Source organism: Podarcis pityusensis (assembly GCF_964106645.2).
Source record: "Podarcis pityusensis genome assembly, chromosome: 12".
Classification (NCBI taxonomy): Eukaryota; Metazoa; Chordata; class Lepidosauria; order Squamata; family Lacertidae; genus Podarcis; species Podarcis pityusensis.
Genome location: NC_138037.1, coordinates 31,591,039 through 31,663,127, shown reverse-complemented (window position 1 = coordinate 31,663,127; position 72,089 = coordinate 31,591,039). Strand labels below are relative to the sequence as shown.

Sequence of the window (72,089 nt, the reverse complement as noted above, 5' to 3'; positions counted from 1 at the left end):
TAAAACATCCATTTTTTTAATTTGTTTTTTTAAAGATGCAGTGCTTTTTAATTGTTAAAAATTGCCTCCTTTGAAAACAACAAATGCAACTAAGGGCCTAATCCTGTGATCCTGGGAGGGCATCACATGGGCTGTGGGATTTTGTCCAATGTGGGTGTTACAGGGACATGATGGGGGAGCAATTAGGGATGTTTCGGATTTATTTCCATCCCTCTCAACGTGCCCTGGGAATGGGGGAGGGGTGAGCTCAACAGCATTGAGGCTTGCATACCTATTTTCCCTTACATTGCAACCCCAAGGGGTGGCCTGTGGTGTTTTGATGCCTGAGGGGGGAAAGCCACAGTGCACAGGTGAGGAATTCGACAAGGGTGAGAGTGGGGCATTCCAGCAGCAGCAGCAGCAGTGGGGTGCCACCTCTTGTGTTTATGCTGCCTGAGACAGCTGCTTCATCCTACCTCATCTATGGGCCAGCTCTGGCAACCCCAAAACCTGCCACGAAGGCAGAAAATATGGTAAAATGCCATGCTCTCCCACCAGTATCTTCTGCCCTGTTGGCATATCAGTAGGGTTTTTGATCCAGTGGCCTTTCTTCCTGTTGCTGCTGTTGTTGTTGTTTCTGCTGCTGCTGCTGCTGCTGCTGTTATTATGATTATATTTATTTGTACAGTGGTACAACTGGTTGCAAACAGGATCCGTTCCGGAGGCCCATTCGCAACATGAAAAGCCCGCAACCTGAAGCACCATATCTGTGCAGGTGCGCGGTGCAATTTGGTGCTTGTGCGCATGCGCAAAGCATGATTTAGCGCTACTGTGCATGCATGAGTGGCGAAACCCAGAAGTAACCCTTTCCGGTACTTCCGGGTCGCCATGGGACGCAACCTGAAAAAACGTAGCATGAAGCAAACGTAACATGAGGTATAACTGTACTCCATCTCTTTTCCAGACAGGGACTCGAGGTGGCTTACAGATAAAATTGCCCCTCCTATGACAGGGTGGTGTAAGAAAACTGCCCTATTATTTCCACATTTCAAGCAATTATCCTTACAAGCTGTATAAATCTTGGCGTGTTGAATGCCATTGTCATAAAAGTTTGTAAGCCATTTCTGTTAATGAAAAGGCAAGGGGCAAGGGTCTACCGCAGTGCAGAACTTCGGTGTTTATGTCTATGCATTTTCCCCTCCTATACTTTTGTAAAATAAACTGCCTTCAGACTGCAGTTCCCTTCCATTATGTCTGAAATCTCCACAGAACATCATGTCAGAGTAAATGGCATTTTCTGTATTAAATTATGCTGTGATTAACATAATGAACTGAGACGCTGTTTCTAAAGAGGGTGATTAGGTGCAATTTTTGAGGAAAATTATTGATCGGCCACCAAATTAAAGCATTGGGAAATAGGTGCACAAACAATCTGAGCATCTCACCCATGTGGCACAAAATAAATAACATCAAACATTAAATGCAAGACTTGGTGCATGATATTTCCAGATGTGGCAGCAAGTTGCTAGCAAACAACAGGTTTAACTATCGCTCTTGGAACAAGCACAATGTAATTATTTTTTAAAGTTACCTGGGGCTTCTTTCTTGCTTCCCTTACGCTTCTCACTTTAATGTGATGCCCCGATGCCTGGTATTCTATTACATGAGTCACATCGTTTTTTCTCAAATAGGTCCTTTGTGTCTTCTTGACACAGTGTTTCATAAAAGGGGCAGGAGAAAAATAACCCACAGCAGACAATCAGGGAAGGAAAACAACACTGTCCTTCATGATGTTTATAAATGGAAACTAGGAAATAACAGTTAGTGGGCTCGGTCGGACTGACCATAATCAGCTCCTGGGGCAAGGTTAATTCATCTGACACTGAACGGCTGGTGAACCAGACTTGCAAAAAAAGGAAGAAGGGGGTGGGGCTAAGGTTTGGAAGAAGAAACAGGAAAAAGCAAAGGGGAGCCAAGAGAGCAACTAGAGCTCTCAATCTAAGCCTGCCTTTTTAGCTGCAACTTGCAAAAGGAGATCATAAGAGCCAGTGTGGTGTAGTAGTTAGAATAATGGTAGTAGTAGTAGTAGTAATAGTAATAATAATAATAATAATAATAATAATAATAATAATAATAATATATTATTTATACCCTGCCCACCTGGCTGGGTTTCCCCAGCCAATCTGGGTGGCTTCCAACAAAAGATTAAAAATACATTAAAACATCAGTCATTAAAAACTTCCCTAAACAGGGCTGCCTTCAGATGTCTTCTAAACATCAGGTAGTTGTTTATTTCTTTGACATCTAATGGGAGGGCACTCCACATGGCGGGCACCACCACTGAGAAGGTCCTCTGCCTGCCCTCTGCTGGACAAAGATGGGACAGACGGATCCAGTCAGCCAAAAAACTCCCTGGGTGACCTTGAGTCTATCACTGTCTGTCAGACTAATATCCCTCACGTATTAGGGCTGTTTGTAGGAACAAAGCAGGAGACAGGAAAGAACCATGGGTACTGCCCAAAGCTCACTGGAGAAAGGCTGGGATCTAAATTATAGAATCATAGAGTTGGAAGGGACCACAAGTTTCATCTAGTCCAATCCCATGCAATGCAGGAATCTTTTGCACAATATGGAACACAAACCCATAAATCCCAAGATTGAGAGTTGAGAGTCTCATGCTCAACCAATTGAGCTGCAACAACTTATCTGGGTTGAAGTTTGAGTTACAGTACTGGGGAATATTCCCCAGTTAGCAGTACTGTAACTCAAACTTCAACTCAGATAAGTTGTTTGGCTTTCTAGAACACATCTGCCCAGAACTTGATGATGATGATATCTTCGCATGGTATGAATGTGGCCTAACTCTGAGGGCCTTCTGGCAGTTCCTTCACTGCAAGAAGTGAAGTTATAGGGAACCGGGCAGAGGGCCTTCTCAGCAGTGGCGCCCTCCCTGTGGAACGCCCTCCCATCAGATGTCAAGGAGATAAAGAACTACACAACTTTTAGAAGACATCTGAAGGAAGTCCTGTATTGGGAAATTTTAAATGTTTTATGTTTTATTATGTTCAGATATGTGTTGGAAGCTGACCAGAGCGGCTGGGGCAACCCAGCCAGATAGGCGGGTTATAAATGATTAAATTCTTATTACAGTGGGCCCTCTGGATATGTATTAAATTCATTCCGGGTGTCCGTCCGCAACCTGAGAAGTTGCGGCGCCACTTCTGCACATGCACACGGCACGCAGGGCACTTCAGCGCATGCGCACGCAGCTAAACCTGGAAATATACACAGGTTTGGCGCATTCGTAACACGGAAGTTACATATCCAGAGCGGTACGTAACCAGAGGGTCCACTGTATTAACTTGTGTCAAGTAACCGTGTGAAGCAAGAGGACTTCTTGCATCCACAGAGGTCTACAATTCATTTTGGAACTCTGATTTCCCAGCATCCCACATGGAGCCTCCTCTTGATACGAAATGCATGCTATCACCTTCCAGTTAGAAGGCAGCTGATCCAGCGATGGAGGGAGAGGAGCTAACATGCTCAGCTCCACTGCCTGCCCCCCTCATGTAGGATGCTGAGGAGGGCTAGTGTGTTGCTGTCCCATGGGACTGTTATGGAGGTAAATGCAATAAAAGCCATAAAGGACATGGCGATATTAGAATGGCCATATAGGTGATAAATATTAATGGCAGCTGCATGACTGAATTAAAAAGAAATGATTGAAAAGAACAGATGGGTTTTGTTAGATTTAGCGTGGCTTTTTTGTAGCTCCAGAAAGATACGGTTGTGGTTTCATACTTCCATTCTGTGCATGATTTTAATTTGAGCAATCTAAAAAGCCTCCTCCTTTTCCAGGAGTGGTATAATTATATCTGCTGAGAAGTTAAAATTGGCAGTATATATTCAGAGGGAAAGACTAATTGCAAGAGCATTAACAAAGGCTATTATGTAGGGGAATGATAAGTTAGTAGGAATTACTTTGATAAAGCAGTTGAAACGTTCCTGCCCTAACTCTAATAATATGGTGTGGAACTAGCAATATTGTATTTGCAAGATGTATGTTTTTCACCATAGGGAACCGCTGAAGTAATTTTTTCTTGGTTGCTACCACTGGGCCTTCTGTACTTGCATGTTAAATGATGGACCAGTTCCAAACTAGACCTGAGCCAACACTATGTGTGTTTTATGAGAGTACAAAATGGCCTGACTTTGCAGGCATTCGTTAAAAATATGTTTTGCGGTGGACATCAGTTGCATCCAAGCCCAAAGGAAACTGTTGTCATCAATATGTTCTTGGGCCATTTTCACACTATAGTCTAATCCTAGGCAAGCTTATTTGAACGTAAGTCCCATTATACTCAATGGTATTTACTTTCATTTCTAAGATTGCTGCCTTAAACTGGTTTATTACTGGTTCTGTCTTCTAAAGGAGCCCTGGAAATCACAGATATGTGAGGCTGGGAGCAAAGATGTCTAGGGATTTTTAACCAAACCAGTTAGGATAGATGGGAAAATCTTGCCAATTTCTGCTTTTCTCCATTTGCATGTCCAGACCCAGAGACCTCCCCCCCTAAATAAATTCACACATGACTCAAATTTTAGTTTTGTTTTTTGGCAGACTTTAGGCCACAACTTTATTGATTACAGAAGGTGAGCGGTTGCATAGGCTCTGGTTCAACTGGCTCCCTGCACCCTTGCAGGCAGCGCTGACCCAGGGCACCAGCATAGGTCAGCCAAGGGTGAACACCTGGGAAGGCGAAAAGCTGGGAACAGACTATGTTCACCACCCAGATGCCCCCCTGGACTCAGGCATGGGCACAACCTCCTCTCGGGGGTTGACCAAACCAGCTGAGTCCCTGGATTCCTTTAATGGAATACCCTTCACATAGGGATGGCAAGACCGCTCTCACATCCCTATCACTTGAACCAGTGCCTATCCACAACCTCACAAGTTGTGACAATTTGCTACGCGGCAGGCAAAACCCAAATGGCAACAGCCAATCAGCCAAGTGGGGAAATTCCTGCCGTGCCCCTGTCCCAATGACAGATGGTCAATCGCACAATGCCCTAAAAGTAGGGAGAGGTGGGCGGGTGTTCCGAATGCACGAGCCAAAAGAGGAAGCTCTGGGTCACGTGCATGGGAATATATAGGTCCCTCATTGGCCAGATTGAACCCAGCAATGAGGGACCTACCAATCGGGTGTTGCGGATAACCAATCCAACCCACCTACAACACAGGAGGTCGGTCTACAGGTCTCACCGCAACACATGCCCTCTTTTAGGGAGGACACGATTTCTCGTTTTACCAGTCCTGAATTCAGTTCTCCACATTTCTACATCAGGTTGTGATTCTTTTTAAGTCCTCATAAAACTTACTCCTAGTACACACATTTTATATACAGTTTTGCATAACTTGCACATTATTTGAAGACTGCAACCTTCAGGTCTGCTCCCCAAGCCCCACCCCCCAGGCTGCTGCAGATTGGCTGCATTTGAACAGAGGGCCTGGCGGTGCCCACAATGCTCTGCGGCAGGTGGGGGGAGCGGCAATGGCCGCAACAACGTGGCAAGGCTCCATGGGTGCGTGGAGGCGCCATGGTGGGTTACAACAGCTACTCACCCCGGAATCAGGTAAGCGGCCATTCTGTATGCTATTTTTAGAAATAGATGCATTTATGTGCATACCTTACCATTACCTTTACCCTAGTATATTGCAAAATTTGGAGAAGTGCGAATTTTGAAGGTTGACTGGTGTTGGTCCACGTGTTGCTTCTGAAAGTGCAAATTTGATAGTTTCACCTTTAAATATGAACCAACAGTGCACAGGGATAATGTTGCTTGTTGTTGGAAGTTGCTGAAACTATCCAGGATCGGTCTGAGATTAACAAGGAGGGAAGCACATTTCAGTTCAGTTTACGGATTGCTGTGGGATTTAATAGCATGGAAATTAATCCTTTTGCATTTTGATCTTGGAGAATATCCTGCTTGTAGTCAAAAACATGCCAGACAGATGGCTATAGAGGCTGAGCATAACTTCACATTTCTGCAACTGCATGTCTTTCAGCCTCTGCCTGTGCTTAAATTGTAACCATTTTGAGAATGCTGTGAAAAGGATTCAGTTATGTGGGTGGGTTTTGCATTCTAATGTGGTTCTAATTCTAATGTGGTGTTACAATCTCTGTTTTGGCACATTAGTTGCTTGGAGCTTTTGAACTCACAAATGTTCACCATCCTTCATAGCAACACAAGCTTTAAAGGCACAGTATTCTCTTTTAATCAATAAATCTCAAATCCTCCTCCGTCTCTTCCAGAGTGGTGATGGAGGAGGATACAGGCAGCTTGAGGTTTTGTTTTTTTAAAAAAAATTGTCCTCATGTCTGTGACACGAAAGCACAATTTCAATGTTACATTTTTGTAGTTTCCAGCTGCCTGTTCTTTCTTAAAGGAAAATAAAACACGACTGATATTAAGCTCCATTATATGAATAGTCTAAATTGCCTCGCTGCTGTTCAAAGGAGGGGAAATAAGGGGGAGAATTAAAAGTGGCATAGTACTCACGCAAGGGGGAAAAACAGATCAATATTCACTGGGAGCTTGGGCCAATTACTATCTCTTGGCCTAACCTGCCTCAGAGGGTTGTTATGAGGATAAAATAGGAAGGGACAGAACCTTTTGGACAGAAGTGAAATAAAGAAATACACTTCCTATAGCCAGGTGCTGATTTCTTATATAACAAACTTAAAACTAGCCATCTTGTGTCACTTACTGGAATGTCCCTAGTAATCTTGGTTGAAGTAGAAGAAGAAGCAGGTGTTTCCTGCTTGGCAGGGGGTTGGACTCGACGGCCCTTATGGTCTCTTCCAACTCTATGATTCTAAGAAGAGTTTGGATTTGATATCCTGCCTTATCACTACCCTAAGGAGTCTCAAAGCGGCTAACAATCTCCTTTCCCTTCTTCCCCCACAACAAACACTCTGTGAGGTGAGTGGGGCTGAGAGACTTCAGAGAAGTGTGACTGGCCCAAGGTCACCCAGCAGCTGCATGTGGAGGAGCGGAGACACGAACCCGGTTCACCAGATTACGAGTCTACCGCTTTTAACCACAATGACACAGACTGCTTCTGCGAGTGACACAAGAGATTCTTTTTTCAAAGCAGAAAGCTTGGTCATGGAATGCTAATAACTAATACAGCTTCTGTGAGAGATATGCAAGGTCAGTTTAGAAGGAGGAAAAAATCACACAAGGCCCAAAGATTGGGGTGTACAGAGATGAGGCAGACGACTAAAAGAGAAACAGGCTTTTTGACTAAAGAAATGACTTTGCATAGCTATAGCTTCCCCCCAAGAATCCTGGGTAGCTGTAGTTTGCTAAGGGTGCTGGGAATTGTTAGGAGATCCCTCTTCGCCTCCCATAGCTTCAATTCCCAAAGTGGTTCAAGCCAGCTTCACAGGGGACGCTGGAATTTGTTGCACTGTGTGGGGAATCACATGCAGGTATGATACCTTTACAGAAAATGGTACCTTTCACTTTTCCTGGCATACCATTTATGTAAGACCATTTTATGACATGGAAAATGCGGCAAAAAGTAGTTTTGCGCATCCTCTTCTGCCTCCCATCTGTTCCGTGGCATAAGGTTGGAAGAGAACTGAGCAAGGAATGTGGATTGTAATGCTCTGATGCAAAGGAGATCAGTATGAAATATGGCTGTAAAATCAAATCACCAGTCTCATGAACTGAGAGAGTTCTCCACCCCCTGTCAGCTTAGATTGAACTACAATAATAATTGGTACTAATAAAACAGCTGTTGAATGATGAAAGGGAAGAGTTGTTTTTCTTTGTCCTTCTCAAATGATTTTTTGTTTTCTGAATACGGTTATTCAGAAATGTGTGGTTCCTCCCACTTCCCGTTAGCTCTACTGAACATCAATGACACCTTGTTTTGCTGTAAGAACATTAGCATATTTTTTGAAGGTGGGGAAAACCACATTTCCCCCTGTGCTCAAATTTCAGTTGGATCAAGTCTGATATTTGTTCATCTGCACACATGCTCCTGGCAGCCCTGAGATCACTGGATGAAATAATGTTTTTAAGTGGAGTTGTTTTTTTTTATATATTTTAAAGACATTTTAACTGTAATTATATTTAGATTGGGATGCGGGTGGCGCTGCAGGTTAAACCACAGAGCCTAGGACTTGCTGATCAGAAGGTCGGCGGTTCGAATCCCCGCGACGGGGTGAGCTCCTGTTGCTTGGTCCCTGCTCCTGCCAACCTAGCAATTCGAAAGCACATCAAAGTGCAAGTAGATAAATAGGTACTGCTCTGGCGGGAAGGTAAACTGCATTTCCGTGCGCTTTTCTGGTTCACCAGAAGCAGCTTAGTCATGCTGGCCACGTGACCCGGAAGCTGTACGCCGGCTCCCTCGGCCAGTAAAGCGAGATGAGCACCGCAACCCCAGAGTCGGCCACAACTGGACCTAATGGTCAGGGATCCCTTTACCTTTACTATATTTAGATTGTTTTAAGTGTTTCAGAATGCTTTTTAAAAGGTCACCAATAAAAGCACATGATGCCCAGGCAGAATATCATAAGTGAAATGATCAGGTATAAGATAATAAGAAAGACTTCCCTTTTCCTTAGAGTTTGGACAACTGCTGCCAGCCCCAGTAGACCATTTGCCTTCAGCAGGTGAATCAGTACTAGGGCAAATCTGTTTTTTTGTTTTCTCCTCGTTTTCCCACTCTTAAGTTCAGCTTAAAATTTATTACTGGCCTCCAGGGGTCTTGACACTCAACCAGGCTTTGTGCTACCTTCAGAAATCAGGCACAGTGGAGACTGCAGTGTCTTTATGAACTATGGTCTACTTGCACATATTTACACCTGAGCCTACTGTGGAGAGAGTTCAGAGCATCCACATCTCAAGAAGGGCTTGCATCCTGCGGGAGCACAGGGATGCCAGAAACTGAAAGCTGGACCATCTGCACCACAAAATCACCGTTGGTGCTTTTTATTGTTAGGCTTTATCCTTGAAGTGTCAAAAATGTTTAACGGAAATGACTAAGTGGCAGGATTGAAGAAAAATAAGAATATAGCTGAACTATTTTGTTTACCAGTGTGACTCAAAGGGACAAATGCTTCCTTAGCAATATAGTTTGCTTCATGGAAATCCAGTTACAATTTTGAGGGATCAATATTTCTTTAAAAATTGCTGAGCTGGTTAAACAGAGCTAAGCAATTGGGAAAGGGGCTAAGAAGAGCATGGAAGAAACAAAATTTTGTATGGCTGGATAGAGCAGCAGCCGTTAAAAAGATGGCCTTGCCAAAAAATAATAATTTCCTTTTTCAAGTTCTTCTGATAGCGTTTCATCTTGCTTAGTTGTAAGAGTAATTCACACACAAAAGGGGGTGGGGATCAAGATCACCTAGAAACACATTATATAGGAATGTGAGACATAGATGTATTGTGATTCATAATTCAAAATATTAGTTTGATGCATTTCAACTAAGGTAGTTTGTGCACATATTGCAAGGCAACAGCTCTCAGCTGTGGGTTTCTATGGAGATTGCAGTTCATTAACAGGGCTCAGTGAAAGCTCTTTTATTTATATTAGGGATGGATAGATTAGCCTGTTTCTGGTATATGTCAGTTTTACATTGGTTCATTCATAAGTCTGTGCTTTGCTGTTTGTACATTAATATGTCAGCACAAGAATATTACTTTATCACTAAATGTATATTTAAATACTACGTATGTGTTTAAATACATCGTTTATTTCAGTCCATGCATTTCTAAACATATTTTATCATAAAATAAACATTTTTGCAGCATTTGGGTACTTTTTTGAGGAAAGAACTGCACTGCAGTTGGAGAGGAGCAAAACCTGAAGGGTACTTATGTTCCGATCTATACTTGACCCTTGGAGGTGCAGATCAGGACCTATATGCACGGTAATTCCCAGAAATCCGTTTCCTCCTCCACCCCTAATTCATGCCACCAGCTCTCCATAATACAGTGGTACCTCGGGTTACAAACACCTCGGGTTACAAACACTTCGGGTTACAGACTCTGCTAACCAGGAAGTAGTACCTTGGGTTAAGAACTTTGCCCAAGGATGAGAACAGAAATTGCGCATCAGAGGCGTGGCGGAACTGGGAGGCCCCATTAGCTAAAGTTGTACCCCAGGTTATGAACAGTTTCAGGTTAAGAACGGATCTCCAGTACGAATTAAGTTTGTAACCAGAGGTACCACTGTATACACATAGTAGATTATACATTAGGGGGACAATCTGAATGATATAAAAAGCTTGCATTATTTTTTTTTGGGGGGGGGCACATTTTATTTCTCCAGTTATTGAATTTGTGGGACACTTTTAAAAACTGATGCACAAAACTAGGGTCATATTCAGCCATGACAATGTTCAATGTTATATGCATATTGAAGGCGCGCGTGAGAGAGGATAAGGAAGCTGTATTTCATCAAGTCAGGCAATGGTCCATGCTGCACTTCCTAGCCATGGTTCTTCTGGGTGCCAGACATGAGTAATTTGTAGCCACATCTGGAGAGGCTGGAAACTGAACCTGAGACTTCCAGAAGCTCTGGAGAGCCACTTGTCTGACTCAGTATAAAGCAGATTCCTATGTTCCCTGAATGGATACAGCTCAGATGCAAGTTTGATAAGAAAAGTCAATCTCCTTTTCAAATACAGGGTTAAAAACCACATTATCTATCCTGACATCTGTAAAGACTGGGGATTTATACATAATAAATCTTGAGATTCTCAACATTCTGCCAAGACCTTTGTGGTACACATTGAAATATTTTGGGGGGTGCTATCAACCCATGTGCAGCCCATTCCAGCGCTAGGATATCCTTCAGGGCTTTGGGCAAGTTAATGCTGAAGATGGAAAGAATGTACTGAATGGTACAAACTGATCTATTGCTGTGATCTTCATCCAGATGAATGATTGATGAGATTTTTGTCTTAACATTCCAGCCTAATGGCATACTTTACTATGTAAGCGCCCCAGTTGGTTATGGGAATTTCTGGTGAGAACCACCCCTTCAGTGCTTTAAACCACTATGTAAAATTTCATGCATTCGTGAACTAATTCAATAATCAATCTTGAAAGGCTTTAAACCAGAATTATCTGTCGCTGGGTAGATCAAATCTCCTCTGAAGTGCAATTAAATACAGTCACATGTAAATTTCCCTACACGTCCAGGCCCCACTTGCTATGAATTCTTGGAAGTGTTGATTTGTTGAAATGCACTGAATCTCACCACCAGCCTCTAGGGATTACATATTATATTCCCGCCTACCTATTGATAATTAATCCCCCTCCCTGCTTGAGCAATGTAGGCTTTTGAACCAAAAAGAGCACATCTGAGAATCTGAATCCCTGGATACTTGTAGCCATTGAATTAAACAAATGAAAGAGGCCTTTATTGAAGAGGCACCAGAAAGGGACATGTGATCGAAAATCTAATCCTATTACTTAAGTTTCCTCACCTGAAAGATAAGTTATTTCGAACCTCTGTGCAAGTCATTATTGAGAAAATGCTTGATGCTGGAGAAAGTTAGGGAAATAAATTGGATGCTGACCTAGTTAAACTCTTCAGAATGAAGCGGCAATACGGGGGGGGTCGATATGATTTGTATAGGTTAAGGTACTTTGGAGGTTCTCTTTCCAAAGTATATACTTCACTAAGAGCTGAGCACAGATTAGCTCTGTCTCTTTCCTGTCTCTTTTCTATTGTTCCCTACCAGGGCCACATTTGCACAAAGCACCTTGGTGCTGTGTCCATATTCTGTTTGTATCTGTAGATGATAACATAATGCCAAATGTCTCATGTGCTGCTTGGCTACATCTCTCCCAAACTGCAGATTCCATGGAAGCTTTTACTTTTTTTTCAGAGCTTCTGTCTAGGCATCACCCTAAAAGGGAAAGGACATTTCCAAAAGAAGAGGTTGAAAGAGGGTGCCGATTTTCATATCATTTGCCTAGGCTAATATATATGCATAGGTGCAGATTTGGAAATAACTACTGCAATTTGAATAGAGCTACAATACATCTCGCCATAGTGGGAAACAAGAGTGTTGCCCACTTTGTGGCTGCTGCTCAGCCTGCTCTACTAGCACTGACTGTTGATGGGCAACTTCAAGGCCTTCTGTTCGTCCTTCTTTTGGTTCTTTGTCTTTAAACCAGACTTGAACCAGACATCCTTTTAGATAGACTGGGGACACTTTTAGATAGAGAGTTATTCCCCAAAAGACCACCTTAGAGTAATGTCAGGGAACTGACATCGGAGCCAGAGGCGGAGGCGAGGCTCTCAAGCGATGCTGGAGAAGGGACCAGCAGGGGGAGAGGCGGCTCACCAGCTGGGGAAGGAAATCAGCGTAACACCAGGGATAAAGGGGGGCAGATGGGGGAATCGGCGAGGGGGCTCCAGGACTCCTCGCCGGAGATCAGCGAGGAGAGCACGGGTCCTCCGCTACCCATGCCCTCCCTGCGCAAAAGACTTCCGCGCAGGGAGAGTAGGAGGAGACTTGGAGTCAAACAACTTTTATGCTGGAAAAGGTTTAAGAAACGCCCACTGACGGATTCTGCTAGCGACTGAGCAGCCACAAAGTGTAGGGCTGTCCAGACAGAAAAGGTTTAACAAGGCAAACTAGCCAGGAGTGGCACCAACTTGCGCACGAGTAACCCCTACATTTATTACAAGTAAGTCAGAGATGGGAACCTGTCGCTTTCCATTGCTGTTGGACTCCAACTACCACCATCTCAAGCCACCGTGATCAATGGTAAGAGATTATAGGAAATGTAGCTCAAGAACTTCTGAAGGGATTCCCATCCATGATGTAAGCTATGCCACTTCAAACTGCAGGTGGAGACTCGCATATATTCCTTGCACCAAAAAAATTAACATGTCAGAGGAAAATAACTAGGCTAAGCCCTTCTCCCTGAAACCTAGGTTTCTGCATGGTGACTTTTCTTTTTTAAAAAGAAATGGTGGAACATTTTCTCAAACACACAGGAAGGCTTAAGAAATGCAGCAGGCTTCTTGCTATAGTGAGGCAATTGCACTCCGTGAGTTTGTAGGCAAAAGAAAAAATGGTGATGGGAAATTGATGCTCACTCTTATGTCACATATTTTCTGAAATGCTAAATTGGAGTGTCTGAGGAGGGGTTATATTCAGCTTAAACTGCAAGAGACTTTTTTTGTCCCAAAAGGAATCAAATTGTACTCAGAACATGAAGGCAGTGTCCTAAGAATTTCACAGATCATCCGAGAAATCAGGACAAACGATAACCATAGGAGTGTAGAGGCAATGTTCAAAAGGCCATGTGACCTTAACTGAGCTCAGTTCAATTTGCCTCTTTCCACAGGGCAAGCATACGCCCCTCAAATTCCTAGCATTTTCTTATTCTTATTAACTACCTTCTCCCTAAGGTTCCAGGGCAGGTTACAACATTGAAAACAAATTAAAACAACTTACAACCGCAAAATAAGGTGGCTTGAACCCATAGAAAACAGAGTTTCTCTAGGGAAATGCCTAAAAGGGGAGAAAATGTTAACCGTGTGTGCACATGAGCCCATGTATGTGTGTAGAATATTTCCATTTGCTTCCTCTGCAGTCTGTATCTTGTCTTGACTGTTTCTAATCTGATAACCTTTTCATTCCCTTGTACTGCAGGCAGGCATGTAGAAGACTAATGAGATGGTATCCTGAGACTGCTAAGCAAAAAATTAAATTATTACAAAACCAGCTTTCCATGTTTCTAAATTATGAGATTGAGAACAAAATAAAATGGTTGAAGCAAAGGAGCTTTGAATTCACGAATAAGCCAGGCAGAATGCTAGCATGGCAAATAAAGAAAAAAGAAAAAGAAAAAATAATTGTGAAACTTGTAGAAGAAGGGAAAGTAATATTTAAAAGTTTCACAAAATACTTTAAAGACTTATATCAGGGAAGACCAGAAGATGAAGAAGAAATAACAAAATATCTTAATCAGAGGAAAATTCCAAAAGTAACAAATGAGAAAATTGAACAACTTAATTCACCCATAACAATGATGGAATTACAGCGAGCACCACCTCCTGGGGGTACCAGAAATTGCAAAAATCCGACTGCAGATTGTATAATAACGCCCGCCACCCGCCAGGGGTTGCGAACGCCACCTGCTAGAGGGTGCCAGGCTGACCGACGGGTGTATTTGTGCAATCAGCAGGCGGATTTTCACAATGACAATAGCACCAACTGTGAAAAACCACCTGCCGGGGGTACGAGTGCCACGCTGACCCACCCGGAGGGATTTTGTCACACCCTGGGGCAGACCACACCCCCATAACCCCTTGCAACGCCCCTGCCTGCACGATGTGCTCCTGCATCTGCTACAGGCATGGAAAGCCTGCCAGCGGCAATGACCAGTTACTACAACCTGCCTCACTGCATTACTTAGTCTTTCCTTAGCCATGAGCTGAGCTAAAATTACTGGAGTGAAGTACCAGTGGTATCCAGATGTTTGCTATAGACTCCAACTCCCATCGTCCCTGACCATTGGCCATGCTGGCTGGGGCTGATAGGAATTGGAGTCCAACATTGTATGAAGGTTCAAGCAGCTACGCTATTCCTGCTTTTGGACTTGCACAACACCAATGAAACGTACACAATCGTGCAATTTTTGTAAGATGCGGCAGTTTTAAAATCTACCCTTTTAGTTTTTTAAAAAATAGTTTTCAGGATTGTAGATTGTATTTGTTTTCTGAGCAGCCCAGAGAATATCTGCTATGAGGTGGCTGTATACATTCAGTTAACAAAATGAATACTGATAAATAGGTGTGCTGGCTCTAGAATCTCCCTAGTGTGTTTTTAAAAAAGGATATATATAGATATGGATAAGCCAGAAACATTTATGTAACAGCAACAAAAGAATACTGACATGCTAACATTCCAGCAACAATGCAAGTTTTAGATGAAAACAAAATTGTCTGGGATTACCTCCTAAAGCTTTGGTTACATAAAAAGCAGAAGAACAACAGGAAATCAAAGGCAAATGAGGTTTCGTTACATAAAGTAATATACAAAGTTGTACTCGGCGGGTAATCTTCCTGTCCTGTGCTGTGCAAAGGATGTCTGCAGGTCGTTCAATCACAGCCTTAACAGTAATGCCCCTTATTCTGAAATGCAACAAGCGAAAACTCCAACAAATTGGCACTGAAAAGGATTTTGAACCCAAATCACATTCAGAGTTGTGTTGCCTTGCTCTCAGGATACCATCTTTCTTTGTTATTTGCTTTTTATTGAGTTTTCTTTCATTATACAGTTACAAATTCACATCCATATTTTCACTTATATTTAATGTATAACAGTCCATACCCTGCTTACTTTTTCTTCCCCAGTGACTTCCCACCACCACACAGCAGCTTCTTATATTTACATTGCATTTTCTATTGTGTTGTATATCTTGTTATCACTTTTGCTCCTAATAAATAGATTGTCTATCTGAGTTTTTGCTTTGTGAAGTTTAGTCAATGCATACCAAGGGTTTGAATTTGGAACAATGTTTTATCATATATTCTTCTACATTTTCCCAGTCTTTTCTGTTTCTGGTTTGATTGTTTTCTAATTACTGCTCGCACCCCCGGCTGGTGATGCTGACAGTTTCATGTGATCGTTGGGCCACCCTCCCCCAAAAAAGCTCAACAACTCTGGGCAACGTTCCCAAAAATTGCAATGTGGGGGGGGGGGGTAACAAAAATATTTTTGCACTGGGTACCACCTGACCTTGCTACGCCTCTGCATGCAGGCACATGGTTGTTGAAGCGGCAGCCTGCATCCAGTGTGACTGGCATGTGCTGAGCACTGCTGGTCATTCAACAGTTGCGCAGAAGCAACCGGGCTGCTCTTATATCCCGTTAGCATGCAATCCCCACTGGGAATTTAAGGCCAGATAGATTTCTGCCTCTTGGCTGACATCCAGCAGTGGTGCCCATTTACTACTAGCTGCCCCAGCCCATCAATCACTGCCACTGGAGAGAATTACCATTCAAATGTTTCAAGACGAAATGCTGATGTGACATTTTTCTCAGGCGCTTCTGTCATGCAAACAGCAGAGGTGGCATAGCTAAAAGGATGAAGTCTAAAATATTGCTTAGCGGGGGGCCACCCATCCTCCTGACAGTGGTGTCGCTGGGCATAGCCACGCATTTGAAGCACACCCAACGCACATGGCTTCCGCCAAACAATCCTGGGAACTGTAGGTTTGTCAAGGGGAATGGTAGCTTTGGGAGAAGGAGAATTACAGTTCCCAGGATTCTTTGGGGGAAGCCATGTGCATTGGATGTGCTTTAAATGTATAGTGCAGATCTGCCCACTAGCTCACTGGGGTGCTGCAGGTGTGGGGCAGGGTGGGAGCAAGTTCAGGTCTGTGAGGGTGCAGCAGCAGAGTCAATTGAGTGCTCCACTTGGTGTGGTTTTGCAGCCCTGACCTTGACACCACCCTGAAAAGCTGTCATGGCACCACTTTGCAAGTAGCTCCTGTAGAAAGAAGGAAGGAAGGAAGGAAGGAAGGAAGGAAGGAAGGAAGGAAGGAAGGAAGACTGGCCTTAACTACAAAAACACAACTGCACATTTACAGCCTAACCTTAAGTATGTTTATTCAAAAGTAAGCCCTGCAGAGTACAGTGAGATTTGCTGACCCATAATTAGGCTCAGAGCATCAACAGATTTTAAAATTATGCCATAGAGTAACTTTGCACATTCATGATATGCATGAATACAATGAGCATGGGTGAGTCATGCAGGCTTCCAGTATTCATGGGTATCCAGGTCCAAAGTAGGAATTTGCAGAGTTGCTCAACAGGGAGATGCATGTGGACTGCTTGCATTAGGATTAAGTGGTGTATACAAAAACATGAACCACGAATAAATTGTGGATGCCCATCATATTGATGAGGCACACTGGGTTTCTGTAAAGATCCCCTACTACAGTGGTAATGATAATGTTGCTCACATTCTGGACAGCCAACAAAAGGGAAATTAATGTTTCATATATTATACAAATGTAACAAATGTTAGCTACTAACATGACTTTGACCAAACTGTGGGAGGCAGTGGAAGACAGGAGTGCCTGGCGTGCTCTGGTCCATAGGGTCACGAAGAGTCAGACACGACTAAACGACTAAACGACTAAACAACAACAACAACAAATGTTAACACACCCATGGCTACCCAGTGTCAAATGCATCCTTTCAGCAAGACCCACTCAGCACACTGGCTCTGAAAGGCTAGGGAACTTGGAGAGCCGCACAAGATTTCATGGGAGCATCCCAGAGATGGCTTGTTGACAGCCAAGCAAGGCAAAAAACTTAAAAGTTCTTTTCATGCTGGGAAAACCTGGTGCAAAAGGAGCTTTTCAGCTCTCTGCCTTTCTTGCATTTAACTCACCAGCCTTCAACTTTATGGCTAAAATAATGAGAGTTAAATGCGCATAAGATGAGATTGTACTGTATGGCTCCCACAATTCTTTTGGAGGGAGCCATGATGGTTTAAAGTGGCACCAGAGAGCTCTTAATGTACGGTGTGAATGTGGCGTTTGAAGTAGTTTTGTTTTAGCTGATTCAGGTTTAGCTGATTCTTTCTTTTTGTAGGGTTGACTCCCTTATTCTTTTCCTTGCCATGGGAAACTTGGCAGTCATTACAAAATGCAGGTGCCCATCACAGTTTTATTCTCTGTCTCTTTCTGTGTGTGTCTGTGCATGTGGTGGCTGTTGCCACATTCTGGCAGGTACACAATTCCCAGCACAACACACCTGTCCGTAATTAATGAGCGCATCCCGTAACACCACAGCTTTAGTCACAGAGAAGTGGTGACATCACCTCTGTAGGTCGGCACCAGACCAGCAGGGTTTGTTTGCAGATACTCGATAATCATCCTTCCATCACTAACAGTTTTTCAATTCAACATGAAGGCAGTGGGAAACCTTACCTCCTTACCTGGTGTGAAGCACACACAGAGAGAGTTAAGAGCTTTAGACTAAATGCCTCATGGCATTAAGGATTCTTGCATGCTGAATAATCTGAGAGTTTTGCTTCTTTTTTTACCAGGGAAGGGGATACGGAAAGTGAAATATTAATATAGGATTGTGCCCAGCAGTACTAAAGTTGGGCAACTTACCTCTTCCTCTCTCACATTCTTCTCAGTAGCCCTCCTATAAATGGATGGCTGTGCTCAAAGCCAGCCTGAGCATGCGTAAGAGAATGATGAAGGGAACACCTGGATCATCTTCACTAAGAATGCAAAGGAAGGTGTCATGTATGGTTCAAATACAGCACACATTTGGTTTTGCAGCATTGTGCATCAAGGTATCCTTTCGTTAAGTTTCAGTGGAAGAGGTGAGTTGTATCAAACTCCCAGATATAAAATATGTAACACATTGAAGGCTTCCCAGATGTTTTATTCCCTGTTGTGCTTCTGTAATTTCACGGCATTTTAAAATGAATGAGAAAAACAAAAATCAATTTGCCCATCAGAGCTTATTCTTCAGGTAGGTTCTTCCTGAATTACACTGAAGAGTTAATAAATTGTTAAAGGCAACTTCTTACAAATTAGTCTGGAGACAGCCCAAAGCGTCTGGGGCCTACTTGCAAAACAGTTTCTCATTTGTGAACCTATCATCAGCTCACCATGAACTTTTCATTATCACTGTGAATTTATCACTAGCTTTAATCAGAGAAGGGCAGGCAGGATTCGTTTGCACAGGAGGCTGGGAAAACAAGGCCTGCCAAACTGGTGGTGCTTCAAATGGTGTTTCCCTTCAGTCGCCTGCCAGAGGGAGCTAGTGCAACATGGCTTTAACTGAAATATGAAGTCCACAAAAAGGAAACCCCCAGGATCCGATTCACGTTGATTTCAAAAAGGCACACAGGTATGTTTGCAGGTGCCTCACCCAGGCCTGGAGATGTGTGGAAGTGAGGCATCTGAAGTGTTATATAAAAAAACCCGTTCCAGAGAGAAACTCAAGAACGGTTTCAAGAGCTTTTTCCCTAGACAGCTTTTCTGCACTACCAGAAAAAAATATTGCCCAATCTGTTCCCTACCGCTGTGATGTTCATTCTTGATGATAAAAAATATATATTGCTGTTTTCCCCAAGATGCTTGAAAGGTCAGTTCCAAAGTAAAGTGTAACTACCTTCAGCTATCCTGAGCACAAACACCTGGGCAATCACTTTTATAGGATCTAATGACAATATGGGGTTCTTTATTCATTAGTGTCCTACTTTACAGAGGACAGTTGTCTACTGGAAGGACTGCCGGAAGACAGTTCTCTATTTGATGGCACCTCCTGTGCAAAGGTAAGAGCTGCATCTGTTTCCCTGTCCATTTTTGTCTCTGACCCCACCACTGGCATGTGACTCTCAGAAGGTTTTCCACAAGGGAATGTGCCCCTTGGGTGGAAAGCAGTTTCCCCACCCTCGGTTTAATAGCAGAGAGACATCTGGTCTGTGTGGCACCTCTGTATTTCCCTGACCTATTGCTCAACTGATCTTTTTGCCACCCCGGGAAATCTCTACATCACCCTAACTTTCCACTCCTAATTACTGCAGCCCAGACAGATTTTCACCATTAAAAAGAAGTTGAGAAACTAGAGTGGATCTACACACAGGAAAAAACCTGCTATAAATAAGTCAGAAATTAGATCATTATAACAAAAAACAAAACAAAAAACCACCCGATGGAAAAACACGTTGTCAGGGGTTCAGGAGCAGAGGCAAGGGCAAGGGAGGAAACAGAGAGCGAGGGAGAGGAGGCAGAAGAAAAGATGAGTGATGACGACGACCCGAGATCTCCGAGTCTTTCCAGTGAATCAGAAGATTCACAGAAAGGAGCACCAGTGGCCAGGGCAAGGGGGGAGCCTAGGGGGACACCCCAGGAAGATAGAGCCAGAGGGGACTCAGAGGGGAGCAGTTGGAAATCAGGACCAGCGTCACCGCCAGAGAGCAGGGAAGAGGAAGGGCGCCAGGGATCAAGCGCTGGCAGCTCACAACAGGGGGGAGGGCACGAGTCAGGAGTGGCCACACCTCCATCGGGGAGCGAAGAAACGGTCAGACGGAAGGTGGAAGGTTGGGCGCGCGTGCCAAGTTCAAATGCACAGGAAGGTGGCGCAGTAGGCAGCCCGGAAAGGGAGCCAGGTCCTAAAGCCCGCCGAAAGGAGGGAGAAGAGTCAGGGGGGTCAGCGTCAGCGTCAGAGGAATCCCGGAAGGAAGAGACCCCGGGGGGCAGAGGGACCCAGAGAAGAACAGTCAGGCGGAAAAGGTGGAGCAAGGCTAGGATATTAAGTTGGTGTACAAGGGGCGGAGACTCAGATGGGGCTTCGCCGATCTAACCATGAGACGTAGAGTTGCACGCAGCAGCTTGAGAATGGAAACTGTAACTCAATAAAGACTTTTATTTAATGATCGCTGGCTAGCGTGATCCTCTGTGAGCTAGGATCTGGAAGCAGCTCTGACAGTAAGCCCCATCTCAAGATTGTGGGCATCTACGTCCTCGAGGAGAGGAGAGAAAGCGGGTGCCTACTAGCGAGCTCACGAACGGCAGACAACATGACGGCCGAACAGCAGATAGTGGAACTCAGAGAAGCAGTGACACGACTGAATGCCGAGGCTCTTGCATCCAGGAAGAGAGAGGAGGACGCAGCTGCCGCCTACAGGGATCTCCAGGTCAGGTTGGAAGTGTTTACGAAGCAAGGGCAACTGACACCCAAACCGGAGGGGATTGGGTTGGGGAGACGAACAGGCGGTCTGGTCTCTCACTTCGATGGGAATTTGCAACAGTACCCCAACTTTAGAGCAGATGTAATGTGTGCACTGCAACTGCTGAACAAAGACTTTAGAGATGAGCAAGAGAAGGTGGGATTCATCATGTCCCATTTGCATGGAGATGCTAAAGCATGGCTGCGCAATTTGTGGAGAGATAATGATCCAGCGCTCCAAAATGCGGATGCCTTTATTAAAGCGATGGATGGGTGCTTTTTATCAAGCATTGACGTGGATCTTGCTCGGCAGGAGATACATGGACTGAAGCAAGGGAGGGCCAGCGTAAGGCAGTACCATGCCCGCTTTTTCGCTTTGGTCAGTGCCCTGGAATGGGACAGAGATTCGGCTCCTGTAAGAGACCTGTTTTGGGAGGGATTGCACGGCTCGGTTAAAGATGAAATTGCGAGGGGGGAGAGACCCCGGACCACGCAGGAGATCGTTCAGAGGGCGCTGGCGGTGGGGGTGCGGCTGGAAGGACGTCCGTGGAGCAGGGACGAAGGGCGTGGAGGGCGCGAACCAGCCAGGGGCTCCTCCTTCCTTCCCAGAGAAGCAGCGCGTGCGCAATCCACGCCTCCGCCAGGAGGAGGAGCGGAACCTATGGAGGTTGGAGGTGCAAGGGCTCAGTCAGCAGCCAGAGCCCTAGCACCGGCAGCAGTGAAAGCGAAGCCTCCTAGAGGGAACAGGAAGTGTTACATCTGCGATGATCCACAGCATATGGCGAAAGAGTGTCCCCAGAGGCTCCACAAGCACACTGCAGCCTCAGCAATGGTAACTGCAGCAACGCAGCAAGGACAACCACAGCAGGGAAACGAAGGAGTCTGGTTGGAGGAAGAGGCACTGGGGCCCAACCAGACGTGTCAGTGAAGCAGTCCCCAGAGATTTTACAGCCCATGGACCCCCTCCCGCCCAAACCGGTAGTGAAGCTCACCGCGTCGCTCCAGCTGCCCAATGGAATCACCATGGACGTGCCAATCACCATTGACTCCGGAAGCAATGCGGACTTTATAGGGCAGGACTTTGTCGACCGGCACGCTATACAGTTGCTGCCTGCCACGCTGCCCCTGCAGGTTGTCACGGTGGATGGCAGGGAGCTGCTAGGGGGGCAAGTGGTGAAGCAGACGCCACCAATGGTGATGCGACTTGGGAATCACAGGGAAATCATCAGCTTCAATGTCACTCAACTATCGGACACGCCCATTGTATTGGGCATGAGTTGGCTGGACAAGCACAGCCCGACGCTGGCTTGGTACCAGAGGCGGCTGACCTTCGGCTCTTCCTTTTGCGCTGAACACTGCATCGTGCCCAGGCAGGAAGGAGGGGAAGAGGAGTCACAGCTGCAGCTAGGCACGCTGCAAGCGGTCCCCCACAAGTACGCAGAATTTTTGGAGGTTTTCTGCGAGAAAGAGGCAGACAGGCTACCCCCCCACAGACCATATGACTGCAAAATTGACCTGCTGCCGGGGGCGGCGCTACCCAAAGGGAAGCTGTATTCCATGTCTGAGGACGAACTGCAGGAACTCAAAGAGTTCATAGATCATAATTTGGAGCGCGGTTTCATCCGAGAGTCCAAGGCAGCGGGGGGCAGTCCGGTATTCTTTGTTAAGAAGCGGGACACGCCCCAAAAAAGACTTGTAGTGGACTTTCGCATCTTGAACAGTGTGACCAAGCCATCGGACTTCCCCATGCCCCGAATCGACGACCTCCTCGCAAAGGTACGGAAGGGCAGAGTGTTCACCAAGTTGGACCTGCGAGGGGCATACAACCTCATTCGCATGCGGGAGGGAGATGAGTGGAAGACAGCCATGTTCACGCCCCTGGGCACCTACGAATATAGAGTTATGCCTTTTGGATTGCAAAATGGCTCCCACGTTTTTCAAGCTTTCATGCATCACGTGTTGGCGGGGCTCCTCTACAAGACGTGCGTCTGTTTCTTGGATGACATCCTGATCTTTTCGGAATCGCAGCAGGAGCATGACAGACACGTCAAGGAAGTGCTGAGCAGGCTACAGCAACATAGGCTTTACGCCAAGCTGGAGAAGTGCCAATTCGACGTGACCGAGGTGGATTTCCTGGGCTACAAGTTGTCTGATAAAGGGCTCGCCATGGACAGCGCCAAGGTCCGAGCAGTGTTGGATTGGAAAAGCCCACGCAACCGGAAGGAGGTCCAACGGTTTGTCGGCTTCGCGAACTTCTATCGCAAGTTTATCAAAGGCTTTGCGATGCAGACAGCGGCCATCACGGACACGCTCAGCTCCAAGAAAAAGAAGTTCATCTGGACAGAGCAGGCGGAGCAGTCCTTTCAGGCACTCAAGCGTCTCTTCGCGTCGGAAGAGCAGCTGCTTCATGTCAACCCCAGCAGGCCGATGAGGGTGGAGACAGACGCTTCGGACAGAGCCGTGGGAGCAGTCCTGCTGCAGAAAGACCCGCAGGGGGTTTGGAGGCCGGGAGCGTTTTACTCAAGGAAGCTCAGCAAGTCCGAACAGAACTACACCATCTGGGACAGGGAGTTGCTGGCCATTCATGCAGCGTTCAAAGCGTGGAGGCACTTCCTGATCGGCGCCAAGTACACGGTGCAGGTCTGCACGGACCACAAGAATCTAGAGCACTGGCGCACGGCACAGTTCCTGAACCAGAGGCAGATACGTTGGGCTGAGTTCTTTGCGAATTTCGACTTCCGAATAGAGTATGTCCCGGGGGACACCAACATCATGGCGGATGCTCTCTCCTGTAAGCCACAGTATCTGGAGGAGGCAACGCCAGCGGCCGCCATGCACATCTTCGCACCGACAGTGTGGGCGTGCGCGGCGGCAACAGTTGACCTGGATGCGGTGCGACGAGCGTTGCAGGATGACTCCTTCGCGCAAGCAAAGATGGCAGAGGTGCACAGGGGCACGGCAGCGACCAACGAGTTCCAGCTGCGAGATGGTTTGCTCATCCGTAAAGGGGCCATCTACGTGCCGGGAGACGAACTTCGCGCCAAGGTACTGCAGCAGCTGCACGACGCGCCCACTGCCGGGCACTTTGGCAAGGAGAAGACGGTGGAATTAGTAGCCAGAGACTTCTGGTGGCCCGGAATGAGAGGGGAAGTCGCGGACTACGTGGCGAGGTGTGACACCTGCCAGAGGTCCAAACCAGTGCACAGACCGCCGGCCGGACTGCTGGAACCGCTGCAAACTCCGTTCGAGCCATGGGAGAGAGTGGCCCTGGACTTTGTCACGGATCTGCCCAGCTCGAGGGGCAAGACGGCTGTGCTGGTGGTGGTGGATTTGTTCTCCAAGATGGCACATTTCATTCCGTGTGCGAAGGTGGCCACGGCGGAACAAACCGCCAAACTGTTCATAGACCACGTGTTCAAGGTTCACGGTCTGCCGCGGTCTATTCTGTCCGACCGAGGGCGACAGTTCATCTCAAACTTCTGGCAGAGGCTGATGGGCTTCCTGAACGTCAAGATCAACCTGGCGTCGGCTAGACACCCGCAGACCAACGGGCAAGCGGAGCGGGTCAATGCCATCATGCAGCAGTACCTGAGATGTTATGCGAATCAACAGCCTGCGACGTGGGTGGATTACCTGCCTCTCGCCGAGTTCGCCTACAACAACACGAAGCACGTGTCCACGGGGGTCACGCCGTTCTTCGCCAACAACGGGAGGCACCCTAGAACCTTCCCGGGACTGGAAAGAATGGGGGAGGGGGAGCCGCAGACAGCAGATGCGTTCGCGTCGGAGTTGCAGGAGGTCCACGATCAGCTGCGGCGGCACCTGGAGCTGGCTAAACACGCATACAAGGTACAAGCGGACAAACACAGAAGGGTTGGCGAAGAGATCCATGTGGGAGACTGGGTCTGGTTAGCAGCCCACGCAGTGCCGGCCAGGTCGTTGGCGAAGAAGAAACTAGGGCATAAACAACTGGGGCCCTACCAAGTCGACGAACAGGTCAACCCGGTGGCTTTCAGGCTGGCTCTTCCGGAGGGTTCCAGAATGCATCCGGTGTTCCACAGATCGGTGCTCACTCCCTACAAGGCACCTCACAGGTTTCAGGAACCAGGAACGGCACCGGGTCCGCTCCGAGAGAGAACCGGGCAAGGGGGAGTGGCACAGGAGGAGCGCATCAACGAAGTCACGGAGATTTTGGACTCCAGATGGGGGGAAGAGGGGGTAGAATACCTTCTCGCCAAGGAGGGCACCCTGGCCAGTGCCAACAGCTGGGTGCCGGGCTACGCTTTAGACGAACCTCTGCTCAAAGAAGAGTTTCATGCCCTCTTCCCACATAGGCCAATGCCAGCAGACTTTTTCGACGACTGGCTTTTCACGCCCACGCTTTCAGCCAGCACGTTCCGGGGGTTCGACTCGGACGAGGAACCGACACGAGACGCCCGTTCCCCGGAGGGGTCACCCTCGGGATCTGCTTCAGAACCCTCGTATTGGTGGGATGATCGACCAGAGGAGCAGTTCCGCAGAAGGTGGCTGGAGGGTCCAGGACGAGCAACGTCTCCTGAAGGCAACGAAGGAGAGACGGACATGGACGTTTTCGGGGACGACCCGGGTTTCGAGCACGGCGGCACAGAGATGGAAGCGGAGGTGACCGTCGTCAACGAGAGCAGGGAGGAAGAACCGGAAGACTTCGGATGGCGGCCCGCCACGGGAAGCGAACTGTATCCGACATTCGTCCCCCTGACACGGCAGCACCCAGATCCCGCACCGGAAGGAGGGGAGGGGGGAAGAGGGGGCTTCGAGGGGGGGATGGATGTCAGGGGTTCAGGAGCAGAGGCAAGGGCAAGGGAGGAAACAGAGAGCGAGGGAGAGGAGGCAGAAGAAAAGATGAGTGATGACGACGACCCGAGATCTCCGAGTCTTTCCAGTGAATCAGAAGATTCACAGAAAGGAGCACCAGTGGCCAGGGCAAGGGGGGAGCCTAGGGGGACACCCCAGGAAGATAGAGCCAGAGGGGACTCAGAGGGGAGCAGTTGGAAATCAGGACCAGCGTCACCGCCAGAGAGCAGGGAAGAGGAAGGGCGCCAGGGATCAAGCGCTGGCAGCTCACAACAGGGGGGAGGGCACGAGTCAGGAGTGGCCACACCTCCATCGGGGAGCGAAGAAACGGTCAGACGGAAGGTGGAAGGTTGGGCGCGCGTGCCAAGTTCAAATGCACAGGAAGGTGGCGCAGTAGGCAGCCCGGAAAGGGAGCCAGGTCCTAAAGCCCGCCGAAAGGAGGGAGAAGAGTCAGGGGGGTCAGCGTCAGCGTCAGAGGAATCCCGGAAGGAAGAGACCCCGGGGGGCAGAGGGACCCAGAGAAGAACAGTCAGGCGGAAAAGGTGGAGCAAGGCTAGGATATTAAGTTGGTGTACAAGGGGCGGAGACTCAGATGGGGCTTCGCCGATCTAACCATGAGACGTAGAGTTGCACGCAGCAGCTTGAGAATGGAAACTGTAACTCAATAAAGACTTTTATTTAATGATCGCTGGCTAGCGTGATCCTCTGTGAGCTAGGATCTGGAAGCAGCTCTGACACACGTATAAAAATTTCCTGCTCTCTGTCTCCAGCTGGTGTTGCATGTTTATAGTACATTCAAATCGTCGTTTCTTTACTAATGTAGCTGAGTCCTTTGTATTTTTTTTAATGGTTGTAGCTTTTGTGGATATATAAACTTTCAGAAGAGCTTGTGATCCTCCCATTTTTACAAATAAAATTGAAACGAAGTCTTGAACTCCCATGTCTTCAAATGCTTTCAAACTCCTTGCTTCAAATTTCCCTTTCAGCAAAATTCTGTAGCAACTCTAATGACAAGGCTACATTAGGCCTTGTCGGACATTCTCCGCAGGTACATTTCACACACAGGAACCATGGAGGCAACAGGGTCCACCCTGGACATTATACACACTGCGGGACACATCCCTGACCTTGGTTTGTACAGATGAAGGTCTGTAAAGGGGGCACCTTTCTGTGAGCAGCAGTGGTGGTGTGTGCCTATTGATGTTGGTAGAACCAACAGTACTGCAGCCAGACCCGTGGAAAGACAATGCAAGAGCCAGTGACTGGCCGAGCTAACCAATTATCATTTTGCCCCTATCTCCTTCTTGTTGATATCTAAGAAGGCAACACTGAGACTACGGAGGAGGAAGCTAACAGAGACAGTGGTAGAATCGACGCACATATAAAAAACGGTGTGGAAATGCTTTTTTAAAAAAATGTTTTGAAAAATACAATGAATTTCGCACAGCTCACTGTCGCCATCTGGTGTCATGTTTGTATATTGCACTGTACAACACATTTAAAGTGTTTGATTTGCAGCTGTATAGCTGAGTCCAGTATCACTGTGTAAGCATCACCACCTGTACTGGATGCAAGTAAGAAGACATGCAGGTGGGGGCTGGCTGAGGGAAGGCTGAGGTTGGAGGGGCAGTGCCCCACTTTCATTAATAGATCGGCCTTCACTGGTGTAACTATATGTACATAGCTGGTCCGCAAGCTTTACATGTATATGTGCTCTTTGTAGAACACTAGCTACATAAGTAATGATGAGTGTCTAAGGTGGTTCCTGCCATCATCATGTCTTTAATGTATGTATGGAGAAGGTCAAAAGGGCCTACAATGAGTGGAGAATTAAAAAGAAAAAAGGGCTGGCCCTAAAATACCAGATCTCTGAAAGTCTTCCTCTAAATTGATTTCAATTTTCCTCCTTTCAAACGTGTTTGCTGAAATCTTAATGACTTTGACCCCTCTTCTCCAACTCGTTATGTAAATGCATTGGCTCTTCCACACTGACACAGGAGGAAATTTGAGCGGGTGAAAAAGGTGCTTGGAGTTAAAAAAATTGTTATTGGCATCTAAGAGAAAGTGTTGTCAGATTCGGTTAGGATCATCACATTCCCGCCTTGATTCCAGCTGTCATACATACAAGATGAGAATGCAAATGGGCTTCCATTATACACACCGGGCTCCATCATGGCGACTTCATCAACTGGGTTAAAATCATAACAGTGCAAATGCAAATTCGATCTGCAGTAACAGTAATGAGTGAAAGGGCAACATGGAACTTAAAAAAAAAAAAAAAAAGTCTCCCAAATGTCCAGAAAATTACAAAAAAAAAAAAAGGCTGCTTCCAGGGAGTTTCATTTCACTTCTGAACTTTGCTACTTTATTCATATTACCCTAGTATTAACAATTCACTGGCATATAGTGGGTGGAGCACTGGATTGTGCTTCAGAAAATGTGACTTCCAGTCCCCTCTCAGCCACCAGTGAAAGTCAATGGATGGACTTGAACTAGTCAATCTAAGCTTAAAACTATCTCACAGAGTTGCTATCCATCAGTTGCTGGAAACCACAGGACGGGGGTGGGGTGGGATATCATACTCTGTTTCTACTTGTGCGTTTCCCACAGGCATTGGTTGGCCACTGGGAGAATGCTGAGCTAGATCTGTCATTGGCCTGTTTCAGCAGGCCCTTCTCGCATTCAAATGAGGCTAATATGAGAGCCACATGTTCTGAGCTCCTTCAAAGAAGGGTAGATTAAAAATGACATATGTATAAGATATTTCCCTTCAAAAATGAAGACTACAATTTCTTGCAGAACTGTAGGTATACCAACTGAATGGAGGCTTCTTTTTAAATTTCTCTTCCGCGTCATACCTTTGTTCAATTTCACACCAAAAGCAGTCTATTGTAGTGCTAATCTGCATAACATGATGGGCTCTAAGACTCACGGTGATTTGATATTCTAGGATTCCTTACTTGTATATTTCGAATTGGATTTTCACATTGTTTCCTTTCTGTGTACAGTGGTACCTCAGCTTACATACGCTTCAGGTTACATACGCTTCAGGTTACAGACTCCACTAACCCAGAAATATTACCTCGGGTTAAGAACTTTGCTTCAGGATGAGAACAGAAATCGTGCAGCGGTGGCTCAGTGGCAGCAGCAGGAGGCCCTATTATCTAAAGTGGTGCTTCAGGTTAAGAACAGACCTCCAGAATGAATTAAATTCTTAACCCGAGATACCACTGTATACATATTGTGAATTAGCTGGCCATTCATTATATTTGTGTTTCTGAACCTGTATACTCCAGAAGGTTCCAGAGAAGAGCCTGACATAACTGGAACCCCAGCTTTGAATTCTCTTTTTCTTCACCCCCTCTTCCAGTGGACTCTGCCTAGTAGTAGATAGAGAAAGGGTTGAATGTTTTGAGGGAGCAGAAGATGTTTGGATGGCTGCAGCTGCTGGAGCTGGAGGATCAAAGAGATAACGGGATATTAAAGTGGAGAAATAATGGAGGCAAGGCCAGAGAAGTCTTTCCAATAAGGAGCATGTGGTGGATCTGGGAGCAGGGAGGAAGTCAATCACATGACTTGAATAACTCAGAGAAGCTATGAACTATGCCGAGCAGGGCACCCAGGATGAACAGGTCATAGTGGAGAGTTTTGACCAAACGTGATCCACCTGGAGGAGGAACTGGCAATCACATGACTTCTATGATTCTATGATTCTATGATCCAGAGGGAAGGAAGAAATACAGGATGTTGGCCGCAGAATGCTGAAGGGAACACTCACAGTGGTACCTGGACCTAGCAGAGCAGCTCTTACTAGTGCTCTGGCATAGGTCACTCATCTCCTTATGCCGGGGTGATGACTTTTTCATCCATTTTGTGGGCAACCTTCTGGGGTCCAGATCTTATAAGCCACTGCCTCCGTATAACACTTCCAGTTTAAGTAGTTGTCATGGGTACAAGGATGCTTGGCATCTCTCTTTTTTAGAAGACCTATTGCTTCACATCCCCTTCTTGGATCACTGTCTTGCTGTGGCAAAGGGGCTTGAATAACTCAGAGAAGCTATGAACTATGCCGAGCAGGGCACCCAGGATGAACAGGTCATAGTGGAGAGTTTTGACCAAACGTGATCCACCTGGAGGAGGAACTGGCAAGCCACTCCAGTATCCCTGCCAAGAAAACTCCATGGACAAAGACAACAGGCATATAAAAGTTATGACGCTGGAAGATGAGCCCCTCAGGTTGGAAGGCGTCCAACATGCTACTGGGGAAGAGCGGAGGACAAGTGCAAATAGATCCAGAGCTGATGAAGCGGCTGGGCCAAAGCCGAAAGGATGCTCAGTTGCGGATATGCCTGGAAGCGAAAGGAAAGTCCAATGCTGTAAAGAAAAATATTGCATAGGAACCTGGAATGTAAGAACCATGAACCTGGGTAAGTTGGATGTGGTCAAAAATGAGATGGCAAGAATAAATGTTGACATCCTGGGCATCAAAATGGACAGGAATGGGCGAATTCAGTTCGGATGACCATCATATCTACTACTGTGGGCAAGAATCCCATAAAAGAAATGGAGTGGCCCTCATAGTCAACAAAAGAGTGGCGAAAGCTGTACTGGGATGCAATCTCAAAAATGATAGAATGATCTCGATACGAATCCAAGGCAGACCTTTTAACATCACAGTAATCCAAGTTTATGCACCAATTACTGGTGCTGAAGAAACTGAAATTGATCAATTTTATGAAGACTTACAAGACCTTATAGAAGTGACACCAAAGAAGGATGTTCTTCTCATTATAGGGGATTGGAATGCTAAAGTAGGGAATCAAGAGATAAAAGGAACAACTGGCAAGTTTGGCCTTGGAGAGCAAAACGAAGCAGGGCAAAGGCTAATAGAGTTCTGTCAAGAGAACAAGCTGGTCATCACAAACACGCTTTTCCAACAGCACAAGAGACGACTCTACACGTGGACATCACCAGATGGGCAGCATCGAAATCAGATTGATTATATTCTCTGCAGCCAAAGATGGAGAAGCTCTATACAGTCAGCAAAAACAAGACCTGGAGCTGACTGTGGCTCAGATCATCAGCTTCTTATAGCAAAATTCAAGCTCAAACTGAAGAAAGTAGGAAAAACCACTGGGCCGGTAAGATACAATCTAAACCAAATCCCTTATGAATACACAGTGGAAGTGAGGAACAGGTTTAAGGATTTAGATTTGGTGGACAGAGTGCCTGAAGAACTATGGATGGAGGCTCGCAACATTATACAGGAGGCAGCAACGAAAACCATCCCAATGAAAAAGAAATGCAAGAAAGCAAAGTGGCTGTCCAATGAGGCCTTACAAATAGCGGAGGAGAGAAGGCAAGCAAAATGCGAGGGAGATAGTGAAAGATACAGGAAATTGAATGCAGATTTCCAAAAAATAGCAAGGAGAGACAAGAAGGCCTTCTTAAACGAGCAATGCAAAGAAATAGAGGAAAACAACAGGATGGAAAGAACCAGAGATCTGTTCAAGAAAATTGGAGATATGAAAGGAACATTTCGTACAAAGATTACTATAATAAAGGACAGAAATGGTAAGGACCTAACAGAAGCAGAAGACATCAAGAAGAGGTGGCAAGAATACACAGAGGAACTATACCAGAAAGAAATGGATGTCTCGTATATCCCAGGTAGTGTGGTTGCTGACCTTGAGCCAGACATCCTGGAGAGTGAAGTCAAACGGGCCTTAGAAAGCACTGCAAATAACAAGGCTAGTGGAAGTGATGGTATTCCAGCTGAACTATTTAAAATTTTAAAAAAATGATGCTGTTAAGGTGCTACACTCAATATGCCAGCAAGTTTGGAAAACTCAGCAGTGGCCAGAGGATTGGAGAAGATCAGTCTACATCCCAATCCCAAAGAAGGGCAGTGCCAAAGAATGCTCCAACTACCGCACAATTGCACTCATTTCACACGCTAGCAAGGTTATGCTTAAAATTCTACAAGACAGGCTTAAGCAGCATGTGGACCGAGAACTCCCAGAAGTGCAAGCTGGATTTCGAAAGGGCAGAGGAACCAGAGACCAAATTGCAAACATGCGCTGGATTATGGAGAAAGCTAGAGAGTTCCAGAAAGACATCTACTTCTGCTTCATTGACTATGCAAAAGCCTTTGACTGTGTCGACCACAGCAAACTATGGCAAGTTCTTAAAGAAATGGGAGTGCCTGATCACCTCATCTGTCTCCTGAGAAATCTCTATGTGGGACAAGAAGCTACAGTTAGAACTGGATATGGAACAACTGATTGGTTCAACATTGGGAAAGGAGTACGACAAGGCTGTATATTGTCTCCCTGCTTATTTAACTTATATGCAGAATTCATCATGCGAAAGGCTGGGCTGGATGAATCCCTAGCCGGAATTAAGATTGCCGGAAGAAATATCAACAACCTCAGATATGCAGATGACACAACCTTGATGGCAGAAAGTGAGGAGGAATTAAAGAACCTTTTAATGAGGGTGAAAGAGGAGAGCGCAAAATATGGTCTGAAGCTCAACATCAAAAAAACGAAGATTATGGCCACTGGTCCCATCACCTCCTGGCAAATAGAAGGGGAAGAAATGGAGGCAGTGAGAGATTTTACTTTCTTGGGCTCCATGATCACTGCAGATGGTGACAGCAGCCACGAAATTAAAAGACGCCTGCTTCTTGGGAGGAAGGCGATGGCAAACCTAGACAGCGTCTTAAAAAGCAGAGACATCACCTTGCCAACAAAGGTCCATATAGTAAAAGCTATGGTTTTCCCAGTAGTGATGTATGGAAGTGAAAGCTGGACCATAAAGAAGGCTGATCGCCGAAGAATTGATGCTTTTGAATTATGGTGCTGGAGGAGACTCTTGAGAGTCCCATGGACTGCAAGAAGATCCAACCTCTCCATTCTGAAGGAAATCAGCCCTGAGTGCTCACTGGAAGGACAGATCCTGAAGCTGAGACTCCAATACTTTGGCCACCTCATGAGAAGAGAAGACTCCCTGGAAAAGACCCTGTTGTTGGGAAAGATGGAGGGCACAAGGAGAAGGGGACGACAGAAGACGAGATGGTTGGATAGTGTTCTCGAAGCTACCAGCATGAGTTTGACTAAACTGCGGGAGGCAGTGGAAGACAGAAGTGCCTGGCGTGCTCTGGTCCATGGGGTCACGAAGAGTCGGACACGACTAAATGACTAAACAACAACAACATTGCTTCACATTTCTTTCTCAGTTAGGCTGGGTGTATTATAGAAGCATTACAGCTGACAGAACACTTTGCCAAGTACACTTGCCTTTTCTTTCTGTCACCCAGCCTTATTAAATTCTGCCAGCTACTCCCAGCTGCTAGCTAGAGAAAGTGTTTATTTAATCTAATTAGTGATTAAAAGGATGTGTCTCCTTGTCATTATTCAGTGGTTCCCTGTCAGGACTGTAAACACCTGTGTATGGAGAGCATCATGTTATGTTTCTAAAATGGGAGACTGTCGATGAAAGATCTGATATATACAAACAGAATTAGAGTAGTCAAGCATCCCACTTTCACAGTGGCCAATCTGATGCCTATGGGAAGCTTACAAGCAGGTAAACTTCACTTTCCCCGCTTGTGATACCCAGCAAGTCATATTCAGAATAACAACAACAACAACAATAACAATAACAATAATAATAATAATTTATTTATACCCCCCCCCATGGTTTCCCCAGCCACTCAGGGCAGCTCCCAACAGAATACAAAAAATATGATAAAACATCAAACGTTAAAAACTTCCCTAAACAGGGCTGCCTTCAGATGTCTTCTAAAAGTCAGGTAGTCGTTTATTTCCTAGACATCTGATGACAGGATGTTCCACAGGGCAGGTGCCACTACCAAGAAGGTTCCCTGTAACCTCACTTCTCATAGTGAGGGAACCACCAGAAGGCCCTCAGAGCTGGACCTCAGTGTCTGGGCTGAATGATGTGGGTGGAGATGCTCCTTCATATAGCCTCCAACACTGGAGGTGGAACATATTGATCACAGTTAGTAACAAATGATAACCTTATCCTCCGTGAATTTTTCCAGTCCTCTTTTAAAGACATCAAAGCTACCAACAATCTCTGTCTCTTGTGGGGAAAGAGCTTCCTGGACAACTGGGGTCTAAAAAGAAAATAATAAGGATCTAATGTGAAAGAACCTGTGCTCATCTGCCTAGAAAACAATCTGGTCAGCATGAGTACTTATCACACATGTGCAAGAGCTTATTTTGCATTCCAAGCCAGACAATCAATTTTCATGAAAATGAAGCTCAGTTCCAAACAAGTCATACACAGATTCATATTTGGAACCTCAGTGACATCACCAGCGCAGTACTGAAAATTGATTTGGCAGAGGAAGGATTTGAACTCAGCTATCCTCCTAAGTACAACCCTTGTGTCTCTAAACTACACTGAGGCCTGGTTAACATCAAGAGATGGTTGCTTATTCTTCCAGCATCTATTTTTCTTGATGAATGTATCATTTGAAAGCACACTCAAATGACAAGGGTTAATAGTGCTGGTTCCTGCATTAAGATGTCCTCTGGAAGACTCAAGTTTGTTCTGAGCAAATCAAAAAAGAGGACATTCACCAACGTGAAACATACACAATTAAATCGCCAGCCATAAATCCAGTACAGACTCAAGTATGCAGCTCAAAGCTCCGTGTTCTATCCATCACAATTAAATATCAATATGATCTCATGGTAGTATCAAAACAAAATAACCATGTAGGATAATGATGATGATTAGTATTATTAGTAATATTATTAAATTTATTACCTGCTCTTCATCAGCAGATCCCAGGACAGGTTACACCCTTTTATAATTAAGTATAAAAAACAGTTAAAACCAATTACAGTTGAAGGAATAGGGTGGTTCTTGAAAACACACATATCAGGCATCAAAGGTCAAAAGAAAGAGATGTGTCTTCAGCATTTGCACAAGCAGATTTATTAATGAAGAGACAAGCAAATCTATACAATATCCCTTGAGTGGCATAAGGATAGCAGATGTGTCAGTCAGAAAACAATTCTGGGAAATTGTGGCTCAAACCACATTTCCTATTATGCTATAAAAGGTGCAGTTATGAATAAATTAATTGGCTTTAAAAGGGCCACAAAAGCAAAGTAATCTCAGCTGCAGGAATGCCTTTTCTTTAAAAGGCATATAAAACTTATAGCACAGTTTATGCATTTTCTTCTACCATCGCAAATGTTGCACACGGTGGAGATGGTGTCAGGAACGCATTAAGAAACAGCAATGACAAAAAGCAAACTCATTTATACACCTCTGCTCTGAGCTGATGTTTCTCATAACCAAAGCTGGCTCAGGAACAAAACAGACTAGATGTGCAAAATAATTCCATTATGGAACGTGTCAAAAATCCATCCTGCCCTGATTCTGCCCACAAATAGGACAGGCATGGATGACTGCCATGATGAAATCTCAAAATGATCTTGGGGTAGCAGCAAAACAAAATCAACACGAGGAGCAATGCTATACAAACATCATTGAATGGTAATGACTGGCCAGTTTATTTCCTGAAATAACTGAAGCTTGAGACAAAAGAATATTGATCTATAAGAAGGCAACACCAGTGCACTCATTGATGCTTGCTGAATGGAAGGAGTGTCCTCTCTTGTGGTAGAGCAGACCCTTGTTTTCATTTCTCTGTGCGGTGTGCTACTGTGGTTTTTGTTAATTATACTGCACCATTAGTGTGCATATCACAGGAGCAGGGCAAGTCGTACCACTAGGCTAAATGAAGCAGATGCTAGAGGCAGGACGCAAAAGTTTGTGTGCCATGCAACCTGGCCGGTGCTCCCCCCCCCCCCCCGGGATGTGGATGGCGCGGTGGTCTAAACCACTGAGCCTCTTGCATTTGCTGGTCAAAAAGTTGGTGGTTCAAATCCCCGAGACAGGGTGAGCTCCCATTGCTCTGTCCCGGCTCCTGCCAACCTAGCAGTTCAAAAGCATGCCAGTGCAAGTAGATAAATAGGCACCACTGCAGCGGGAAGGTAAAGGGCATTTCTGTGCACTCTGGCTTCCATCATAGTATTCTGTTGCACCAGAAGCAGTTTATTCATGCTGGCCACATGACCCGGAAAGCTGTCTGTGGACAAATGCAGGCTTCTCGGCCTGAAAGCAAGATGAGCGCCACAACCCCATAGTCGCCTTTGAGTGGACTTAACCATCCAAGGGTCCTTTACCTTTTTACCTTTTTTACCTGTGCCCTCTAAGCTAGCCTGCTACTCTCAGGTGCAGTTGAAGGTGTTGTCCCATCACCAGTGTTGGGTTTCTATTCCTCTCACTGTGCAGATATCATGTCTGCGTTATGCATTCCAGCACCGACTGTTGGAATCACGGGAGCGGTTGTTTACTATACTCTGTTTCCATTTGTTTTTGCTTTCAATTCTGACTTATGTCTGAGGAAGACGAGAGAGGAGACATGTTTTCTTTTGTTCTGCCTTATGCTTAATAAGGGATGCGGGTGGTGCTGTGGATTAAACCACAGAGCCTAGGACTTGTGGATCAGAAGGTCGGCGGTTCGAATCCCCGCGATGGGGTGAGCTCCCATTCCTCGGTCCCTGCTCCTGCCAACCTAGCAGTTCAAAAGCACATCAAAGTGCAAGTAGATAAATAGGTACTGCTCTGGCGGGAAGGTAAATGGCATTTCCATGTGCTGCTCTGGTTCACCAGAAGCGGCTTAGTCATGCTGGCCATATGACCCGGAAGCTGTACGCCAGCTCCCTCGGCCAATGAAGCGAGATGAGCGCCGCAACTCCAGAGTCAGCCACGACTGGACCTAATGGTCAGGGGTCCCTTTACCTTTACCTATGCTTAATAAACGTAGCTTAGTGCTTACAACCCCAGCCTAACTCTGACTGCGTTTTATCTCTGCTGGACTCTGGATGTGTACTCAGTGTCTCCAAGGCATGAGTCACTATAAATCGTCGGGGACGGCTGTCGGAACTCCCTAGAGCTGCACGCCAGTGGGAGGGACAGGCTGGAAATGTTCCTGTCATTTGCCTGGGGGTCGTCCTAGCCCCCAGCCAACCCAACAACCAGTGCTGGTGAACAATGCAACTGCCAGTCCAGTCAACTTCTGTACACAGAATGGAGAGCCAGTGGGGTATAGTGGTTAGAGTATCAGACTGGGAGACCAAGGCTTGAAGTTCTCTGGGTGACCCTGGGCAGGGGACACACTCTCTCCCAGCTTAATCTATCTTGTGGAGTTGTTGCAAAGATTAAGTGAGGTGAACCATGTACATCACCTTGGATTTCAAGGAGGAAAGGTGAGTTACCAAATAAATAAGTAAGTAAGCAAGGAGTGACATTCTGTCTTTTGTCTCAGGAAGCAAAATGTTTTGGGCCAACCTTGTAAGTCTCTCAGGACAAGCCCAGGCAGCTGCTTCCCAGAATCTAAGTTCAGCACTTATGCTCTATATCACTGGTGAGAAATGGATGGATGGATGGCCAAAATAAAGGAAGGTTAACAAAAAATAAAGCAGATTTTTGGTGGCACCCCATTTGCACTAATGGACCAACCTCCATTGCTTTAGCCCACAAAACTTTTTCCATAATAAAAATGTGCTTGCCACTAAGGTGCCATGGGATACTTTGGTTATCCGGAGCTGTGCCCCAGCATTTTTTTTTGTTATTCTGACCCCCTTTTTCATAGAGAGATAAGAGTTCAGTGGAAAGGTCACTTCATATTCAAGCAATGAAACAGCCATTCCAATGAGCAGCCTAACAGTCTGTTGCTTACAGCTGCTACATATGTCATTCAACGATTTCATCTTTCCTCATAAGCCTTCTGGCCTTTCTTGTTTTTGTAAAGGTGAAGGGTGAGACAGGCAGGAATCTAATCTCTTGCTTGCTACTGGTCACTGTGAGGGCATGAAACGCGGAAAATTACTGGCTACCAGTCTACTTTCTGATATAAAGAGCAGCACAGAAAAATGCAATATCTCTGGAATTTTGTAAGTCCTAAGTTGTGCTGATTTCCTGCTCTGGTGATTGTTGCTCTGTGAGGCGATTATTTGGGTCCCCTAACAGCTCTCAGCACACTTAAGACACCACATCTCCCAGAATTCTTTGGGGAAAACTATGACAGTTTAAAGTGGTATCATAATGCTATAAACGGATGGTGTGTATGTGACCATAAAGGGGATAATCGGGGTGGCTGCTATTAGAGTCATTGACATAGGATGCTGCTTTGCACCCAATAAAACCACTGGGCCATCTAATTCAGTTCTAACCAACAGCAGCTTTGGGGGGTTTCAAGAAAGGGTCTTTTTCAGCCCTACCTAGAGATGCTTGGGATTCAACCAGGGATTCACCCTGGAGATGCAAGGCAGATGCTCAGCCACTGAGCTATGGTCCTTCCAAGAACTGTTGTACTTCACCGCGAGATAGGCGTGCTATGTCTTCAGAACCACAGACCGGTTAAAAAGCTGGTGCTCTTTTTGAACAGATGCTGATTCATTAATAAACATTGCACTGCAGAGCAGACTGTAACCTGCTTCCTGTTTTGCACAATGCTTCTCTTTGACCTAAGAAGTATCACGGGGTTCTCTGTATCGTGGCAGAAAAGGGCTGGAGCAAAACAGGACAGTAATTGAGCTGCTTGAATGATGTTAAATGTACCCAGCTATTCTCATCTTCTGAAGTGTAGCACCTTTCTCCTGCCATTGCTGAAAGTGAGAGTCCTCTTGCATACATAAGATTTCATTGCTATATTCACTGACATCTTTTACAGAGAAGCAGAGCCAGTTGCATCATTAAGCAAAACTGGGCAATCGTTTGCTGCCTCTCTGGTCCCCAGTGCCACCCAGTCACCACTTCCCACCCAGCCACCCAAATCATATATGGCTTTCCAGACACCCCCTCCTGTCCTCCTGTCTGCCACCACCCTTCTGCACTGCCCAGTTTTCTCCCTGTCAATTTATTTGCCACTGCTAGTGCAGCAGTAGACAACCAGCTATTTCACAGTCTCTGGCTCCTCCTCCTTTCTGTTTCATGCTGTGAAGTGTCAGGGATCCTTCAGAGACAGGCGCTCTAGACAAGGTGGTCCAGAATATTGCCTGCACCACTTCAGCCTTGCTGCTTTGGCTAGAAATTCTCTTTTACATTTAATTTAAAGTTACTGGAGTGTTTTTAAATACTTAAAGGCCTATTATTTTTTGAAGAATAATTTCTATTTTTAAAAGAATATTGATGCAATCCCCTGGGCTATGTTACCCATAATACCTTGTTCATAATACCTTGTTCCTCAGTGCAAGACAGGTGGACTGGGGTCTAAGACATAAAGCAGTTGATGGGTGGAAAGGGGAATGTGCAGGGAGGAAGGGAAGTGGCAATATCTGCAACCACACAACACACACACACACACACACACACACAAACACACACACAATTTGACTGTTTGGCACAGAGACATAAAAATATTCCTTCCTTCCTTTTTAAAAAATATACCATGCTGGGAGTTTTACCAACTTTCAGAAACTGGCATTCTTTGCCTGGCCTTTTCTGCACACACAGACCAAAAGGCATAATGGAAAGCAAGATCAAAGATACCGCTGTTTTCTTTTCACTCCAAAGGATTGCTTGGCTAAGCTGTGTGACTCAAGGTTATGTAACAATTCTGTCAGTGCAAGTCAGTGACTCTTGCTCTTTTAAAATCCCAGTAGAAGAATTAGGCTATAAAGCTGCACTTTATTTGAAGGAGCACATTTTCAAGATTCCCACAGTCAAGTAAACATTGAGCAGATTCCTGAGACTGATTCATTTTCACTTGGACAGGAGTCAAGAACAGTTACCTAACAATCTTAAACGAAAAACAAATTTATCTTCCAACTCTTTTTTCCCTTTCAATGGCTAAAGTTAACACAGTGCATAATTAGACATAATCATGTTGTATCCTTCTCCATCCTATCTCATTGTAGTGTTTTGGTGCAGTACAATGAGGTCATGTTACACACTAATCCATGGGTGGGCAGACTTCAGGCTTTCGGGATCTACTTTGATTTTTTGTTTTAATGAGAGAGAGAAAGAAAGAAAGAAAGAGAGAGAGAGAGAGAGAGAGAGAATCCTGAGACCATTCAGCTGGAGCAACAAATAATGATGGAGAGGATACCTCTGAACAGATGCTCAACCCTGGGATTCCTTATCAGTGCTAGAACTGAGCTCACAGTCCCACCACACAAAACAACTTCTGGATGTATAAATATTTATGCACACTTTGCCCTAATATATGCATTTTGTACACATTATTGGTTAGACAACTGCATGGCAAAATTCAGAGGAAGGAGAATTACAAAGGAGTTACGTAGCTTGTCATTGAAATGCAAACAAAAAATAAATTTCTCTTCCATCTCTACAATCTAAAATGGCAATACCCCCTGCCTCACCTCACACCTTCTACTACTTCATTCCACTGTATACATTGACTAGATCTATTTCTTAAAAAAAACCAGAAAAATATATAAATCCATGGAGCCAACACCTATGTTGGCTGTTAGTTGTGATTATTGTTAAAACAGAACCTCCACTTTCATCCTAAGAAAGAAAGAAGAAGAAAACTGAGGTGATGGCTTTGTCTCTAGTCTTTTATTTATTTTTATTTATTTTTGTGAAATAAATAAAATAACCTGCCTGACTGGGAGGATTTGTATATGAATGAACAACTCGGTGTTGTTGTTGTTGTTGTTGTTGTTGTTGTTGTTGTTGTTGTTGTTGTTTATTTTGCAGAGGAGCATTCAAGCAGCCAGTCCTTACCAGCCAGTCCAAGGTGGGCATAATCTGACAAGGGACACATCACACAGGTCTGCTGATCATATATATCCTCTCTAAACGAGTTGCTGCCATTGCAATGGTATCAATGCATTTTAGAAGGTTGTTATGCTTGGAAGAATTTGTTGCCTCTCATCCAAATCTATTCCTCATTGTTGCTCTGATTAAAATTAGATAAGACTGTATATTTAGCAAGGGCCGTACAAACCCAAAGCAAGCGAGGATGATCTGTCAGCTGAGGCCACTGCAAACAGTAAACTAATGACAGGTTGAGATTAGAGTTGCAATTCCATTGTCTGCAGAGCAGACTTTCTGATTACTCCTGATGCCTTTTTATTTCTGCCCTGCTGCGTAAAAGTGATAAGCGCCCATAGGAAACAATGAAGAAATCCAGGAACGTAGAGTAGTTGCGATCATGCAGCAGCTTCTCTTTCTCTACTCCTCCCAAAAAGATAGAAGTAAAGACTGGGTGTTCATGGTGTTCCCAGTTCAGGTCTTATTTGGTGTTGTAAATCAGAATAAATTTGTGAATGGACAAATGGGAAAGGAGGATTCTAGTCAAACTGGAAGAAGCAGAAGCAGAAGCAGAAGCAGAAGCAGAAGAAGAAGAAGAAGAAGAAGAAGAAGAAGAAGAAGAAGAAGAAAGTATGTTTTCCAACTCTATCAAGAGCCCTGAAACAACCTTTCCTTACTCCCAGAGAATCAGCAGGTTTTAGTGCAGTTTGCACCAGCTGAGATTAAATCCATGTTGCATGGGTGTTCTGCAATAGCACTCCCACCCCCAGAGAGATCACATTGTTCTCGTATGTCTTGTTTATCATCTGTTGCATCTTTTGGTTGTTTTGCTGAATCTGCAGCTGCAGGTTGGGAAACGATGTTGTTTTTCTTCACCTAAATGACCTCCAAACATATGCCTCATCATTTCTGACCTGTGTTTTAGGAATCTGGCAGATGTGAACACATAAATGCTTTCAGCGAGCAAACCGTGATCCAAAGCAGGTGAAACCCCCCCTCCCCGCCCCCTCACACACCTCTTTCTTGGAGAGCTTGCCCAGTGCAAAAGTTCAACGAAAGTTTAGTTCAGTTGCAAAAGATTAAAAATAAAAATTGAGATCACCTCAGACATTTTAGATGGAAAAAATTAATGCAGGAGGGTTTAAGGTGTGTTTCCTGCATCTCATGAACAGATGCAACGCAGGGTCTCTTTCTTGTTGATCATTCTTATCTGCCACGAATACTTTCACATACAAAAGCACACTCAAAGGCATGTTGTTTGAAAGGCAGTTGCATTCAATGGCAATCATAAACCTGACCTTGGACAAACTATTGAAGATTTCTTCTCACTAGTTGTGTGTGTGCACACGCACAACATTCAGGGATGCCCATTTGTGCAATGGAAATCTGCTTGCCCAGCGAGGCTTCTGGTTTCTCTTCACCCTGCAGCCCATCTGTCTGCCCCCAGAATCTGCTCTGGAGGGTCCCCCAATGCTTTGAAGCAGATTTGGAATGTGTGGAGGAGCCTTCATTGGTGGGGAGGAGAAGAAAAAGCTCCATTGCACAAGCCGGCACCCATGGAATTTTGTAATTTTAATATAATAATGAATACAGAGAAACAAGTACAGTGAAGGAGAAATTGCATTGGGATTACAAACATTATTGCATGCAAATATAGACTCTATTAAGCTCTATTAAGACTACAGGGAGTGGTCATTAGGAGTTTTGGAGCACACAGCTCTACTTCTCCAAAACATCTGAATCAGAAGAAGCTGTCAAAGCTCTGGATTGGTGTCTGAATGCAGTGCTGGACTAGTTGTGAGACAATAAATTGTGCTCGAATCCTGGGAAGGTGGAGACTCTTTGGGTGGGTGGCTCCCATGGCCAGGAGCTGGGAAAGCTACCTGTTCTGGATGGGTTTGAACTCCCTCTAAAGGAGGGCCAATGTCAGAGACTGGACTGAAGGGGACGAGGTTGAGGAGGAATGGTGGTGATCACACACACAAACACACACACACACACACACACACACCGCCCTTCTCCTGAAGCTTCCAGAGAAGAGGAAGGCAGAATTGAATTACAACAGTGGTTTGAGGAAGGTCACAGCTGAGAGACAGGCGGACAGAAGAATTGGGAGGTGTTGAGAGAAGAGAATGGGGAGACAGAGACAGCGCACCCAGTTGACATGTTATCACTGGAGATAAATTATCATTTCTGACACACACACACACCCTTTCACCCAGAACCCAGCGTGCATTGAAAGTGGAAGAGCAAAGGACTCAGAGACAATTAGCCCCTGGCGACCATTGTAAGGGGAAGTGCTGTTGCTAGGAGGGGGGGAGCTCAGTCGGAGCAACGCCATTAACCTTAGAGGCAGCATACATGGGCTTCTTGCTGTGAATACTGAATAAAGATTCGGTAAGAGCTTTCTTGTCTACTCCTTGGCTGTCTGCTGTGAGGTGGGGCGGGAAGGATTGGAATTCACAGAAGCCTGACAGCCAAGTATCCTCAGTGACCAGGAATGCCTTTTATCAGCTTAGTCTTCAGCTGCAGCTGCTCCTGGGCAGGGGTAGCCTGACCACTGTAGTTCATGCATTCATAACCCCAGGGCTAGATTCCCCAGGGCAATGCATTCCATGTGGGGCTGCCCTTGAGCCTGGATAGCAAACTCCAGCTGGTGCAGAATGTGGCAGCCAGACACCATTGTTAAAACACCTACTACTGAGCCAGGTTCAAGGTCCTTGTATTAATTTACAAAGCCCTGAATAGGTCCAGGGTACCTTAGGGACCACCTGAACCCTTATATCCCAGCTTGTATCACTGAGATTATCGGTGTTGATCAATGACTTTTTGTATCCATTACTTGCCTAGAAAATTGCATTGCAAAATCAAGTGTATATTTCAAAGAATAGTTTTGTTCTGATTCTCATATTGTTTTGGAAAGTGCAAATTGGTGAAGGTTTGCCTCTAAATGTGAACTGAGTTAAATTTCTCAACCATCCCTACATGATGATGTAGCAGCAAAAGCCACTTAAGGGGAAATAAGGGCCAGTTGGGTGTGGTTGCCCAACAATGAGACAGAAGGAGATCTGTGTAAGGACAGACGAGGAGGCTTCTCAGGAGCTGCCTGGATTGAAGCAGCCATCTCCTGCTTAAGCAGAATCAGGATGGGGTGGAAGGGAGAGGACTGCTGTTATCTTTGCACAATGCATAATTGGCTTGTGGGATTCAATGGAATTCAGTCTCACAAGATGTAGTGATGGCCTTTGCCTTAAATGGCTTTCGACGGAGATTAGACAAAATCAGGTGCATCAGTGGCAATTACTCACCATACCTAAATGGAACATTCATGTTTAGAGGCAACATATCTCTGGATTCCAGATGCTCCAGCAAACAACAGGGGGAGGGCAGCTGCCTTTTTGACCTCATTGTGGACAATTCAGAGCAGAGGCAGCCAATGCGTTGTTGGACTCCATCTCCCATCAGCCCTAGCCAGTGTGATCAGTGTTCAAGGATGATGGGAGTTGTAGTCCAACAACATCTGGAGGGCACCTACCCCTTGTTTAGGATGCTGAACTGGATGGGCCTTTAGCCAGACCTAGAATAACTCTTCTGTATGTATGTATGTATGTATGTATGTATTTATTTATTTATTTATTTATTTATTTATTTATTTAAAAATCATTTTTAACCTGCTTTTTCAGGACACACTGTTCTCCCAGGGAGGTTCATAGCACAACAACTACTGCTACAAGCAAACATCCTATCCATACACTCACCCCACTAATATATAAGCAGCAGCAATCAAGATACTTTCAAAAAAACATTTAAAGCACGTGGCTTCTCCCAAAGAACCCTGTGAATCTACAGTTCCCATGACTCTCAGAGGTGGGAACCCATGTGCTTTAAATTTACGGACGTAACAAAATGTTTAAAAGCACATCACATTGAAATTAACCAAACACATCCTGGAATAAAAATGTCTTGAAAACAAGCAATGATGTGGTCATGCTTATTGCCCTAAAAAGGGAGATCCAAAGAGCTGGGTTCACAATCTATTTTTTCTGTTCCCGGCGATGGAGTCAGGTCCTTTTACAGTCTGGAATTAACAATCTTACATGGGACTCTCCTCTTTAGATGGTAATGCATAATTATTCACTTTATTCAGCAGAATGACCAGGGGTGAGTGAGCCTCCCTCCTCATTCTGCTGAGGCAGAGGGGCTAAATGTCTCCCCCCCCCCAAGTCCTGCTCTCCATCCTTAGACCCTGTCGCAATTTGTGCTTGAGCAAAGCCAGCCTTTCTCAAAGAGGATGGCTATGAAAGCAGTGCTTCCTTCCTTCCTTCCTTCCTTCCTTCCTTCCTTCCTTCCTTCCTTCCTTCACAAAAATAGGCATGGATCATTTTCAAGGCTTAGGTCCGCTTGAACGCAAGCAGACACATTTTTGTAAAGCTTCCATATCTATGAATCAAAAATCAATTCCTTTTGCCTCTGACAGGTTTCTCCCGAAAGAAAGTGCAGCGGTGCACAAGAAAAGATATGGATCTGTTTTTACAAGGCTCTTCAGGTATTTTATTGTGATCATATCTTGGCAGGCACAAGGATTTAAGACAAAGGAACAGGGCTCTGGAAAAGGATCATTGGCAGCTGCAAAAAGACCAGAAGGAATTCCAAGTGCTGCACTGAGCATTCTGGGAAAATGGCAAGAGCAGCTCAGAAACATATGAATCTGCCTTTATACTGAGTTAAATCATGGGTTCATCTAGCTCAGTAAGGTCAACACTGACTGGCAGAAGCTCTCCAAGATTTCCACAGGGAGATGCCTGGGACATTCTGGCATGCAAAGAAGATGCTCTAACACTGAGCTGTGGCCCTTTGCCTTACGGTTGGTCTCTTGGCACAATAAACTATGGCAATTTCACTGGAAATTATGAAATGAAGAAAAATGAAAGTATACATCCCATACAACCTAAGGATTGCCTTTGCCTTCAGCCTCCGTGGCAATGATGTACTATTTAAGCAACCCCTAGTGGGCTTTCATACTGTGGATCCTGTAGATCGAAATGTGGCCAGTTCTTTGTTCACCGAAATCACTGAGAGGGGCAAGATGATTGGGAGGTTAGTGCAGTGCAAACGCAGCAGCAGGAGCAGCAACTTGGCTCCGCCGGTGCATTTGCACCACCATGACCCCTCTGCTGCCTCACCTCACTCTGCCAGGAAAACTCTCCCTCACCTTGAAAGCCATTTCTGGCTCTGGTGGACCTCCACCACAGACTCTCCTCCTTCCTATTAGATTGCCGTGCCTGATCAGGGATGATGGCATCCAGAAAGAAGGCTAAAGTTTCACCCCCGCTGCAGTACTAGGACCAGGGCTGTTTTTCAGCCAGAACTCACTGAAACTCCGTTCTTGCACCTCTCAGATGAGTGCCATTGCTGTTATAAGAGAACAAGGGTGACGTTTGTGATGGGTTCCGGCACCTCTTTTTCTAGAAAAATAGCACTGACTAGGACTATGGGGCTATTTCAAACACTTTATGGAGCAGGTGAGTTTTGAAGAGAGGTCTTGCAGGAAGTAAGGGAGTCGGTCCCATTAAGCCATTCCAGTAGACAGGTCCAGGCATAAGAGGCAGTAGAAGAGAAAAGGTGGAATCATTTCAGAAACCAGAAGACCTTTGGACAGCTGGATAATAATAATAATAATAATAATAATAATAATAATAATAATAATAATAATAAATTTATTTATACCCTGCCCATCTGGCTGGACTTCCCCAGCCACTCATTTATACTCTCTTTCCATGAGCCTGCAATTTAATACAAAGCGCCGTAGATTGTTTATGCACCAGAAGTTTTATCTCACACCAAGATCTCATAAAAAGGCTTTTACCAACATTAAAGGAAATCCTCACAAAAAGGACATGCATTAGTCCAGAATCAGGGTAACAATAAAATGCAGAGCGCCCAACTCATAAACACTCGGCACCCTTATTAACTATGCATGGGCTTCCTGCAAATATTCAATTGAATTGCCATATAAAACTGGAGACTTATGTGTTGGTGAGTTTATAGGTTGTTGGGATGCTATGAATAAATAATGGGTTAAGGTTCCTTTGGAGAATTCGTGAACATTTAAATCTTGGACCTTTAAATTATGAAGCCACGATAATTGTGCTTCCCCCAAATTTAATTTTTCACTCGCTGACACGTTGCTCAGAGCCCTGTAGCTGCACAACCTCACTTTCACTCCATGGGATCTGCAGAGGAATCCTGCTCAGCCCATTGCTCCTGCACCATGTCTACTCATTCTGGCAGAGTAGGACAGTCAAATGGAGCCACCAAGCTGTAGATGGCCCACTAGTCAGATACCTGATCATCCCTGCCATTGCTTTTTCAGCCCTTAATTAAAACTTAGGAGGATGAGCACCTATTGGGTCATAATGTGGCTGGAGGATGGATGGCAGCTACAGATTGAGGTTGAATCCTGACAAGACAGAATTACTGGTTTTGGGGGAACAGGGGGTGGATGGGGTGGAGGACTCCCTGGTCCTGAATGGGGTAACTGTGCCTCTGAAGGACCAGGTGCGCAGCCTGGGAGTCATTTTGGACTCACAGCTGTCCATGGAGGTGCAGGTCAATTCTATATCCAGGGCATCTGTCTACCAGCTCCATCTGGTATGCAGGGTGAGACCCTATCTGCCCATGGACTGTCTTCCCAGAGAGGTGCATGCTCTGGTTATCTCCCTCTTGGACTACTGCAATGCGCTCTACATTGGAGCTACCTTTGAAGGTGGCTGGCCTAAGGTCACTCAGCAAATCTCATATCTGAGCAGGGAATTGAACGCTGGTCTCCCAAGTCCTAACACACCACTCTGACCACTACACCAAGGTGGTTGAACTCTCCGAGAAGGCCATATTTTTGTGATGTCTTCCCTTTCTGTCATGACAGCCAAAAAAAAGGTAGTTAAAATTCTAGAATGCAGCCACATGTAAATGTTTTCTTGTACAGCAGCAAGGATATGGAATTGCTACTTCCAGAAACAACTCCTGCTGACCTGCCATGGTTTTATATCCACAGGAAGCAAACACAAAGCGGACTTTGCAAACCATTAAAAGAAGAAAAAAGAAAAAAAAATCTTCCAGATGAGCCGCTTTGCTGGAATAGATTCCTCCCGGCACATTATCTTCCAATTTACAAAACATAGGCATTACAGATTCTTTGAGCATATTCAAGGAAGCATGAAAATACAAGACGAATGTCTGCCGTAACACAGTGGCATCTTAACAGGTAGAAGATGCTGACATCAAAGGGAGTTAAAGATGTGAAACAGAAATATAGACAAGGCTCCTTGTAAATATTTTGTGTAGCTTCCCTTGATGATGACAAGGTAGCTGACTTTTTGCGCTGTTCTGGCTTTCCTGTCTCTCTGGTCCCGTGTGTTAGTCAGGGGTGCCATGCAAGCTGCAGGTGCTGAAATTTCCTTTTCTGTACAACTAATATTATTGTTGTTATTATTGTTATTATTATTGTTCCTGCCAACCTAGCAGTTCAAAAGCATGTCAAAGTCCAAGTAGATAAATAGGTACCGCTCTGGTGGGAAGGCAAACGGCATTTCCGTGCGCTGCTCTGGTTCGCCAGAAGCGGCTTAGTCATGCTGGCCACATGACCCGGAAGCGTCGCAACCCCAGAGTCAGTCACAACTGGACATAATGGTCAGGGGTCCCTTTACCTTTACCTTTTATAACTATTATAGGTGCAGGAATCTTGGGGAAAGACCAGGGCTCCTTGGTAGAGCATCTCTTCTGCATGTGGAAGGTCCCACGACCAATCCCTGGAGTCCCCAGGTAAGGAGCTCATCTAAAATCCTGCAGATCTGTTGCCAGTCAGGGTAGACAATACTTTGCTAGGTGGACCAATGGTCCAATTCAATACACAACAGCCTCTCAGGCTCCTATGTCCCCCTTCATATATGGTCACCCTAATGACACCTCTTCTCCTTAATTAGCTAGCATGAGATTTATGGCACAAGACCTTGGGATTTGGGGCAGACGACTGTAACGTTGGGATCAGAAGGACGGTTACACTAAGCAAAGCTCAGACAATTAGACTCATTCACAAGATAGCAGGAATATAGGAAGCATCTATCTCAGTATTGTCTTCTTCTTTTAAGTTTTTATTTATGCTTCTCATGTTTATACATTTCACTAATTTGACAATCATTTCAACATTTCAAAACTTGACTTCCTTCCCCCCTTTTATGCGGTTCCTTAAATTTCTTTTTAATATTTGTGCATGCCCAAATTAACTTAATTTGCTCATTTATTCATCTACTTTAAATATATACTCTTATAAAACTGCAGGTTATTACAACAACCCTTCCAATGTTCTTATCTGTTTACAATTTATCTGTAAATATTCAATAAACCATTTCCATTCTTTTATTAAAAAGTTTGTTATCTTGATTTCTTATCCTTCCGGTAAGTCTCACCATTTCTGCATATTCCATAAGTTTTTGTATCCATTCTTCCTTTGCTGGGACTTTTGCTTCTTTCCGTTTTTGGGTGAGTAACATTCTTGCTGCTGTAGTCGCATACATGAATAAGTTTCTATACAGTTTAGGTAGTTCTGTCCTTATAATTCCCAAAAGAAAAGCTTCTGGGACTTTTTTTTACAAATGTTATTTTAAACATCCTTTTCAACTATCTCAGTATTGTCTACACTGATTGGAAGCAGCTAGCAACAGTTTCAGGCAGGAATTTCTCCCAGACCTACCTGGGAAATGCCCAGGATTGAACTTGAGACCTTCTGCATGCAAAGCAGATGTTCTACCACTGAGCAGCAGCCTTTGCCCTATCATGTTAAACGTGGCCTTCGGAAAAGGGAAAGGACTGGCAGAAAGTTAAGACTGAAACAAAATGAGCATGACTCCAGATGTTGCTGGCTTTGATTTGAAAAGGAATAAGTGTACTTCACTCAGTTAGTTGTTTTGTTTTGTGAAGCATCTTTAACAAAGGAAACCATTTTGTACCATACCTCATATCAGAAAGGTTCTGTGTTCATTGTTTCCAGATGTATTTTGAGGGTGCGTCTAGGCAAGGCACTGAGAGATCCACGATCAAATCTCCCCCCTTTTTATACAAGTTTAACAGCTGACACAGAAAAGCCTGAATATTAGTGGTATGGGGCGGGGGACTTGTTCCATGTTGCCAGTTTCCTGGTAAATATCTTCCCCCAAGTGCAATTTGCCCAGCCAATCAAAATATGCAAGCACCATTACTGTATGTTTTTCTAAGCAGCAGCTTGCCCTAATTTTCACTGGGTAATTTTCACTGGGAAAACCATGCAAGACCAAAGGTTGAGTCCTTTCCCTGGCTCTATGGTCCTGGACCACAAGAGCCAACTCCTAGGGGTTGAGGGGTCTTTGTCCCCTCACCCAATAAAATATTTCAGGAGGCCAGGCCCCACCCCAAAGTTGATGGGCATTGATCACGTGATCAATTATGTGGGGTGGGGCTTACCTGCTCCCCCCAATATTTTATTCAAGTTGTCACACATGTCTTAATCAGATTCTCATCATGCTGCAACTGTCATGAAAAATAATTTAAAATAATGAAAGGAGCAAGCAAGCAGTTCTCCTAATCTCACATTTAGTTTGTCCCCAATGAGATGTTTATGCAATATACATGTTTATCTGTTCCAGATTTCTCCCCAATGATGAGAAATCCTCCAAACCTCTCAATGCCTTATGAAGAAGTTGGACAAATAAATCTACCATCTCTACCAAAGGCTTCATTTTCAAAAGATGCACTTAAACATTTTAATACAAATGTTCATAATAGGATCAAGCGAGTAACTTCTCTGTTTTCCCTTACACAAATAACAGCCACTTTGTAAATCTAAAATGTAAAATCTTCAGATGTTGCTTGCTTTTGAGGCTTTTCCTGGCTCAGTTAGAAAGCTGGATGTTAGATAGATCTCTTTGATCTCTCTGCCAGGATATAGGAATGATGATGGAATGCAGAAACACATACATTAAAAAAGAAAACAATATCAAAGTCTCTCGGTTTCATTTAATGATCCTGAACAGTGGAAACAGAATGAGTTTGAAAAAGGGCCTTCCCTGTGAAAAAATATGATGCCTCTTACATCGTTGGTGGCAATGGTAGCTGGTGCCTATTCAGACTGGTTGGGCCAAATTCAGAGTATGTGGAGATAAAGGAAATGAGAGGCAGAGCCAATTAATCCTAGGTTCATCCCCATCCTCCCTTCTGCTGAGTTCTACAAGGGCAATATTGAGACTCAGCTATACAGCGGCCAATAAAACGTTTTAAGTGTGTTTTAAGTACAAAGTACAATGGGACACTAGATGGCGATGGTGAGCCTTATGGGAAACTCAATGTATTTTTTAAAACCTTTTTTAAAAAAGCATTGTCAGAACGGTTTTTATATGTGTGTAGATTCCACCTAAGACCACATTCACATCATACCTTTAAAGCACTGTGGTGCCATTTTAAACAGTTATGGTCCCCCCCAAGGAATTCTGGGAGTTGTTCAGGGTACTGGAGGCCCCTGCTCCCCACAGAGAGCTAGAATTGATAGAGTTCCCTGTGAAGAGGGATTGACCATTGAACCACTCTGAGAACTGTAGCCCTGTGAGGGGAATAGGGATCGCCAAATAATTGATGCTTTTGAATTATGGTGCTGGAGGAGACTCTTGAGAGTCCCATGGACTGCAAGAAGATCAAACCTATCCATTCTGAAGGAAATCAGCCCTGAGTGCTCACTGGAAGGACAGATCGTGAAGCTGAGGCTCCAATACTTTGGCCACCTCATGAGAAGAGAAGACTCCCTGGAAAAGACCCTGATGTTGGGAAAGATGGAGGGCACAAGGAGAAGGGGATGACAGAGGACAAGATGGTTGGACAGTGTTCTCGAAGCTACGAACATAAGTTTGACTAAACTGCGGGAGGCAGTGGAAGACAGGAGTGCCTGGCATGCTCTGGTCCATGGGGTCACGAAGAGTCGGACACCACTAAACAACAACAACAATTCTCAGCATCCTGAACAAACTACAGCTCCCATGATTCTTTGGGGAGAAGCCATGACTGTTTAAAGTGGTATCATAGTGCTTTAAATGTGTGTATGTGACCTTAAATGTATTCTGTTATTGTGGGCAAAAGAAGCTGACAGCCAGCACCACTCTCTCAGCTAGCTGGAAGTAAGAAGGCAGGCGGGTGAGGGCTGACTGACAGCAGACTGAGATTAGCGGGGCTGTCCTCCATCTGCCATAACAGACCAGTCTCCACTGTGTGGGTGGGGAACTCTGGGAGAGAAAAGGAGGCAACTGGAGGTTTGTCATCAAATAAGATGTTATTCTCTCCATCTACATCTGGGGGGGGGGGGGACAGCCCGGAACTCTTTGCTAGTATATTTCAACAATGCCGACAAACCTCCAAAATATTTGCTTTGGGTACACTCGGCTGCTTTTCAAAGATAAGGGTTTGTTTTCCTTACTAGGTACATCATGTTCTGCCTGCTGAAAATGTAACCTTATTCCTTGCACCTTTGGATTTCACTGTTCTTGTGCACAACATGGTGGCATTTATTTGTTTAAAAGCCCTGAGAACATGCAAGGGGAAAGAGGAAGGAAGGAAGGAGTGCCTTCTCTCAAGAATACCTTGTTCCCTGCCTGCTCAAATAGATGGGAAGTAGCCCACAACTTTAGACAGCGAAGAAAACCATTTTGAAAAGTGTCTCGTTCAATCAAAGCTAGAAAGGTGAACTGGGATGAAAATAATTTTCTCAACATGCTTCCTGTTTATTATTGACTGGTAACTTCATACCCATCATTGACTGGGAATTCTAACAAACCAAAAAAATCAATACAATTTTAAAATCAGTGCAGTTTTGAAAGGTTTGGTCCGCCATCTTGACTCAAAGTGACACCCAGTTGTAGCCAATCGCAAACGAAAATCTACACAAGACATTTGTAATCATCCAGTAACTAGAGTCTAGGGCCATATTCACACTGTACATTGAAAGCACTACGATACCATGTTAAACAGCCATGGCTTCCCCCAAAGGATTATGGGAGGTGCAGTTTGTTAAGGGTATAGAGAGTTGACAAGTGGCCCATTATTCCCCTCACAGAGCTACAAGTCTCAGAGTTCCCTGTGAAAAGGATTTGATTTAAACCACTCTGGGAATTGCAGCTCTGTAAGGGGAATAGGGGTTTCCTAACAACTCCCTTTGTGCAGTAGACTAGTTTCTATACAAATGCTCGCCCCTCTCTACCATCTGGCCAACCAAGCATCATTATCACTATTCATGGACACATCCCAGCCAAGCAAAAAATAATCAAGAAGGGTTTAAAGTAAGGCAAGTGTGGGTGTGGCCTGGAGAGCGAGGGTGTGACCATAAAAGGGTGTGGCTTGGGGAGACTCCCAAGGGCCAGGTAGAAGGAATTGGAGGACCACACACTGATGGGAAATGAATTACAGATCCAACAGAGATGCAAGCACTCAACAAATGCATTTCTCCTTCAGCAGACCCCATATCCTCAGCACTGCCCACATTATAATTCAAACTGGTGTTCAAGGTAGGACTCACACCCTAGTTCCCCACATCAAATTCCACCTATCTAGTGGATTGTGCTGGCCAGATAGGAAGCCATCAAATGAACATGTCTGCAGAATGAAAAACAGCCACCCCTTCCAGTATAATATTCAGTCAGATTTCTACATGACTCTTCCCATAAGAGCTGGAGCCCTTCTTAACCTGCCACCTACCCTCTGTGTTTGTGAAACAGCATTTTAATTGGTATTCCTAATTAGGTTTTGATTTGCAGATGGTGGCAATCAGAATCACGTAAGGATGGGAGTGGTGCTGAGCAGACCCGACTGGTATTGATTATGGTAATCGTTTTAAAGATGCCATTAGCTACTTCTGAACCAAGCTGTACTTGCTGGAACACTTGAGAGTCCATATGGCACCCACATTGAATGTCAATGAGTGAATTATAATTCCGGCTGTGAATCTGAATGGAAAATTAGCTGGGATTCTTTGATCTGCATTTTTTCTGGCAAGCAATGGTAATAATGCAGTCACATGAAAGAAAAGGGGGAGCTGTTTGATTTTCTTTTAATGTCGGCTCCGTTGGTGTTGGTGAATCTTTTTTTTTTTAAAAAAAAATATCATTTGGGCTCCCAGTATATGCAAAAACCTTTATCAAATCTTTTATAATTTCATAATAATATAAATTTATAATTTAATGTGAATCCGTACCTTTTAGTTCAAGAGGAAGAAACCTGGTGACTTCCAGATGTTGCAGGACTACAACTCCCATCATCCCCCTGGCCATGGGCCATGATGGCTGGGGCTGAATGGAAAGAGAAGTGCAGTAAGACCTGGAGGTTCCCTGTCCCTGTTTCAAAGCACAGAAAAAGCACCTTGCTCAAAGCTGCAGGGATTCACATGACTTATTTTTTAAGATTTCTGTGCGAAACAAATTATTTCTCCAAAAACCATCTATAGCTCCCATCATCCCTTACCATTGGGTCATGCTGGCAGTTGTCTTCTGACTGGGGCTCCACTCCACTCTCCAAGCAATAAATCTCTATGCCATAGCTGTCAATGTTTCCCTTTTTTAAAGGGAAATTCCCTTATTCCGAATAGGATTCCTCACAAGAAAAGAGAAAAGTTGACAGCTATGCTCTATGCTCTGGGATACTTCCGCTTATAGTCAAGTGAAATAGTGCCAAAATAAGGGCTGGGATGCAGGCAGTTTACATGTGACAGGGCAAAGCACTTGCCCAAGTGGACATTCCAGGTGATCCATTCTTTTTACAGACCAATAACATTCCTATATAGGGTTGTCAGGTTGCAACCCATAAAACCTGTAGGTTGTGTTTACCTTTAACTATGCAGATAAAGCTGGATATTAGATGTTCTGCCCTTCCTGGTGTATTCCTCTGCCAAAGTTCAGCAGGACTCCACATTTGCCCGATTGCAAATAAAGATGGGGGGGAGGGGAATCCACCTTACTCAGATTTCAAAGAAGACCTGTTTCAATTCAGATGGATCATGACCTGCATCAGATCAATGCTTCACTTCAGAATCTGCTGTCCAGGGGATTCCTTTACGAGGTGGTCTGAGGGTTGAGTGCTATTTCCAGTCCACCTTTGTACCCTAGTCACTGTGTGTGCATGCAGCAAATCCCCTGTGGCTACAGCTGTGTCTTTTTCCAGACAATTCCCCCAGAGAGCGATAGGATGTCATCAAGACTTTCCACTCCCAGGTGGTCTTGCTGTATGTGCATTTAAGGTGTGAAGTGGCAAGCAGACCCCATGTACTACAGGCTGTGTGGGTGGCTAGATGCCTTATTTTAAAAGTTTGAAATGAAAAATGGGGGAGGGAGGCAGATGCAGTGTGCACCCCTGGAACCACCTTGTGTGTGTTAATTTACAAGGCCCATAACAACTTGGGTCCAGTGTACAGTGGTACCTTGGGTTCAGAACTTAATTCGTTCCGGAGGTCCGTTCTTAACCTGAAACTGTTCTTAACCTGAAGACCACTTTAGCTAATGGGGCCTCCTGCTGCTGCCATGCTGCCGGAGCACGATTTCTGTTCTCATCCTGAAGCAAAGTTCTTAACCCGAGGTACTATTTCTGGGTTAGCAGAGACTGTAGCCTGAAGCGTCTGTAACCTGAAGCGTATGTAACCCAAGGTACCACTGTACTTCGGAGACTGCCTGACCCCTTATATCCCTGCCCCATCACTGAGGCCTGAAAAACATAAGAAGAGCTTGTTGGATCAGGCCAATGGTCCAGCTGGTCCAGTAACCAGTGGCCAACCTGATGCCTGAGTGCTCTCTTCCCAACTAAGATTTCCAGCAACTGAGTGTAGAGGTGGAACATGGCCACTGTGGCTAATAGCCATTGACAGCCTTGTCCTCCATTAATTTGTCTAATCCTCGTTTAAAGCCATCCAAGCTGATGGCCATCACTAACTCCTGTGGGAGCAACATTTATAGCTTAACTATGCACTGAGTGAAGAAGCACTTTCTTTTATCTATCCTGAATCTCCCATCATTCAGTCTCATTCCATGCCCACGAGTTCTTCTGTCATGACAGAGGGAGAGAAGCTTATCTTTAGCCACTTTCTCCATGCCTTGCATAGTTTTACAAACTTCTGCCGTGTCATTTCTCACTTGCCTTTTCTCTAAATGAGGGTTTCCCAAACTTGGCTCTCCAGCTGTTTTTGGACTACAAATCCCATCAACCCTGACCTAAACCCAAAAGTCTCAAATGCTGCAAACACAAAATGAAGTCAGTTGAGCTGAACAAAAGGGAAGGAACAGCCAGGAGTAGCTGTGGTTTCTGCACCACTGGCTTTATTAGCCTGCTTAAAGGTAAATTCTCATTTTCCAGGTTGCAGCTTGGCAACCACACAGGAGCCTTTACTGTGTTTGCTCAATAGGACTTCCATCTTAATCGGCAAACTCAATTATGAGATTGACAGCACTATGGCGCCATCTTGTTTGAAAATAATTTCCTCAGTTAGGAAAGGCTAATTAAAACCCTACGTTGCTGCATTAGATTGCTAGACCTATAACCTCTGAACTCACACCACCCCAAATTCCAAATTTGTATCTCTCAGTCCACACCAGCACTTCTGTAGCACAAAGCACCTGCCTTCCTTTGATCTCTCCCTGTGACATTATAAATCATTATAAATCAAAGGTGTAACGTTTCCAGGGTGATTTAATGACTTCCTTCAGTGCCCTTCGGTACTCTCCCACAAGAAACTTTCTGAAAGTTTCAACCTGAAAGTAATTGTCTGCCACGCTGGAGTGATTTGAAACGATGAAGTCTCTGTGATGTGGGTTATTACAGTAATACTATACAGAGGTCAATCATACACTTGTTCATAATACAAGGGTGGATTGTTGCTGTTTTTTAAAATGCAGTTTTCCTTCAGTTGGTAACCACTAAGTTCATTCTGCAGATACTTCTGTTTAAATAATTGTTGATTAAATGAAGCAAATGCTGTCACAGAGAGTTGGTGAATAAGTCACATCTTTCAAAGATGCCAATTTCCATTTTTCAATGCATGAAAATTCCTTCCCCCAGGGAAGGAATTGTCCCCTGGGGAGGTCATTTAGGTGCACACTGTCAGATCATGTATCCATAGCAGTGACCAGAGGAGGAATGACCACTGGGAGGAGCACAGAGAGAAGAAATGCCATGGTGCATCTGCAACAGCACAACTGGACACCTTCATCTGCCCCAGCTGCAACAAAACATGTCTCTTTTGCATTGGTCTATACAGCCAACAGCAGGTTCCAAAAATTTACCTTCACCCCCAAAGGGCACTCCTTCATTGTCTCCTGAGACAGACGGATGCCAGCCAGTTGAAATTCTTCATCTTCTTGTCACATTCTTCATATGAGCAATTCCACAAAACTCCACATCTCAAGCTGAAATAAAATTGCTACTCGTTGCATTCAATCTTCACACTGTCATAGTAATTGTCATTAAATTACTTGATAATCCTTTGTATTCAGGTTTAATTTGACTATGAATCACTACCAATCAGAGCAGAGGTATAAAATGGTTTGTAATGTGCAAATACAGGAATTAAAGACTAACAGATTTCCCTTGTTGTTAGGTGAGCATTCCTCGGGATTTCTCCTTGTAAGGGTAGGATCTACACCTTACAAAAGTGACACATTTTCCCGGTGCCTGCCCAGTGCTGAGTTCCCCTCCTCTTCGTCTGCAATGTGCAGTTCAAATTCTTGCCCTGTTTACCAACCCCAGCACTAAAGAAGAGCAGCAAGAGCTGTGGAATGGGGCGAGGAAGCTGTGTCACCAGGTCATCAGGATGCAAGGGAAGTTGAACAACACTATACAACAGAATAGAAGGAATTCAACAGGGGGCTGCTGTTTGCATTGGCAGCACCAATAGTTTTGCAATGTTTTAATTCTTTTTGTTTGATTTATATCCCATCTTCCCTCCAAGGAACTCAGCGTTGTGTACATGGCTCCATGTTTTATCCTCACAACAACTCTGTGATTAGACTACCAATTAGACTGATAGTGACAGACAGGGCCGTCTTAAGCATATGTGGCGCCCTGGTGCAAAGAACCCCCCCAGGTTGCCCAGAGTTGTTGACCTTTTTTCAGGGAGCTGACACCACACTTATCTCCAGCTCGTGATGTAAGCAGCGTGCACTGGGGGGCCTCTCCACAGCCCTACGCCAATCCCAGGAACGCAGGAGGGCGGAGCTGGCTAACCAACTTAGCGCCTCACTGACTCACTCGTCCCCGAACTTGCGGAGCAGAGCCACCTGCAGCAGAAGAGCCTGTTGCGGCGCTCCGGCCAATGGGCAGGCTCTTCCCCGGACTCCGACTCTCAGGCCCCAGACTCTTGGCCTGGCGCCCCTGAGAGCCCAGTGCCCTTGGCACCTATGGTTAAGACGGCCCTGGTTACAGACCCAAAGTCACCCAGTGGGCTTCATGGCTAAGTGGGATTTGAACTCTGGTCTCCCAGGTCCTAGTCCAGCACACTAACCACTCTGCCATACTGACTTTTGTGTAAGCAAACTTTGCACATGATTGTCAAGTCAAGTGGCTACATATCCAGTCCTCACAGAACATAGCAGGGACAATTGCTTTCAAATAACAAAGGGCCAGTCCTGACTGGCGGTCTTTTCATGGGTGCTTCTGCAACATGTTATTTAAAAAATAATAGTGTATTAGCATTTCTTATTGTTCTGCAATGCTTTCTCAACATCATCACCTCATCGCTGTCTGGACTGTCTTGCACAGCACAACAGCAAAAGCAGGAGAGAAAACAGTAACCTTAGAATATTTGTGGTATCAAACCTTGCATGATTTCAACAGGAAGTTACAGGACAGGAACTGATAGGAAATAAAGCATTCTACTCCCAAACTCTTGCAGGCACAAACAGTATAGAACGTGGGATTGTGTGTAACCACTCTGATACCAGCACGTACCCTCCAACATTTCTCCAATGAAAATAGGGATGTCCCATTCCACAATGATAATTTTACTATTTATACATTTACTATTTATACATTTTACTATTTATATATTAAACCTTTTTTTAAAAAAAATAAATCCCTATATAGGGCTGCCTTCAGATGTCTTCTAAAGGTTGCATAGTTACTTATATCTTTGGCTTGGGGGTTGCAACATTTCTCCAATAAAAATAGGGACGTCCTAAGGAAAAGTGGGACATTCTGGGATCAACTCAGAAACCAGGATGGCTTCTGTAAATCTGCGACTATCCCTGGAAAATAGGGACACTTGGAGGGTCTGCCATCATGAGCACAAATGATCACGAATGAACAATAAAAAAGACGTCTGGAGGGGCCTAAAGTGATTGTGACTGTGGTTAAAGTTTTTCCAAGCAAACATCATTCAATCGTACCATGATTGGCCATGATTGGTGGCCATACCCACCAATAGCATTTGGCCCCCAGAAACTTGCCCATGAGGCATGCAGCCCTCAGACGGCAAAAGGTCTCCCATCCTGGTGATACATTGTGCCTTCCTAGATAGATAACTATGGTTGTATACACAGTACTTGGGGAAATCTCAGGTACGGAATGAAAGCTTAGTGAAAACCCCTCTATTTCCCAATTTCTCTTAAACTCCCACCCAGAAGAGAAAATAGCATGTATAAACGATCACAGCTGCTGTTCCTGCTGTGGCCGCAATCTATACAGACAAACTCCAGCATAATCTCTTTTAAAATTATTCATAGCCTCATAAATCCAGACCCAATCGGGTGACCTTTCGCAAATGCAAGTTGTTCAAATGCCTTTTAAAGATACTGTTGTCTATGTAATCATTCCATGGCCTCCACACATTCCTTCCCGTTAACCTTTCCTGAGATCTGAAGCCATAAACTTGCCACACTGCATTTAGGGACAGAGGAGAAATTCATTCAATCCACTTCTTAAAGTGAACCAACCTGATGTACCTGTTCTGGACTTACATGCAGATCAGAACAGGACTATCAATTGGATGACACACTTCTCTGAATTTTGTAATGCGGTTTTGGTACAAAAATGTGTATTTTATGTTAAAAGTATACAAAAAAAGTATACTATAGAGGAAGTTGCACTGAAAAGCATATAAAAATGTGTGCCTCAAGAGGGAAATGTGTATAAAAGGCATACAATAAAGTGTGATATTTTGTGAGACATGAGCAACATACACCTGCCAGGAGGAGCAACTCAATGCATCACATGGCAGGACAGCATCTGAAACAAAAGATGCACTTTCCCAAGTCCACATTCCCAGCATATTCACACTCCTGTCTTAGCAACATCTACACTGGCTTGGTCATGTGCACAGAATGGAAGATGGCAGGATCCCCAAGGACAATTTCCATGGGGAGCTGACCAACTCTGTGTTATAAGGCATCAGGCCCTTGGCAGACCAACTCTGTGTTATGAAGATGTCTGCAAGTGTGGCATGTAGGCTGGCAGCATCAACCCCGCTTTGTGGGAATCCCTTGCAGACAACCACAGTGCCTGGAGACAATCAGTCAGGTTGTGTATCTACAGCAGTGACCAGAGGAGGAATGACTGCTAGGAGGATCTCAGAAAGAAGAAACACCACGGGACACCTGCATCAGCACAAGCAGAAGCCTTCATCTGCCCCAGCTGCAACAAAACATGTCTCTCCTATATTGGGCTCTTCAGCCACTGCAGGTGTAGTGGTTAAGAGCAGTGGACTAGTAATCTGGTGAACCGGGTTCGATTCCCTGCCCCTCCACATGCAGCTGCTGGGTGACCTTGGGCTAGTCACACTTCTCTGACGTCTCTCAGCCTCACTCACCTCACAGAGTGTTTGTTGTGGGGGAGGAAGGGAAAGAAGATTGTTAGCCGCTTTGAGACTCCTTAGGGTAGTGATAAAACGGGATATCAAATCCAAACTCTTCTTCTTCTCTCCAATGGTTTGAGTTCACCCCAAAGGCGCACACTTCCACTGTCTCCCGAGACAAATGGGTGCCAATCAATTTTGTTCTTTTAAAAACAAATCCACAGAAAAGGAGACAGAACCTATGATTAAGCGCAGGTGAAACTGACGTGGAACATAAGTAGACTGATCTGTCCATCTTTAATTGCAATTATCCTTTAGATTTGTGATTTAAGCAGGTAGTTCTCTTGCAGCATATTTGCACCATAATGGTCTTTTCCCTTTTCCTGTTGATTGGATGTGCCTTTGAGTGGGAGATGAAGTGTCATGAAGAAGAATGTTTAGCTTATTCTTTAAGGTTCTCAATAGCACTCAAACAATATAAGCTTCCTAAGCGGAGCCATTTGAGTAAATGAATCCTCCCTGCTACTGAAGACGTCTATTTGTATGACCAACTGTATTGCTAAGGGTCCGCTCTGGAGCAGCTAATTTAGGAACCAACTTGGTCCTTGAGAGGCCAGACAAGAAGAATGATGGTGGGATGCAAACACCTGACTCAATCTCCAAGAGGGAAGCAACAGATGCTGTTTATTGTTAGGAGGCTGCTTGATGACCTGTGGGGAGCAACAGCACTATAAATGATTGAGTAGGCTTGCTTCCTGGGGAGGTAGCAAAAAGCCCTTGAAACCAGCATGTAAAGGAAGAAAATACAAAAAGGAAACATCAACAGTCGCTTGGCTCCACACCACTTCTCCATCTCTCAAATGCACAGACACTATTAGTCTGATGAAGTAGGCTGTTGACTACCACACAATAATCTATTTAGTCTCCAAGGGGCCATGGAGTTGGAGCATCTTAGTTTCAAGGTACTGTGGAAAGAATCCTTGAAAGTCGTTGAAAGTGTCTTTATAAGCTAGGGTGAATTTCAAACTGAGGCCAAAAACAAAGAAAGTACAGGGAGGCAGATGGTGAGTCTGATGACTTGCTCTAGGACATGTTTTCTTTCTTGTCGTTCCTTCTTGAGGTAATATTTGACATTGTTTCTTCATATTCTGAGGTTAATTATTGCTCTTTTCCTTCTTGTATTTCCTTCCAACCTACGCAAAGTTTCCCTTCCTTCCAACTCCCTACTTGGATTGCATCTTTATTTTAGATTGTAAACCTAAAGGCAAGGACTTGTGTCTCCTCTGTTTTTTATACAGTGCCTAGCACACAGATCGCTAACCTTTTGGGGGTACATCTGCAAACCAGAGAAACAGTGACAACAAAGGAATGCTTCTTTCCTTTTATAAGAGAAAGGAGAAGTGGGGAAGAGCCTGTGGGCACTAGGGAAGACCTCTGCAGGAGCATGAGTGCCTATGGGTGCCATATTGACCATTGACTTAATGCATGTTACATATATCAGTCCATTTAGGTATGTTAAACACACAATTAAAAGGACATTGAATTGTGCTTGGAAGGCTGTAGGGAGTAATCTCATTGATGAGGGTTGCTACAACTTTATCCAAATGCAAGATTGCTTAAGAGTATGTTTCCAAGCACAATTCAAAGCGTTGGTGCTGACCTTTAAAGCCCTAAATGGCCTCGGTCCAGTATACCTGAAGGAGCATCTCCACCCCCATCGTTCTACCAGGAGACTGAGGTCCAGGGCCGAGGGCCTTCTGGTGGTTCCCTCACTGCGAGAAGCCAAGTTACAGAGAACCAGGCAGAGGGCCTTCTTGATAGTGGCACCCGCCCTGTGGAACGCCCTCCCACCAGATGTCAAAGAGAACTACTACCAGACTTTTAGGGAAGCTTTTAATATTTCATGAATTGGTGTATTTTAATGTTTTGTTGGAAGCCTCCCAGAGTGGCTGGGGAAACCCAGCCAGATGGGCGGGGTATAAATAATATATTATTATTATTATTATTATTATTATTATTATTATTATTATTTATAGCTGGCATTCTTGACAAGTACTCCCGTCTACTGCTAAAACCTGGCATGCCAAATACAGTGGTACCTCGGGTTAAGAACTTAATTCATTCCAGAGGTCCATTCTTAATCTGAAACTGTTCTTAACCTGAGGTACCACTTTAGGTAATGGGGCCTCCCACTGCCGCTGCGCTACCACCGTGCAGTTTCTGTTCTCATCCTGAAGCAAAGTTCTTAACAACCTGAGGTACTATTTCTGGATTAGCGGACTCTGTAACCTGAAACGTCTGTCACCTGAAGCGTATGTAACCCGAGGTACCACTATATAGCAAGCTGAATGGCACTTAAGCTGGCTACTCCATACACATAAGAAGTCAGTGGTTTCCATTTGGACTGTATTTGTTGCAATCAGCAATGCTTCTATTCTGCTGCAGTTTGGATTCCACCAAACTATGCTATTTGCCTCAGTGTCCGCTATTTATAGGTACTTATAAAAATTTACATAATTTGTTTCAATGTGAAGGAAATGTTAAAAAGATCTCATTTGCAGACTTAGAAACAACATTGGTATGAATGGATATCAATTCTGCTCCTAACCACAGAAGACACAAACTCCAGTAATATCCACTTCCTTTCCTGTCTTCATCCCTGTTCTCTGACATCCCTACACAGGAAACTATTTTCTAACACAATCTACTTCAGCTTCCATTGGATCACCAGCAATCAGACACAAAACGGTAAACGGTGAGAATTCGTCCTGTTTCCAGCGAGGGATCTTAGGTTTGTGGCACCCACACACAAGGTTTGTTTTTCTTTCCACCCATCTATAGTCAGAAGAAAGCTGAAGAAGGGAGAAATGGGAACGACATCTGGTGACGGATACTTGTCTGATACTTGACAGCCTTTTTCTTCCTAAAGACAAAAAAAGAAAGACCTTATCAGTCTGTTAAAGACTTGTCAATATGCAGTGCTTCACAATGCCTGTTTTTTAGATTCCCTCTTGGCTTTCACACTCTGCAGCTCACACCTGCTGTTTCGAAATCATTCTGTTATTGCCAAGCCATTGTCCTTATTCCAGGACGCCGGCCAAATCTTAATAACGGGATCATTAACAGGGAGCTCCTGCAACGTTACGTGTTGTACTACTTCACTCATTGGATAGTGAGGTCAGCAATATCCTGTGCTTTTGGGCAGCCTAATTTAATTCTTCAATTCAAATCACCACCGTTTGTGATTCCAGCCACTTTGCAAAAACACAGCCATCCTTTGTCAGCCAGCTGTGAGAATGTCAGAATCTGCCCCTTCACATCCTCAAGTAGGGGAAAGTTCATGTCACACTTAGCACATTCATATCTTGGGTACATGCCTCATTCTGGCCTCTTGTATTTTTCATATTGAAACAAAAGCTGTGTCCGGGATCTAATCAAGTAATTTGCACATGAAATAACTGGTTGGCTGAGTCTGATAACAAATAGACCCTGTTCTTGCCTGCTAATAAATGGTGGTACCATCAGAGCAGGACTTTGGGGCAGATGCCCAGTTGAGGGCCACTCCCAATTTCCTGGGAAAGAGGGATTGATTTCTGGGTCAGTGCAGGGGAATAGTAGTGGGCATCAATTCAGCAAAATGGCATTGTCAGGGCTGCCTCAAGTCTCAGCTCACAAAAGACCAACGCCAATCTCTTCTTATATACAAAAGTGTTTATTGCAGTTCATTGTTTGCTTCACATCCGAGGCGCGCAGCCCCACGTCTGTTACGCTTAGACCGTTGAAGTCCCCTCTGAGTCAGTCCCTCCCCTGCACCAGTTTAAGAAGCTTGCGCTGCTCCACCTCTTCCTCTCTTTCCTTTTCCGCAGGGTCTTCCTGCCCCCTGGGGTTTCGCCCCTCCTGGATTCCCCTGACGCGGAATCCCCAGACTGCTCTTCCCCCCTCCTGCGGGCTTTGGGACCTGGCTCTTCCTCCGGGCTCCCTGTACTTCCGCGCGCCTCTACATTTGAACTTGGCGCGCGCGCCCAACCTCTAACCTTCCTTTTGACAGTTACACTACTCCCTTCACTACTCCCCTCCCCTTCCGGGAGGGTGGCTTGCTCCGACCTCCCTCCCTTCTCTGCTGCCGGAGCTGCTTCCCCTGATACACTGGAACCTCCACCCCCTTCGCTGCACTCTGGCGGGGAGGCTGGTCCTGACGCCCAGCTGCCACTTTGGGATCCCCTGCTGGCCCCCTGTTCCTGACACATCCCCCCTGGGGCTCCCCTGGCCCTGACCACCGGCGCCCCCTTCTGGGAATCCTCTGATTCACTGGAAAGACTCATGGAATCTCTTGAGTCATTGTCATCCTCTTCCTCGCTGTCCTGGGATTCATCCCCATCGCTCTCCATCTCCTGCCTACCCTGTGCCTCTGTCCCTGAACCCCTGACAGGCATACATTAAATCTGAAGAATGTTGGATATTTTGGCTAACACTAAATAATTAGAGAGAGAGGGAGAGAGATGCACGCACACACATTAATACCACACACTTCTAATCAACATATGCTACATAATGTGGCTTGCATCAATAAAAATCCACAATAGAAAAATATAACCATGATATCAGTAATATAACAAAAAGCACCAAAAAAATTAACACATTGAAAGTGCAACAGTAATGAGAACTTCCTAATGGGGGAAGGTTAATATTGTCAAGGGTCATTCAGATGTCGCAAATAGGCCATTAAACTATGGTGGTTGTTGTTGTTTTTTATTATTTGTTGGATTTTTCCTAGAAAGCATAAATCTGGATTAAATGAGAGACTGGCCCTTTGATAACAATGTTTGATAACAACCCACAGGGTAGCGCTGTGGGTTAAACCACAGAGCCTAGGACTTGCCGATCAGAAGGTCGGCGGTTCGAATCCCCGCGACGGGGTGAGCTCCCGTTGCTCGGTTCCTGCTCCTGCCAACCTAGCAGTTCAAAAGCATGTCAATGTGCAAGTAGATAAATAGGTGGGAAGGTAAACGGCGTTTCCGTCCGCTGCTCTGGTTCGCCAGAAGCGGCTTAGTCATGCTGGCCACATGACCTGGAAGCTGTATGCCGGCTCCCTCGGCCAATAAAGCGAGATGAGCGCCGCAACCCCAGAGTCGGTCACAACTGGACCTAATGGTCAGGGGTCCCTTTACCTTTATGCATACATGAGGAGCACTCATCAAATAAACACTGATTTTTAAACACCCATTATCAATAAACTTGACAAGGCACACAGTTTCACACAAAAACCACCTCTTGACAGATTGATGTTGGTTATTTGAAATGTGCCGCTCATTTCAGCAGCTGCCAGAAATGTCGTTTATATGATTGAGGGGCGAAGGAGAAAAATCATCCTTGCTGATAATTATTGGGAGGTAAGCAGCATTTGAATCAGAACCACTGAAGCACTTGGTAGCTCACAGGCTAGCATTTCTCCCTGCACATAGATATCAATGGAGGGTGCTAGCCAGTTAGCAAGCAACTTCTTCAAGCGTTCTTTCATGCTCTGTATAACCTTTATGAAAAATTTCACATAGACACAAATATGCCATGGATTGCAAGTTTTAGTTTGAAGAACCTGCCACAAATGGTAGAACATGTTTCAGTATGAAAACCTAAAGATACTGGCCTTTAAGTTGTAAGTGGCAAGCTTGAGGTCATAGGATGTAAACCATACACCCACTTAATTATGACCAATTTTTTTTTTCTTCAAAATTTTCAAAGATCTTTATTGAAACTTAACATGACCAAATGCAAGAGTGTGATCAATGAAAAAGCTGATTTGGGAACAAGATCAAGTTACAATATTTCTATAAAAAAAAGAATAACCCACATTTCTCTGAAAACAAAGGTTTTGAATTATTCCTTTTTTATTTGTTGCTTATACAGTGCAGCAAGTGACACAGATTATGCTTTAAAATGTGGTTTCATCCAGTGGTGGCTGGTGCCCATGGGGATTGAAGGGCAGAAGGTTGGGAGGCCAGCAGTAGGTAGAGCCAGAGCTAATGGCAGTCAGAGGCAACTAATTCTAGTTTTGCCCCCTCCCTGCTGAGTTCTACAAGGTCAAAATTGAGAATAAGGAGGAGGAATCAGACAGCCAGGGCCACTATCCAGACTGAATGCCTTGGAGCAATCAAGACTGAGAGTGGTGCACTATTTGCACACCAAAACTATACACTAGGTCTGCAACTTATGCAGGGGTTGTTTTTCAGTAGCCCTGTTTTAGCTTCAGTCCTGTTGGCACTCTGCACCTGAGTATATCATCAGAGGAAACCTTGCATGCAGTTTCACCTGGTTGGCACCCATTTCAGATTTGTTCATCTCGACACAGCCAAGAAGGTCATCATTATTCCAAGTCAGGCATGTCACTGCTACTATGAGCCGAAGGCGACGTTATGAAATTGCAAAACAAGCCTTGATTCAGCAGCTTCAAAGTGCAGTGTGAGAAACCCACTGAAAAGCAAAGCAAGCAAGGAAGAAAGAATTCCACCCCTAGGGATGGGTGATAAATTTGTTCAGCTCTCTCTTGAAATTCGTACTTCTCCAAATTTTGTGGTGCCTTTCTCCAACCAAAGAGTGTGTACGAATATGAGTGAAAAGCACATTGAAAAGTGTGTGCTGGTGAAAATAACATATGGAAATGTATTTTATTCATTGAAAATTACCTGCAAAAATTGACTGGGCAAAAACATATCTAAAAATGCACACAAAGAAATGAGCATGAATTTTCGTGCAAAATTAAGATTGGAAAAACCAAACTTTGCAGATGCATCCAATCCCTACTAGGTACACTATGCACAGTGATCTCGGTGCAACTATCCTGGGAGTTGGCAAAAGCAAACTGTTATCTTTGGTGCCTTTCAACTCCAGAATATATTTGCATTTCGTGAGACAGATTGAGTCCTGCGATAAAAGCCAATCTCTCCCCAGTGGTGGAAGAACGCCATGATTTCCCATTGCATTTTTATTGGGAACTATCAAAGCAGAAGGGATGAGCCTAGCCAGCCATAAAACAATTATTTACTTTTAAGTGCAAAATCCCTATTGAAGTTGTGTTAGTTAATTAGCACCGGGGAGGGACAGACATTTCCTTGGATTAGATTCAAAATCAGGCCCCAAAAATGGTTTGTTCAAACACAGCAAGTCAACTGTGAATGAATGGAAAGAAAGCAACCTCTCTCTCTCATTCCCCCCCCCCTCCCTTGCAACAGCAAGTTGGTATTTCTGGATTTCTGGAAAGACCCCTGCCTCCCATTTAAAACACTACAATTACGGCTTTTTTCTTTTTTTACTATGCATAGAAAATGAGGCATTGTTGTTCAGTGAATCAAAACAAATTCAGATGTCCTTCTTCTTTTCATTTTGCTGGAGCTGCTCTTGCACCTGCTTTGTTTTTCTTTTGATTGCCAGGATTACGCACGCCACACTTAATGATACTAATGGGCTCGCTCTTATTAGAAAGGGAGAGGCGGCCCTCCATGAAAAGGCATTTGTTGCAAACTGTATATCAGAGGAGCCAGATGTTTTCCTTTGGCACACGCAATAACATTATATAGGGAGGAATCTCATCTTTGATGTACAGAGTTTTACTGCTGCAAGCTTTCGCGCTGATGGTCTCTGCAAATCTGAGCCCCCTTCCCCTTTCTTTCTCTCTCTCTCTCTCTCTCTCTCTCTCTCTCTCTCTCTCTCTCTCACACACACACACACACACACCCCGCCTGGGAATGGAGCTATTGCAAATATTTAGAAAGATCATAACTGTCCCTTTGTTGTGTAAACCATACATTCCTGCTGATTGTCAATGGCTGTTCATCCTGTATTTGTGCCAAGGAAGGCTCTGCAATCTACAGCTTTTGTCTCTGAGGGTGGTAAATCAGGCCCTAGAAGAATTGCCAGCAATCTGCCAACTTGGGAGGGAAAGGGGAACTGGCCAGACTGTTTCTTTTGATCTGGTCTACTCAACTGGAATGGCTCCCTTCCTCCCTTTCAAACTAAACCTTGCTTGAGCACCGCTCTCCCTTTGACAACAATTGCATGGAACCACAAAGGTACTCCAGGAAATTGACTGGATCTCCTCCCCAACATGGCATGAACCAAAATAGAATTGGATGGAGCTGAGCAGTAGAGCTCTCCGTGCAAAGGTTGTGGGTTTGTACCCCGACATCTCCAGCTATGGCTGGGGAAGTCCGATGTCTGCAATCCCGCAGAACCTATGCCAGTCAGAGTGGGAGACAACAAGGATGCATTCAGACGTGTGTAATATTGCCTTAGTTTTCCTGATTATGATTTCAGGGCTTCTGTCCCATTTTCTAATTTTTTTCCATAATGCAGTACCTGATGACTTATGGGACTGTAGCTTTCTGATGGACATATCAGCATGTTGCACAAAACTTCATTCAAACCAGTGGATGTGGTTTGACACAACAACCGATGTCATAGAAAACAATGTGGCTACTGCCCCAACCTTTCCACACATGCACATGTCTGCTCTCCTATGCAAACAACAGGAAAGAACTGCATGCTGGCATACTGCCTCACATTTCATCACTTTATTCCCACAGTTTTTAAGGTTGCATTTTTCCCCCCTGGAATCAAGTAACATGGAAATGAATGCTAAACACGCTTTCTTTTTTCTAGAAGTGGCTTTTACATCGTGCGACAGGTAAAATATAATGCAGACATTAACAGTTAGGGAAATGGGGATATGAAATAAACTGGGATGTGAATGCAGCCAACCAGATTGCCTAACCCTCTGACTGGTAGTGGTTCTCCAGAATGGCCTCCATAGGTTTTTAGGTGTTTTTGGACTATAACCCTCATCATCCCAACCACTGGTCATACTGGCTGAGAACAGCATCTGGATAGCACTTTGCTGCTGACTCAGTATAAGGTAGTCTCTTGTGTTCTTAGTGCATCTGACTACCATTCATTGCAATCATGGAGAGATTCAGCTTTCCTTAAGTCTCCTGCCCACCCACAATTCTGATCAGGTTGACTCCAGGACCAAGGCAGGCTCATGCTTCCATTGCTGGCAAGCAGCACTGAGAGTTTCCTAACGGACAATGTATCTTCTTTCTTCCAAGTCCCCCCCTTAAACCAAGCTTGGTGCTATTGTGCTGAAGGGAAAGCTATCACTGGATGTCCACTACATACTTAAAAAAACACCCAACAACCAGCAGATGGGTCAGTGGGTGAACTAAAAGATGCTTCACCCCCAATGGAAACTGATGGAATGCACTTGAATATTTTGCATACCGCCTGCAGTGTTCCTCATAATACGCAATGGTCCTCTCTATTTTACTATCTACTCATGCAATCATCAATAGTGATTCTGTGTAAAATGGCTGTGGATGGTGCATCTCAACAGAACAAATCCCCCATGCAGATATTTCCCAACATTGCAAAGCATTTTATTTGGGTTTGTAGCAACCCATCCCAAACGCAAACTCCTTATTCTCTCCTGCTCCTCCTCCCTGTCTCTGCCGCACTGTGTGCATAGCTATGGGCTGTATCATTAGTCTTTGATTTACAAATTTTAATTAGCAGTGGGGAAAAACATTAAAGTAGAAAAAGTTCTAGTAAAAGCTGTGTTACATAAGAAAGCCAAAAGCATTGAAAGTTTGAGCTAGTCATGTTGGGTTATCTACCAGATGGGGGAAGAGTTGAGAGGAGTGAGAACATTTCTTCTTCTTCTTGCAAAATGCCTTCATTTCCATAAAAAGAGATTAAACAGATTAAATTGCATAAATATTGTGAAAGTACTGAAATGCAACAGCAAGGTAAACAGACTCCACACGTTTATCTTAGAAGCTGCGTTAAATCTTTGTTTCAGCTAAAGCCAAAGATTGAAACATCTCTGGCTTTGTAAGGATCCTAATTTCCCCTGTCTTTCATGCCACACGCAGATAGGTAGGTTAAAAATTGCTAGCAAAATAACAGGCTTGGGTCCATGCAACATGCCTGAGCTTCCACAGCAAGGATTGTTTTGAAGCCCATAATTGCTTAGCCCAGAAAGGTGATGCAATCAAGTGGGGTCATAAAACGATAAACAAAACAATGAATTGTGCACAGAATGCAAAGCGTATGCTGGCTTGGCAATAAAATAAGCTAATCAAGTTCAATTTCATTGCATGGATAGCTCAGTTGCTTAGAGCGTGCTGCTGATAACACCAAGGGTTGCAGGTTCGATCCCTGTATGGGACAGCTGCATAGGAGGATGAACTAGATGATCCTAAGGGTCCCTTCCAACTCTACAATTCTATGATTCCAGAGGAGTAGCTGTGTTGCACTTGTTTTCTGTGGCATCAAATAAGAAATTGTTCTATGGCACTCTGGTGACTGAGGGTGCTTTTGCTGGTAGCCAACAATGGATGGCTGGTGCTTGTTAACTCACTGCCACAAAGTATTAGTCATATACAGGGACACAGGTGGTGTTGTGGTCTAAACCATTGAGCCTTTTGGGCTTGCCAATCAGAAGGTCAGTGGTTCGAATCCCCGCAATGGGCTGAGCTCCCATTGCTCTGTTCCAGCTCCTGCCAACCTAGCAGTTTGAAAGCATGCCCAAAAGTGCAAGTAGATAAATAGGTACCACAGTCCTCCGTGCACCAGAAGCAGTTTAGTCATGCTGGCCACATGACCCGGAAAGCTGTCTGTGGACAAACACTGGCTCCCTTAGCCTGAAAGCGAGATGAGCGCTGCAACCCCATAGTCGCCTTTGACTGGACTTAACTGTCCAGGGGTCCTTTACCTTTACCTTTTACCTAGTCATATACACAGAAATATCAGCATATAGGTGCAAGCCAAAGTTGGTATAGTAGAAGCATCATTTTCATGGTCACATACGATGGGGAGTCAGTGTTTTGTAGCCCTCTGCTGCAGTCTGGCTACATCTCTGCTGCTCTGGCCAGCCAGCCAAGGCATTCGGGCTCCTTGCTGCAGGAATCCAGTTGCTGAGTGGAGGGCCCAGCAGGGTTTGGAGGGAAGAAACCCCAACACCATACCATTTTCTCTGGGTGTAACACGCCTCAAGCTGTACTAATAGAAATCAGCCAGGAAGCCTGTCAATGAAGGGAAAGGCAGTGTAAGAAGATCCTTGGTGCCTAATTGCTTTCCCTCAAACAAAGGAATAGAGCAAGGTGCCCCCTGGTCTGCCGAGACAATAAGCTCTTTGTTAGTGCTTATTTATATGTTTCTTTGATTTAGGGGTGGTGCATCCTTCATTATCCAGAGATCTGTTTCCCAGGTGTAGCGCTTTCATGAATTGCATTGCGATCCCAGAAAACAGAACTGTTATTTCTGGAGAGAAGGGTGTGACTGACCGTTTAGGAGCTCTATTTCCATTGCAGTGGGGAATGGAAAACAGAAAAGGATTCAGCAAGCCCACACATGCAGTGTGTGCTAGGATGCATTTACAAAGTCTTTAGAGTTCTGCTTCCTCTTCCCTCCTAAAACAACCACAAAAAACCCCACCTCATTTAATTACTCATATCTGTATTGGCAGAAATGTAGCCCTCGTTATTCTGAAAATGGAGCACTTTTTATTTATCAGCAGAGGGTTAGAGGAAATCATTACAGTACTTCTCCAAATGCTGTTGGGAGGGCAGAGTTTAGGATTGCCAGATCTACTTGGCAGGGTTTGGGGGTTTTTTTACAAGAACTGCAGGATCTACCAGTCAGAACCAGGTGCAAAAGCGACAGAGGATAGATACTTCCCTGCATTTAAAGCATACACACTGCATGTTTAAAGCATGTGACTTTCCCCTAAATGATACTGGGAACTGTAGTTTGTTAAGGATGTTGGAAGCGTTACAAACAAATGAAAAGGAAAGGGGCTTTTGTTAT

General features: G+C 44.8%; 1 protein-coding gene across 4 annotated transcripts; it reads left to right on the top strand.

The window, feature by feature from the left end:
- The first annotated feature begins 18,902 nt into the window (after window positions 1-18,902).
- On the top strand, window positions 18,903-50,372 carry LOC308459524 (uncharacterized protein). Of its 4 annotated transcripts, XM_080975134.1 has the most exons (5): window positions 18,903-19,147; window positions 19,270-19,337; window positions 40,343-40,416; window positions 44,877-44,945; window positions 47,454-47,647. In XM_080975134.1, the coding sequence occupies exons 1-5, from the start codon at window positions 19,090-19,092 to the stop codon at window positions 47,578-47,580; spliced, it is 396 nt and encodes a 131-aa protein (XP_080831260.1). In that variant the 5' UTR covers window positions 18,903-19,089; the 3' UTR covers window positions 47,581-47,647. The 4 variants fall into 4 exon arrangements, 1 of the variants encoding a protein (XP_080831260.1); XR_013978075.1 differs by lacking the exons at window positions 44,877-44,945; window positions 47,454-47,647 and adding an exon at window positions 50,077-50,372 and having other exon boundaries at window positions 18,903-19,337; XR_013978077.1 differs by lacking the exon at window positions 44,877-44,945 and having other exon boundaries at window positions 18,903-19,337.
- Window positions 50,373-72,089: the final 21,717 nt, after the last annotated feature.

Excerpts from the sequence above, each read along its gene's own strand:
- LOC308459524 (XM_080975134.1), top strand. The coding sequence starts at position 19,090 with ATGTTCATTCTTGATGATAAAAAATATATATTGCTGTTTTCCCCAAGA. Across the intron at positions 19,148-19,269 it reads TTCCCCAAGATGCTTGAAAG|AGGACAGTTGTCTACTGGAA; the intron begins GTCAGTTCCAAA and ends CCTACTTTACAG. Across the intron at positions 19,338-40,342 it reads ATGGCACCTCCTGTGCAAAG|AGGAGCATTCAAGCAGCCAG; the intron begins GTAAGAGCTGCA and ends TTTATTTTGCAG.